Source organism: Macaca mulatta, chromosome 11, assembly GCF_049350105.2.
Source record: "Macaca mulatta isolate MMU2019108-1 chromosome 11, T2T-MMU8v2.0, whole genome shotgun sequence".
NCBI lineage: Eukaryota > Metazoa > Chordata > Mammalia > Primates > Cercopithecidae > Macaca > Macaca mulatta.
The window spans coordinates 91,310,369-91,382,457 of record NC_133416.1 but is presented as its reverse complement, the minus strand read 5'-3'; the positions used below and the strand labels follow the sequence as shown (position 1 = coordinate 91,382,457).

Below are 72,089 nucleotides of genomic sequence, written 5' to 3'. Positions count from 1 at the left end.
GAAGCACTTGATAAGTAGTAAATGTAATATTGGCTAAAGTGGTATACACACACACAAACACAAACACATACACATGTATGTGATTTTACTCAGATTAACGAACCTAATATTTAGCTAGAAAAATATAACTATATTTATGATTTTGAGTTATATTTACTTTAACATAACATTGGATATCTTATACAAATATAGTATGTCTCTTGTGAAAATCTCCAAACCCCTATGACTTTGACTTACATGTTGATAATCCTGACAGTTTCTATATGTGTAAGCAAGAAGGTAAGGAAAGTCTAGGTAAAGAATTTACAAATTTGAAATATTCATTTAACAAATAATTATTTAGACTCACTGCTAGGAATTAAATTTGAAATGAATAGCAAGATAGACATGGTCCTCTCTTCTGGGAGCTTACAATATAAAATAGAAAGCAGGCACTAAAAACATAATACAAAAACAAACAAACAAAAAAAAAAAAACAAAAACCTGATGCCGTGGTAGCAGAAGTAGTAGATACTGTAGGAGCACCTACTTCAGCTAAACAAAATGGGGAACCTGATTAGCAGGCAAAAATTCCTCAAGTGCATGTAAAGAGCATGACTTTTCAGCAGATATCTGAGAAAAAAATTAAGATTTATTCAGAAACACAGAGCAGGAGATTATCAAAGAAGAGGTCATAGTTGGTAAGAAGATTTAAGGATGAGAAAGATGAGAAGAGTCAAGCAACTGGAGAAGAAAATACAAACAATGGAATGATGAACAATGAAGCCAGAAAAGTATGCAAGACCAGGGTTTGAATGGCTGTATGAGCCATTTTAAAGACTGGCTAATTCTGGGAAAGCCAGTTTAACTAGGGTCTTCCATATGGAGATTTTCATTTCATTTTAAACTCTCAGTCAGCTTACATTCAAGTAAATAAATTGCGGGGGGCAGTCCACAGGGGTGGGGGGATGAGGTGTAAAATTTAGGCAAGAGTATAATGAGTACTTTTATTGTAGTTTTAAAAAAAGAAGAAAATAGTTCTAAAGTAGAACAAGCTTAATGGAGATCCTAAAGAGTGAAAGGAAAGTGCTTTTGGCTCCATATGGCAGGATGAATTGTGTCAAGGACCCGAGCAGACATGGAGATGAACTATAATGTGGAAGAGCAGCAGAAACAGAAAAAAATAAATAAATAAGGAATGACAAGTTGTTACTCATTGACAGAGTATGTTGGCCTATTAGCAAAATGCAGGAGGGAAAAAAAAATTAAGAGTTCTTGTATCCTTCAACCTAAAATGACAGACATATTGGCTGTTACCTGTTCCTCTCAACTCATATTTTGTCTTAATGTATATGCACAGCTGTTGTTTCTGACCTGAGAGACGATATGTTCAGCTAATTTGTCTATGGTTTTAAAGATTTTGTTCCCACGGTTGTCATTTGTTAAGCTTTTAAAGTAATAAGTATAGTTAGAAACACATGTTTTAATTCCTTGTAAGATAATTTCTTGGGTAAATTAATATCATATTGCAAAACATTCTAATATCTGTATAAATACAATGTTTGATAATCAAAATCTTTAAACTACTTCAAAATCAATACCATGTATGTCTAAAAAACAATGTATTTTAAATCGTTAATGTTTTGCTTAAAATTTTAAAAATATATAGCAGAGAATAATTTTATTCTAGCAAACTGCTTCAATTGGTGTTAAACTGGCACTTTAACTTATTTTATAAAATTGATTGTTTAGAATAATGGAGTTTTGGTTTAGTAATGAAATATTTCTTATAGCTTTCAAGAAGTATTAGAAAGTCATCATGAGTAGAAGGAGCTTTTTAAAGAAGAGTTTGGGGTCTAGAAAAATATGCTATTTCAAGGAGGCAAACTTTCTTAAAAATAAATGACTGTCATGGTATGCAGCCTTTCTATACTCCTCTCCCCAAACACACTTCCATTACATAAAGATTTCTGGTCATACTCAACATTATTTTAGAGATTTGTGAATGTTAAATAACTCATCATAGTACAAATTTGAGTTTGTATCCAAATCGAATCCAAATTAATTAGCTTTTTGAATTTATAAAGGTTATTTACAATTTTTAAATTTCATCTTACTCAGTTTATAGGAGGGGTTGTTAAAAGCTACTTTAAAGTAAGAAAAATGATTAAAAATGCTAATTTAATGAGTTACAATACATAAAACCTTAGTCCCTGCTTCATACATACATACATAATAAATACATACATACATAATAAACTATCAATAAATTCTAATATTAATTATTTTATTATCACTGTGACTTTTTTCTGCCCATGACTAATGTCAGTTTGAAATACATACTGGAAATCATTAAATTTTTAAAGAGAAAGTGGTCATAATGGTTTATTGAAAAACTGAATCTTTATGGTGTGTATAAGACAGCAAGCAGGTTCATCATTTGAACCTGATATTTGGTTGAGAAACCAATCGTATTGTGATAAAAGCACTTACCCTTTATAGCACAGATATTAAAAGGTAAAGATTGCTTCCAAGCCCCACTAAAAAAATAAAGAAAACAGTGGAAAATATCTGAAAATCTAGCTAAGAAATCTTAATTTTATAAGTATCCAAATAAACTATATATCTATATCTAGATCTGCATCTACAGATATGTCATAGTATGTTCCATAATGTGCCCATTGTTTATTATTAACACCACCCCTACTGCCATCTAAAACTAGGAACAATGCTTCCTAGAGTCCCTTTCCACATTAGGTTATTGGTTAGAGTTTGCAAAGGAGGAGCAAGTCAAGTAAGATTTGAAAGGCAGAAGTGACAAAGAACGTACTCTGCTCAAAAGGTCATAGAAGCCAGATGGAAAAATTTTGCAAAGCCCTCCAGAAGATCCCATGTTGTGACTTTCAAGCTTTGCAGATTCCCCCAAGAACTCTCCTTCTTCATAGTGATGGATAGAGGGAGAAGCAATTCAACCAACTTATTCTATACTCTCTTGGCTTCCATACTCTCATTATACTCTGGCTTCTATACTCTTAGTTCTGAGATTTGGCTGAGGTCTTAGTGATTGAGTACAATCTTTCAGACTTTCACTGACATAAACTTCTCCCACATTCTTGTAAGCTATAATTCCTATATTAAATGCCTTATTTTTTGATGCTAGTAAAGGTTCGATTTTCCTGAGAAAGCAATACAGATGCACTCTCCTGAAACACGATGCATTACCATGTACATATCTCATTGGGATTCTAATGATGACCATGCCTGATACGAATTTTAGGCTGCATACATCATGTTGACAGTTTCTTGTGCCACAGGAACAACAATAACAATCATCCTGAAAAGATTGCATTCAGTCTACTAAAGTATTGTACTAAAATATTTAATTACCTCGTTTAGTCCTCAATTTATTTGAAGAGGTAGAAACTCTGTATACCTTTAATTTACAAATTAGAAAATATTTTTTAAATGTGTTTTGGTAACTTACTCTGACTTGGTCATTACACATTCTATACATGCAGCAAAATATTACAAGTACCTCATAAAATTGTACAAAAATTATGCAACAATAAAAAAATCCTAGCAACTGTAAATGGTTCATTAGAGAGACATTATCTTTTTATGCTGATAGCAGAGTTCAGATGTTAATAAAATAAATAATCTATAACTCAAAACAATTGAATTTTGTCTTTCATTGCAAATCGGTCTTTTCCTTAAAAATAGACAAATCTATGTAAATAAAGCTGTTTTCCTAGTTTGAAATCCTTTCTATAATAAGCCAACTTAAAATAGTTAAGAAGAGCAGTAGTCTGTGGAGATTCAACACCTGTTCCTTCATACTGACTGTGTACTCTTACAACCACACTATCTTCCCCCGCCTTAGTAAAATTTTTGTTTTACTTGGAATGTGTGCTTTATTCCACTGGATCAAAATGTAGATAACTTAATTAAGACAAAACTGTTGGTAGTGGCTGTGTTTCCCATTTCCTTCAATTTCCTTCTAGAAGAGGCTCTCTCTGCCTAAATAATGGAGTGTTGAAATTCCACCTTTGGTGATTCGACAGGATGGATAATTATTTTCATGTGTTTGGTGAATAGCCAGTGTTTCCAAGCAGTTTGGTAACCATAATCTAAGTAACTTTTTAAAAGAGATACAATCCTAATTATTGAGTTCATTGAAACATCAGGTTTCCTTAACATCTTAAATAAATACTTTTTATCTCCTTTTTATTGATTCAAAGTTGTCATAACATCAACTTAAATTTGAAGACTTGTCTAGAAAAGTTGAGTTTACTCACAAAATTGTTGCATTAATGACAGAATCGACTTTTTTATATTTCCTAAATAATGCAAAACCAGTGTGAGAACTTTCTGCCCTGCTTCAGACTCTGGTAGTTTCTTCTCATTAGTATAAAACTAAAATTATTTCAAGTGCAATTCCACATGCAACTAAAGAAAATGTGTTCTGGCCAACTGAGTTTTTGTATTAATAGTATTTTTTTCCTAATTTCCCATAAAAGTCACAATGGCCCTAATTATTTAGCCTAAATTTGAGAAGAACTAACCTTTACAAATTTAAGTTATTTTGGAAAATATAATGGACAAGTTTATGTATTCAGGCTTATGGGAGGACTTTTTCAGTGGCAGCAGGACACTTGGTTTTCATGGGAAATTGTTACAGCTTCCTAAAATAGTGCAATATTTTGGGGTATTTTTTTCCTCAAAATCTTGATAACATATGACCATAGTAGCATATAAGTATTTTTCTAAGCATACAAACACAAATAATGGTTGAGCTTCACATCATTTTATTCTGATACCACAATCTTAAAAGTATATAATCTATAGTGTATAATTTAGAAATGAAGAAAATGACATATAGGTTCTTTGATTATCTAAGTTCTTATGATCAGAAATAGAGTGGACTGGAAAGAAACAAAGGAATAGGCTACAAATATTAGGGAAAGCCAATATTTCAGGATTCTCTTTATACTCCTTTCACAAGCCACCTAAATATGAGCGTTTTCTTCTCTTCTACATTCTTATTCCCATTCTCCCACCCATCCTTATCCTTCATATTCCATCCATTTATTGTCCCTTATCCTCTAGTCAGTTTGCCCTTTATGTATAAACTAAGTTCCAAGAATTTTCATACACATATATCACCTAGGCACCCTTTGCCTATTAAAAAAATAGAAACTAAAATAAATTCTTTGCTTTAATTTTCAGGGTTTGTTTTTTGTTGTTAATTTAGATTTATCTTTGAGAGTCCGTTCTGTTTTCAGAATTATTCATGTATCTTGTATCACCTAAGAAGTAAAATTAGAATGTGCTTATAATCTGTGAAAATAGTTAAACGTAGTAATCAGGGTAGAGATGGCACTTAAAATACAGTATTATCTCATCTTTTATCATTTGTAAGGATTTTTAAGCTTTAAATTACATAGTTTCTGTTCAAATAAAAAAAGCAGAAAGATAATATGAGAAAACATTAAAATATCATAATAGCTCCAGGACTGCATACAGAATGAAAGAATTAAACATTCCCACTAAACTTTTTAGCATGAACAGGTCATAAATGAGCCAGAGCACTGAAAGCAAGATCTTTCCAGCTTCATTGCACTAATTACCGATATTTCATAGAAAAAAGGCTTTCCAATGACCTAAATATGCGAATCTGAAACTTGTCTCATCTGAGTAAAAGTATAGAAGATAAAGTCTTTCTTTAGATATTGCTTTATTAAATTCATATTAAAGTTATGCAATTTAAAAATGACTCAATAGTCTTTATACAAACTTGAGTTTAAATTTTATTTTTATTTTTTTGGGAATCCATTTTCTTTACAAAGTTTTTCGCCGTACACTAACTGAGAAGCCAGTATTTGCTAAGAGTTGATGTTAAGTATTTTTATAACACACACACACACACACACGCCCACACAATTAACTATGTGAGATGATGAATATGTTAACAAACTTGATTATGGTAATCACTTCCCAAAGTGTGTATGTGCATATAATCACTTTAAATATATATAATTTATATTTGTCAATGTAGAAAAAGAAAATGTTATTGACATTGTGAAAAGGTTGGGTTTTTGAGGTATTCACATTTCTGGTCATCTGTTTCTTCTTCACTTTTAATTGACTTTTTTCCCCCCAAAATGGGCAATGTGGAAACGATATCAAGTGTTATGTGGTTGGTGAGAAAGGAGGCTTCATGGCACAGAAAGTCTCAGACCATGGACAATAAAAGAGACCAGAGGGATGGCACATGAGAAGAAACTCTTGTGAAATCAGCATAGAAGCAGAACATGCCACTGCCCCATATTAACATTTTAATTGCTACTGTAACAGATTACCATGAATGTATTATCTTAAATCAGCCCACATTTATTATCTTTCAATTGCATTATTTAAAAGCATGACATTGATCTCACTGAACTAAGACCAAAGTGTTGGAGATATGTCTTCCTGTCATCCACTGTAGGGTATTCTGTGCTGTTTCCTTTTCCAACTACAAGAGATTCTCCTTGTCCCATGAGCCCCTTCCTCCATTTTCACAGCCAGGAACATTGGGCTGAGTCCTTCTCACTCTACCCAATCTCTAGCTTTCTCCTCTGATTGCCTCATCTACTTTTCAAGACCCTTGTGATAATATTCATCGCACTCAGTTAATCCAGGATAATCTCACTATCTGCAGATCAGATGATTCACAATCTTAATACCCCTCTACAAATTTAATCTGCAAACTTAATACCTCTTTGCACTGGAACCTACCATATTCACTGGTTCTGAAGATTAATACATGCCATCTGTAAGGCCATTATTCTATTCATCACAGTTTCCTATTCATGGCCTCCAAGTTAGGTAAACTTTAATACTGGTTTCCGAAAAAGAGATGGAAAAAATAGGATTAAAAAATGGAGTAAAAATGAGGATGCTTATTCACTGATTTGCAAATATTGATTACAGTACTATTTGTGATTCAATGCTTTTCTAGGCAGTAGAGATTAATATAAAATCAAAAGTAGACTCTGTTTTGAATGTTTATGTTTTAATTGAGGAAACAGAAATATGAACAACTAATTACAAGATAATTCATTAATGTACATGTGCATTTTATATTCATTTTATATTAGGTACACTAGAAGAAGTATGATAATAAAGCTGTTGTTGGAAAATGAAAAAGGAATTTTAGTTAAAGATTCTTCTAAAGTTCAATATTTACAGCATCATTTTAAAGTGAACTATATAACCATATTGCTGTGGCAGTTTATCAATTAATGCCGTTTATTAATGAAGTTGGTTTCTTTCCAGATATTTTAAAGCACAGAGGTCCATTTAGTTATAAAAACTGAGATGTAACTGGCAACTTTGACCTGAACACTCTCTTTATGACTGGAATTGAGATAAAGCAAGGAAGAATTATCCACAACAATTTGAGTAAATCTCCTACCTACCCTTTTTATATGAAATAATACTGAACTATCCATATGATTGAAATAAAAGATTTTATCTATTTAGGAGAATGAGGAAGTTAACGATATGGAGTAAACATATCCTCAACCTTTTCTGCCTATACCAGAAGGTGCTTGGCCAGTGGGACACTTACAAGGATGGAGAGAAAAGCTCTCATTAGCAATTGTGATGCTATACTTGGGTAGACTGAAAATTTGAATACTTAAAGTTTCATGTGTTCTTCCAAGTACAAAAATAATGCACATTACATTTTTCTTCACAGACTCGATAGGTTTATATAAAATAAAGAATATGCATAATTCAATGATTATAAGAAAAGAGGAGAAACTCTTGAATGACCTGTGTCTAATTACTGCTTATAGTAGTAAAGATGCCTTCTGATGTAAATGAAAGAAAATGATAATTCTAATGGTTTAAAATATAAAAATGTATTAACATACCCATATAGCTAGAGAGTCTAGAGCTAAAGGGATATCTGCATCACTTGATTCAGCAGTGTTGTGATGTTTTTAATTATCCCCTTTTGTACTGCCTCTCTGCTCAGCTGCCTACAGTGCCAAGGGTAGAGGCTGCATTTTGTTTTTTTCTAGGACCAGCAGAAGGAAAAGTATGCTCAGGTTAGCTCGCATTAGCCTTAACTTATTTAGTGTTTCTAAGGGGAATGCAGAGCATTGATATGTATAAGGACATTCTTGAACTGATTCCTGCGTTAGGGAAACAGGATTATCCAAATTGGCTCAGCTCGCGGAAGGTGCATCCATGGAGCTAGAGGTGGTTTCAGACCCCTTAAGGCATATGAACAATGTAGAGAAATACTGGACAAATAATCAGTGAGCTGTTAAGAAAGGGGAATGGGCTAAAGTTTCTCAAAAGTTAGCTAGCAAATGTTCTCTATGCTTTTCACCCTAAATACATGTTTTAACTGTATCTGGAAAGTAAAAATATATAGTCTATGTCCTAATTTTTAAAATGGTAACTATGAGAAAATTAAACAGGGCTAGAAAATGGGAAATATACTAGAAGATGTTCATAGATAAAATGTATATGTAAAAGCGAATGGCTTCAAGAAATCCAGCTAAAACTATAGAATGAAAACTTTACAGATGTTGAAGTTTTCTGGAGAATTCAACACACACATTAGAAAACATCAATTCTTGTTAACTTTCTGTCTCGTTGATCTGTCTAATGTTGACAGTGGGGTGTTGAAGTCTCCCATTATTATTGTATGGGAGTCTAAGTCTCTATGTAAGTCTCTAAGGACTGGGTGCTCCTGTATTGGGCGCACATATATTTAGGATAGTTAGCCAAATCATGAATGAACTTCCATTCACAATTGCTTCAAAGAGAATAAAATACCTAGGAATCCAACTTACAAGGAATGTAAAGGACCTCTTCAAGGAGAACTACAAACTACTGCTCAGTGAATAAAAGAGGACACAAACAAATGGAAGAACATACCATGCTCATGGATAGGAAGAATCATTATCATGAAAATGGCCATACTGCCCAAGGTAATCTATAGATTCAATGCCATTCTCATTAAGCTACCAATGACTTTCTTCACAGAATTGGAAAAAACTGCTTTAAAGTTCATATGGAACCAAAAAAGAGCCCGCATTGCCAAGACAATCCTAAGTCAAAAGAGCAAAGCTGGAGGCATCACGCTACCTGACTTCAAACTGTACTACAAGGCTACAGTAACCAAAACAGTATGGTACTGGTACCAAAACAGAGATATAGGCCAATGAAACAGAACAGAGCCCTCAGAAATAATACCACACATCTACAGCCATCTGATCTTTGACAAACCTGACAAAAACAAGAAATGGGGAAAGGATTCCCTATTGAATAAATGGTGCTGGGAAATTGGCTAGCCATAATTAGAAAGCTGAAACTGGATCCTTTCCTTACTCCCTATATGAAAATCAATTCAAGATGGATTAGAGATTTAAATGTTAGACCTAAAACCATAAAAACCCTAGAAGAAAACATAGGTAATACCATTCAGGACATAGGCATGGGTAAGGACTTCATGTCTAAAACACCAAAAGCAATGGCAACAAAAGCCATAATTGACAAATGGGATCTAATGAAACTAAAGAGCTTCTGCACAGCAAAAGAAACTACCATCAGAGTGAACAGGCAGCCTACAGAATGGGAGAAAATTTTTGCAATCTACTCATCTGACAAAGGGCTAATATCCAGAACCTACAAAGAACTCAATCAAATTTACGAGAAAAAAACAAACAACCCCATCAAAAAGTGAGCAAAGGATATGAATAGACATTTCTCAAAAGAAGACATGCATACAGCCAACAGACACATGAAAAAATGCTCGTCATCACTGGCCATCAGAGAAATGCAAATCAAAACCACAATGAGATATCATCTCACACCAGTTAGAATGGCAATCATTAAAAACTCAGGAAACACATCCTGCTGGAGAGGATGTGGAGAAATAGGAACACTTTTACACTGTTGGTGGGATTGTAAACTGGCTCAACCATTGTGGAAAACAGTATGATGATTCCTCAAGGATCTAGAACTAGAAATACCATATGACCCAGCCATCCCATTACTGGGTATATACCCAAAGGATTATAAATCATGCTGCAATAAAGACACATGGACACTTATGTTCATTGTGGCACTATTCACAATAGCAAAGACTTGGAATCAACCCAAATGTCCATCAGTGACAGACTGGATTAAGAAAATGTGGCGCATGTACACCATGGAACACTATGCAACCATTAAAAAGGATGAGTTCATGTCCTTTGTAGGGACATGGATGCAGCTGGAAACCATCATTCTCAGCAAACTATTGCAAGAACAGAAAACCAAACACTGCATGTTCTCACTCATAGGTGGGAATTGAACAATGAGATCACTTGGACTCTGGAAGGGGAACATCACACACCGGGGCCTATTATGGGGAGGGGGGAGGGGGGAGGGATGGCCTTGGGAGTTATACTTGATGTAAATGATGAGTTGATGGGTGCTGACGAGTTGATGGGTGCAGCACACCAACATGGCAGAAGTATACATATGTAACAAACCTGCACGTTGTGCATATGTACCCTAGAACTTAAAGTGTAAAAAAAAAAAAAAAAAAAAACAGAAGAATACACTCAAAGGAAAAAAAAAAAGAAAACATCAATCCAAGGCACCTTTGAAAATAGAATGTCAGTGAAGGAGAATAGGTGATATTACCTCTTACACATGTTCAAAACCCAAAGTTATGTAACCTAAGATGAAAACTGAAAGAATTAATGAAGCTTTATTTTGAGAAGAACCCATATGGCTTCACTGCTTAAAACTAAAATTGTTCAAAATAATAAAAGTATACTTATTTTTACTAATAAATACTTTTTAATGAAGGCATGTACATTATATTTTTGACATAATGCTATTACACATTGTAAAGACTACAGTACACTATAAACATAACTTTTGTATACATTGAAAAACAAACTATAAAAAGGTGTGACTTCCTTTATTGTGACATTTGCTTTCCTGCAGTGGTCTGGATACAAACCTGCAATATCTCTGAAGTATGCTGTATAAGAATTGTTTACATAGCATTAATTTATACTTTTAATTTAATACTTTATAGGATATATACATACTTTTAATATACATTTTAAACTGAAATATGTGGACTTGTATTTCTTAAAGAGTATTATTTAAATTACTGAAAATATATTATTTGGACTACAATGGTGTAAACATTAGAAAAGACAATTTATTTAGTTATTCCTAGTAATGTGAATTCAGAGAAGCTGAAGAAAGATATAATTGATTATACAAAGTGACATTGTTTATAGTAGAATATATTCCTAGGGGTTTGGAACTTGGTTCTGATGAAAGAATGGCAAATAGCCTGCCTCATTCAAAATATGAGATGAAAAAGTCATCATTAGATCTAAATCGAGTAACATTTTATAAGTATTCAACACTTTAAAACATTATTTCTGATAAAAGATAAACTGAAAGTATCTTGCCAAAAGTATATTACTGTCCTTCTTGAGGTACTGAAAAATTAAAGTTACAATATATAATATATTTTATATTATTGAAATAGTATAAATAATGGACAAATAATAGAAACAACTCAAATTCTCACCTTCTCTTGGACATTCCTTTGTCAGCCTTTTTTTTTTTTTTCTTACTGATTCATTCTGTAAATACTTAGGAAATACTGACTGTGCTCCAGACGCTATGCAATAGTCTTAAGGTATAATAAAAATGATGATGGACAAGATTCCTGCTGAAAGTCTAGTGGTAAAAACAATTAATCAAGTAATTAAAATTAAATATGATTGTACAAGTCCATAGTGCAATGGAAACACAAAATAGGGGCCCCGACCTAGCCTATAATTTAGAGGGTGTTTTGCATGTAAAATGCAAATTTTAAGAATAATGAAAAGATATTATTTGAGTCAGTAAAGTTAAAGAAAAAAGATAGGTAAGAGTGCTACTTACCTAACTATTCTAGAAACAAAACTCCAGGAACTTCTATATACATGCAAGTTTTGAAGTGAGATTGCAGGGGATATGAATTTTGCACAAGTTGCTTTGTATTTTTATTTTTAGTATGGAGATAAGGATATTACCAATCCGTAGGATTGTTGTTAAGGACCAAACAAGAATGTGTATATAGCAGAAAGTGTGCCTGGCATAAAATGTGCTCAGTAGACTTTAATATTATTATTAATATTATTAATGTATTTAGCTACATATCCCTTTTAAACTAGATGGACTAAGATAGATCTAAGAAAACAGGTGTACATTTCAATGCAAATTTTATGCGAGTGAACAAAGATAGGAAATTCTCACCTTCCATTTGTAGAAATAAATTGTCCAGGGTAGAAGAATTCACAGATAAACAAGTACATTTACAGAGGAAGAAAAGAAATGAATATTTTCCTTATAGAGGTAGGAAAAATAAATTTTTATGCTATGTTTTGATATACATACTTCCATCCAAATCTTTCAGTAGGGATAATTGCCTGAAAACTATTCCCTAAGACTCAGCTTCATTCAGAATCTGGCATGTTAGTGGCAAGTGAACTTGGCTCAAATCCAAACACTATTCAGGAAATCCTTATTACTTTATTCTGCTTTCTCTTCTTTGAACTGATTCTTACCCCCCCCCCCCCCATCAACTAGTGTATTAGTCTGTTCTCATGATGCTAATAAAGACATGCCCAAGACTGGGTAATTTATAAAGGAAAGGAGGTTTAATGGACTTGCAGATCCATGTGGCTGGGGAGGCCTCACAACCATGGTGGAAGGTAAAAAGGAGCAAAGGCACATATTGCATGGCAGCAGGCAAGGAAGTGTGTGCAGTGGAACTATTCTTTATAGAACCATCAGGTCTAGTGAGACTCTCTCACTATTACAAGAACAACAGAATGGGGGTAACCACCCCCATAATTCAATTACCTCCCACTGGGTCCCTCCCATGATATTTGGGGATTATGGGAACTACAATTCAAGATGAGATTTGGATGGGGACACAGCCAAACCGTATCATTCCAACCCTGGTCCTTCCCAAATTTCATGTTCTTACATTTCAAAACACAATCATGCCATTTCACCAGTTCCCCAAAGTCTTAACTCATTCCAGAATTAACTCAAAAGTCCAAGTCTGAAGTCTCATCTGAGACAATGCAAATCCCTTCTGCCTATGAGCCTGTAAAATCAAAACCAAGTTAGTTACTTCCTAGATACAATGGGAGTACAGAAATTGGGCCAACACATCTTTTTCAAATGGAATAAATTGGCCGTAATGAAGGGGCTTACAGGCCTCAGGCAAGTCTGAAATCCGATAGGACAGTCATTAGGCCTTAAAGTTCCAAAATGATCTCCTTTGACTCCACATCTCACATCCAGGTAATGCAGATGCAAGAGGTAGGCTTCCACAGCCTTGGCCAGCTCTGCCCCTGTGGCTTTGCAAGGAACAGCCCCCCTCCTGGCTGCTTTCACAGGCTGACATTGAGTGTCTGAGGCTTTTCCAGGTACAAGGTGCAAGCTGTCAGTGGATCTACCATTCTGGGTTCTGGAGAATGGTGGCCCTCTTTTCACAACTCTGCTAGACAGTGTCCCAGTGTGGATTCCACTTGGGGGCAGAGTCCATGAAGACTCCATCCTTGCAGCACACCTCTGCCTGGACTTCCAGGCATTTCCATATATCCTCTGAAGTCAGGGAAATAACACAAATAATATGTTATAGTCCTGGAAGTTGGAAACGAAAATTTCAGCTTTTGAGTCAAATATTCTACTCATAAGTAGCTGTTTTTACTTTGAAAATAGCTCATCTCCAGACCTAATTCCCTGATTTGCAAAATGAGAATATTTTCATATAAGATCTGCAATTAACTTTCTGGATATAATTGTGTGTGTGTGTGTGTGTGTGTGTGTGTGTGTTCATAATATAGTAATACTGGCTTTAGATAGATATTATTTATAAGCACTCTTGACGAAATAATACTGATTTCCTACTCTTCAAGGTGCTTAGTAACCCAAAGGAAGGTTGCTAGAGTGATGTGAAATTCTACTTATTTATTTATTTGATGTGCCTTTTTTGAGAGTTCAGTAAGCAGTTATTGTTGGACATTTTGGCAAATGAGGTTTCTCATTAGTTTCATATACAGTATGTTTATGGTGATTTTAAATAATAAGAGACAGTTGGTTTACATCTTCCTAGCTATGGAGAAAACATTATAAGTGCTCTGAACTAAGCATTAACAGTTGTCCTTGACTCTAAAACTTGACCTAGTGAAGGGCCTAATTATTTACTGACAAAACACGTTGAAGTGACTTGCCTCTGTTATTTAAGAATATAAAACATTTCCCTTGAATTTTCATTAAAAAACAAAACATTTTTCATGTTTTGGTGAAAATGCACATATAATTGGCTCTTTCACAGGTTTTAAAGTTCAAATTCTTGAAAAATAAACACTTGAGTATACATAATGATTTTGATACGATGCAGCATTTAAAATCCAAGACATCTGGACTCTGGGTGGTTTATTAATCTTTCTCCCCACTGTTATTGCTCCTTTATCCTATAAGTATATATAAGTTCCTTCTTTTGGTAGTATAATTAAATAATTTCTTACACATCCACGTATTAGTATGTAGGTTTCTCACTTGACATCTGCCCTTCCATTGTTATTTCTCCCATTCTTTCTTTTCAACCTGTTTCAGTCAATACATCCCAAGCTGCAGGACCCATCTTAAAGGGTGCATCACTTCACTGCTCTCTTGACAGCACCCCAACCACGTTGCTCCATACTCTTCTTACCACTCTCATTCCACTACCTCTTATCCTTTGATCAGTTCTACAATTGCACACTCTGGTCCAGGAATCTGAGCTACTGAACTTGCTAAGGACAAGAAAAAAGGCATTGGGAATATTTACAAAAGTATAATCTCCAGTCACATTGGGTCTTATTTATTTTACCAATCCATTTACTTGTTCTTAATCAGTACCTAATCATGTAGTCCTTTCCTTTTCTTCTGTTAGCTCTCATGTCCAATGGTCTAGCTCTCCAGCTGTCAATGACACACACACACACACACACACACACACACACACACACACACACGAGTAAAAAGAGAATTTTATCGGCCGGGTGCGGTGGCTCATGCCTATAATCCCAGCACTTTGGGAGTCCGCGGCAGGCGGATCACGAGGTCAGGAGATTGAGAACCTCCTGGCTAACACGGTGAAACGCCGTCTCTACTAAAAATACAAAAAAACTAGCCCGGCGTGGTGGCGGGCGCCTGTAGTCCCCGTTACTCGGGAGGCTGAGGCAGGAGAATGGCGTGAACCCGGGAGGCGGAGCTTGCAGTGAGCCGAGATCACGCCACTGCACTCCAGCCTGGGGGACAGAGCGAGACTCCGTCTCAAAAAAAAAAAAAAAAAAAAAAAAGAAAGAAAGAAAGAAAGAAAATTTTGTCATTGAGTAGGACTGTGTAACACTTGAGTAATCTTCCTACCCTAATTCTGACTGAAAATCAATTTGTTTTTGCTTTAATAGCATAAATGCTTTGATTTCATGGATAGGAGCGTCAGTGTTCTGTAAGTCACAACTTAACTTTTTAGATAATTCTATTTGTTAGAATGTTCCTTCGCCTAAAGAAATGAAATCTAAATTAATATATTTATACTATTGTATTTAAGTAATATGAAGTTGAATATTTTTGCTTTACTTATTTTCAAACTTTTTGAGAATAAACATTACTTTTAATATTTTACTGTGTTCACAAAACTTTTTGATTTTTTTTCTTTCATTATTAGGTGTTTTCAGACAATATTTTTTCCAAAAGTAAAGGGAAGAGATTTCAGAAGACAAAACCAACAAACCAACAAAGACAATCTTTCTTAAATTCAAAATATACTCAAATCTAAGCTTTGTATTAATTCAAAAATAAATGTTAATTCTGTAATTCTTAAGAGTTCAGTTATATTCTGGTTCATTAAAATGGTAGGTTTGTTACTGAGATTTACTAATAAAATCATTCTTCCAATGTAAGTATTCTTTTTACATTAAATGTACACCTACAGAAAAATTGTAAATTGATTTCTCAAAGAACATATAAAAATCTATATTCATTGGCAAGAGAACATACCCTTTTTAAAACTGTATTAGCCCTCTACTTGCTAAGACATTGTTTAAAAAGTAGCCTATTATAAAATCTTTTTCAATTAAAAGCAGTATGTGGCCGGGCTTTGTGGCTCACACCTGTAATCCCAGCACTTTGGGAAGCTGAGGCAGGCGAATTGCCAGAAGTCAGGAGTTCCACACCAGTCTGGCCAACATGGTGAAAACCTGTCTCTACTAAAAATACAAAAGAATTAGCTGAGTGTGGTGTCGGGAGCTTGTAATCCCAGTTACTCGGGAGGCTGAGGCAGGGGAATTGCTTGAACCAGGGAGATGGAGGTTGCAATGAGCTGAGATCGCATCACTGCAGTCTAGCCTGGGAGACAGAGCAAGACTCTGGATGGGGGGGGGGAAGCAGTATGCAATCTGTAACAACCTCCCGAGGTAAGTAGAAGACTTCTCTCAGGTGGTAATGGCAACTACAGAAAGGAGCTTTGTGATATAATTAAAATATATGTTAGTCTTTGTTCAAGGCCAAAATGAATATTTTCACAGAATACATTGCCACGTAAGAGAAAAAGTATATAGCAGTAAGATAAATGAAGACTACAATAATTGGAGAAAAACAATAACTCAAGCTCTTCATCCTGAAAGTCGTGATTGAACATCGACTGATGGAGGAAAAGAAGGAACTGCACACCATGAGAGATGAAATAATATAGGCAAATATATAGATATATAGTATGAGAAACAGCTTTGATGAGTTTCAAGAGCATAGAGAAGACCGTTCCAGTTAAAAGGCTGGTGGTTCTAATTCAGGAATAAGACAATTACAAAATTGTATAATTACCAGCATTTGTGTAATGGTTTTGCTTTCAAAGCAATTTCTATTACATTTATCACAAATGATTTTCAAAATGACCTTGTTCAGTAATCATACTAAGCATTGCTATAATTTCTACAAAAACTATGCAAGAGAAATTATGAGAGTTATCAGCAAATTTGTTGTGCTGTGTTTAAATCATACTTATATAAATTAAATAAATGTGAGGAGTTTGAACTTTTAAAACACTGAATGGTATGAGGAAGACACACATGCTTTTGAACAAAATCACAAAAATTACAATGGAAAGACTGCATTTTTGCAATTTCAAAAGAGTTTGATTTCACCCAAAATTCAACATGCCTGAAATATAACCTTGCTTCTTATAGATATGAAATACAATGTCTTACATTAAAAATGATAGCCCTGAAGGTCTTCTCAAAAACTTTTCTAGATTTAAGTAAGTTATGATAGAATTATTTTCCCTCTATTTTATGTTTTGTCATAGAAGTGAGACTTGTAATTTTAAGTTTTTATTTACTTGTTAAAAGAAGAAGAAATAAGTTAGGTCATAATAATCTATATCTTTTTGAAACAAGTGACCAAATAATTCATATTGTAACAACCTGTATAACAGACACCATAAAGGAATGTTTGGAAGCCCTTCTGGGAGTATCTACAACCTTAATTAGATTTTTAAACAGAATCTGAGCCATCAGTTACTGATGTTATGAATGTATCTCTTATTCTTATATACACACATGCAAAGATATTTGTGCAATGCCTATTTAAAGCTAAATAATTTTGAAAATAATATAAGGAAAATCAGTGCTATAAAATGCATTTCATCTCTCTGAAATTCATATGTTGAAATCTTTCCTTATTCCTGATGTGATAATGGTATTTAGAAATGGGGCATTTAGACTGGGCGTGGTGCCCATATGATATTACATCATTGAGTACATTTATAATAGTTGCTTTAAAACTTTTATTTGATAGTTTAAATATATAGTTTATCTTTATGCAGACTTTGCTTTTTCTTTTTTTCTTGGAAATGCAAACCATTTTCATGATTTTTTGTGTGTCACGTGGTTTTAGATTGTGTTTTGGACATTATGATTATTAAGTTATAACAATTTGGGTTCACAGAAAGGAAGATGGTGGAAAGGGGATGAGGGATGAAAAACTACCTATTGTACACAACATACACTATTTGAGTGATGTGTACACTAAAATCCCAGACTTCATCACTATATAATTCATCCATGTAACCAAAAACTGCTTGTATCCCTAAAGCTATTGAAATAAAAAACAATTAAATTGGCAAAGCCTGACTGACAGCACCTCAGCCAGCTGAGTGATCAAGTTCAACATTACAGTCATAAATAATATTGATAGTATGTGTCATTATTATGAGGTAATAAAAATGGTACTTTACCTCTGTGATCTTCTTCCCTAAAACTCATATCTCTAGTATACTCATGAGAACAAGACAGACAAATTATAATAGATTGACCTCTTATAAATGTCTGACAAGTACTCCTTAAATCTTCCATGTCATCAAATGTATAAAAAGTAAGAAAACTCACAGGTAAGAGGTGCTTAAGGAGAAAGGAAAACTACAAATATTGTTGTATACTGCATGTGGTATCCTGAATGGCAATCTGGAATAGAAAAGAAACATTAGGTAGAAATTAAGAATATCTCAATAAGTTATATTCTTTATTTAAAACAACTGTATCAATATTGGTTCATTAAATGTAGAAATATACTATTTAATATAAGATATTAATAATAGGGAAAGTGATATGGGATATAAGGCAGTTGTCTATACTACCGCTTCACCTTTCCTGTATATATAAGACTGTTCTAAAAAATAAAGTACTTTGAAAATGTATACATACATATATATAAAACATCCAACATGCATATTATATCATAAAGAATGATAACATGTTCCTAAATTTAATTCAAACGGAAAGAAAATGTCATAACTTTATGATTGGAGAATCTATAGGCACACACACAAAAATTTAAATTAATCCAGAAAACTTAAAAATTTTATATTTTCTAATGATTGTTGTTTAGCATAAAGGTTACAAAAATTGTACAGAGTTGCATATATTTTTCAACCAGTTGCTGGTATTTTTGCGTGTGAACAGAAATCACATACACTTCAAAACTGAAATGTGGGTATGTCATTTATAATTAATGAAACCCAGAACATCCTAATAATTCAGTGGATCATTATTTTTAATCAACTAATTAAGGAGTTTATACTTATCAAATTATATTTTCATGTTGGTTTACTTTATTAACATAGGAAAGAATGTTCCTGCGTGTGACTTTTTAGTTACATGACTAAGCAATTCATTTTATCGCTGTAAGACCTAATTTTCTTCCGTTAAATATGGATAATAATAATCTCTTAAATTTGTCTGTGATTCTTATAGACAATAGACAAAGTGAAAGCAATGTGTAATTATAAAAACCTATATAAAGGAAAGGTATTATTGTAATTTCCATGATTATATTGTTATGTGAGAAATTAACAGCTAGGAAAATGGTAAAATGTTAGTGGGTCATATTTGGCTTTTATTACAGGCAAATACAACAAAATATTCATACTCCTAAAATAGTTTTTATCTGGAAACAATACTTATTTTACATTTCTTATCTTAGCCATTGTATTGCCTTAGAATTTCTGAATATGCTTTTTAAGCTATTGTAAATACTTTGCATGGAATAAATACTGAGGCTTGGGGGAAGGTTTGGAAAAGGTGCAATCAAAGTCTGTTACACGAGTCTTGTTATGTATCAGATAGCTTAAAAAGAAAGTCATTAAAGGTGACAGTTTTCATATCAGTCATCCATAGTTTCATAATGCAAAAGAAAATAAGATTTAAAGTCTATTATTTTTTATGAAATCATGTCCTTAAAACTCCTCTGGATGCTGCTAAGAAAATACACATTTTATAAATTTCTAACTCTAAATTTACTTAGACAAGTAATTGCAGCTAACCTCAGAATGATCAGGCTTTGTAGTTTGACAAATTGTCCTAAAGGCAGCCAAATAGGGAGGTAAGATAACCAGTCTCACTTGCCAATGGATTCTGTGCTTAAAAAATATATACAGGGCTTCCAAAAGCTAAATGGAAGAAGTCTATTTATAACAATTATTTTCATATCATCATTTGAGTTTTGATTACTCACAGGTATAAGAATCTTATTTCAGATCTTGGCTTTTTTTATTCTGTGCTTTGAAAAGGAGATGCTCTTCAAAATATCTGAGGTGATGATGCTGAAAACAGTCAAGAAGAAATTTAAGACTCAATGGTAGACCAAGACAAATAAGAAACCCCACAGAGAATTTCAAGCTAATGAGACAAACATATACATTTCAAAAGCATTGCAGTAGCAAAGAATAAGAACCATCATATCTAAAATTATAGCTGGAAAATTGCATATACACCTAGTGGTTTGGAAATTTATTAAATGGAAATGTTATATTTACTTTTCTTAACATGAAAAGTAAATTTTAAAATTAGACCTCTTTTGGAGGTCTAATTTAAAAAACATTTACAAAATAGGATAATGTATGTACAATAATAACATCAAGTAAATTTAGTTATTGTATATTACAAAATGTCAACTGGAAGACATTGTGGAAGTGGTGGGAGGGTAGGCGAAGACCTTTTGAGTTTAACTAACAAGATTCGTATTTATGTCTGAGTTATATATTATCTGTTTTGTTTGTCTTTTGCACAGGAAAATAAAATTAAAATATTTTGGACAACTCTCATAACCATTTCAAAATCTTCTTGGCCCCATCTCACACTCTAGGAATTGTTATAGCAAAGAATTCCTTGCAGAATCTCACTAGCTTCATGCAGGTGTAATTGAATAGTACCTCATCTCACGCTTAGCCACATTCTCCCTGCTTCCTGCCTTGGAGCTTCCCTGAAACTGTATCACAGATAAATTTGAAAATCTGCCCAATGCTCACATGTTTAAATTATGAAGGTGGTACAGTCAGAGCCCATGATGGCACATTTGAACAATGAAGTATGAGAACAGATACATAAATATGGCTTCAATTTGTTGCTTCAGATGGACAGTTCTGGGATGCATTATACAAGTCCTCTTACAAGCTGCTCATGAGCTAAAACACCAGTTTCTTAAAAGCATTGGTCAAATCAATATGCCATTCTTGTGTTTGCTTTTTCACTTTTCCCATTATACTCCCATATTCTGCACTTTAGCTCCCTGAGATAATATATATTTCAAGCTCTTCTTTGAGAAAAATTTAGGCAAAGACAGGTGTACTTTTTTTTTTGAGTGTGTGCCTTGCGGAAATAATTCAGTCTTACAGATCTTGTCATACATATTGAGCAAAAACATTTGATCATATTGTTCTTTAGCAAGCACAAAAGATAATCAAATTCCTAATTAAAACACAATACTTTTATTTCTTTTTAATACAAATATTGTAATACCGTGAAGTGACATCCCTAAATATAATTTTAAAAGTTGTTAATGTACTACATTAATTGCCTCTGTTGAATTCTTAACTTTTTCTGTACGAAGAGATTCACTGTTAAAAATGTGCAACAGTGGCTGGGTGCAGTGGCTCATGCCTGTAATCCCAGCACTTTGAGAGGCCGAGGCAGACGGATCACAAGTCCAGGAGATCGAGACCATTCTGGCTAACAGGGTGAAACCCCGTCTCTACTAAAAATACAAAAAAAAAAAAAAAAAAGAGAGAAAAAAAAATAATAACCGGGCATTGTGGTGGGCGCCTGTAGTCCCAGCTACTCAGGAGGCTGAGGCAGGAGAATGGCGTGAACCCGGGAGGTGGAGCTTGCAGTGAGCCGAGATAGAGATCGCGCCACTGCACTCCAGCCTGGGTGACAGAGCGAGACTCCGTTTCAAAAAAAAAAAAAAGTACAACAGTAGGAATTATTTTCTTTTCAATGAGATTATACCATATCCTCTTTAAGTGAGATTTATATCAGATTATGTTTAAATGGCAATTTCTTAGGGAATTAAACGACTGTTTTCAAAATGTCCTTTTTGACGGATGTTTTCAAAAACACATATATTGTATGAACAATGAATTCCTTTTCTGCCTTATAATTGCATCATTATCCAAAAAAAGGTGCACTCTTTCAAGTGAAGATCTTTCTGTTAGATAGCCATATGCATATTTTGAGATGTCTACATTATTGTAAAGTGTCATGTATTTTCCTTTTATAAAATACATCCACTTCGAGTAAATAATGCAAAAAATATGAAGAAACAAGGTACTGGGAATTTAAATTCTACATCTTCAGGTTATTGTGGAATTATTTCAGGTTTAGGCGTAACTGTTGCAATCAGTCTTCTAGAATTTATGTTACCATGGGGATGTCACTACTGTGTTTTCATTGATTATAAAGGATTCTCAGCTTACCATAACATTATAGGTAGTAAAATTTTCAGTGGAGCAATTATTACTATTTAAGTGCCAGTTCAATATATTCAGTCACAAAATGTGTTGCTTTTTATCTCTCTCTGTTTCTCTCACATACACACACTGCAGCATATGAAAACTGAAGACACTGGAAAACTGTAGTGGAGAAAATGTATTTGCCAATACAGAATTTTCTCGGCATAAAAAAGCTTGGGAGAAAGGGAAATGATATAAACACATGTGCATATTGCTTGGAAAGAAATACACGAAGTAACAGATTCTGTCAAATCAATTTATATTTCAAATCAAAATCATAAGAAAAACCTCACTATGAATCTTAATCAACACACAGAACTATTGCAAAGCATTCAGTATATAGTGGTAGCTATGGACTCAGAGGAAAAGACAAATCATTTTTCCATGTGTTGAGGTTATCTATCAAGGAACTGAAGGAATATTTTTTTTCTCTCAAAAATGCATTGTTGCTAAAAGCTAGACACTAATAAGCAGATGTGCTTTGCAACAGCATGACTACCCTTTTCCTAAAAAATGTCATCTTGAACTCACAAGATGTAGTTTGAATGAGTATTGATCACTAATATTCTATATGCATCTGTAGAATTATTTGTGGTAAAATATATTTTTATGCCTTGGGTTATGCTTTTTCCCACCAATTCATTCATATATTGTGGTTTAATCTTCAATGAAATTCTTTTTTAATTAAAAAAAATTTAATAAAAATTTTGTTTTTTTCCATTTAAACTATTTAAAAGGAAGGAAAAAAAAAGATGGAAAAAGCTTTAAAATCAGACTAAAATACCCAAGTTACTTATATTCCATTATTCATGTGACATTGTCACATGTGTCAAGCAGATCAGAAAGCCAACACAAAAAGAACTAGAAAGGACTCAGTCTTGTCAATTGCATTCATGTTAAGGAAATAATTTATAAACGTACAATAAGAAAGGAGACATGTCAGGAGGAACAAGGGTGAAGATTGATTCAAGCATTTCTGTTTCAGAACATTGAAAAAAATAATTATTTCTATAGGAGCTATTTTTAGCTTGTCCTCTTGAAAATCATTTTACGTAGCTCCTTTATTTTCACAATTTTCAGTAGCCTAGAAATTATAATTACTATATTGTTAATATATTTTTCTCTGATTTTAGTTACATGTATACATATTTTACAATTGTTTTAATGTATTCCCTTTAATAAGCTTATTCTAATTATGTATACATAAACATGGGTATAATAATAAATATAGATTTCTATTTTGTAAAATATGGCAGATTAAACTCTCTGAATAACATTCACACTAAAACAGCTAAAAATTCTACAAAAGACATGAACATTTCATCTTAAATACATTGCTAAAGTACTAATACTATAGGAGAATAACAAAAGCCAAATCTAAAGTTAAAAAGGGGATCATTTGAGGCAAGCAAAGTCAGAAGAGTCCGAAGTTGGCTTTCTGCCTAGAGGGCTTCTGCTGACCTTCATGATTCAAGACTTGGATTTGGGATATGTGTGTCGGGGGAGGGATGGAGGTAAGAGAACAAGACATAATGTGTAGATCTTTCCTAAGTTTGAATACCTAATAGAAGACTCTAACATAAAATATGGATCACAAAAGCCAGGAGATAGTTCCATTACATAGGAGGAGAAATAAATGCATCTTTACAGTCTCAAACAAATCTTGAATTTCTGAAACGGAAAATAAATATATCCTATTGATGGGTAACAATGAGACAGACCTTTTCTCACTATGGTACTCAATTCCACCAAATTTGTGTTGTTCTCCAAAATCTCTAATAGAGAGTTTAAAGTAGACCTAGCTTTGTACTAACCCATATGCCTGTGAGAAGTAAAAACAAATATTCTCTGTATACTCTGAAGGGAAGGTCTCAAAGATTCTCACACTTAGAATATAGCCAAAAAAAAAAAAAAAAAAAAAAAAGAAAAGTAAAAGAAAAAGAAAAAGAAACCGTAAGGCATAAACAGAATAAAGGCACCAAGAGACATCAGATGACAAAAGTAGACTTATTAAGATGTTAGAATTATAAGATGAAGATTATTAAAAGACATATTTACTCTGTTTAAAAACTAAAAGACAGGCTTAAGGAGATAAAACAGATAAGGAGACTTTGAAAATACCCAAGCAGCTATGGAATGAGCCCATACAATCCCTACATATAAAAAGTGTTAGAAGTAAAATATAGAAGAATTTAACATAAAATTAAGTACAGTTTAACAGACAACTAGTGACTGAAAAAATAAATATGAAAATATACTGTAATGGAATAAATAAAAAGAGAGGATTAGAGAAAACATTTAACAAACAATAAATCAAGTTCCATTAGGAGTTAAAAATAATAAGAATCATGAAATATTCATAGATATATAGGTTAGGAGTATAAAGATATAGGAATTAATATAGTGGAGTATTGATCTAGGAATAGATGAATAGACTACACAGTTTAGAAACAGGCTAATGCTTATTTGGAAACATAAAAAATGATGCCTGGCATAAGAGGCCAATGGTGAAAAAGTCTTATCCAATAAATAGTGAACAACACCAAAAACCAAATGTCCATCTACATATATATATATATATATATATATATATATATATGTAGTTTGTTCTCATACTGCCAATAAAAACATACCCAAGACTGGCTAATTTATAAAGGAAAGAGGTTTAATGGACTCACAGTTCCCCATGGCTGGGGAGACTTCACAAACCTGACAGAAGGTGAATGAGAAGAAAGTAAGGTCTTACATGGTGGCAGGCAAAAGAGCATGTGCATGAGAACTGACCTTTATAAAACCATTGAATCTTGTGAGACTTATCCACTATCACAAGAACAGGATTGGGGAAACCATACCCATGATTCAATTATCTCCACCTGGTCCCTCCCACAAAACTTAGGGATTATGGGGACTATAATTCAAGATGAGATTTTGGTGGGGATACAAAGCGTAACCATGTCAATATTATATATATTTATATATATATTTATATATCTATACACACACACACCTATCCCTGATATACAAACCAGTTTATGTCAGTATGATATTGATATAGATATGATGAATATATTAAATTAGAGAAGAACACAAATCAATATAAAATATATTAGTAAATTCTACAATTCTAAAATTTAGAATATTTTCACATTAAGGACATCATAAAGAGAGTTCAAATACAAGCCATAAACTGGAAAAAAAAAACACAGATATTTGCTACACATATTTGACAAAGGATTCGTATCCAAAGATTATATTATTACACACACACACAACATTTATGTGTATATACATTCTTACAGCAATTTAGACAAAGACAAACAATCCAAGAGAAAATAGATAAACTCTTCCAGAGGTACCTGAAGAGAAAGAATAAAAATGTCCAAAAGTATCAGAAATATTGTTTTAGTTAATTTATAATCAGAAGTGAAAATAAAACCACAATGCATTTCCATTGTAAACATAATAGATTAAACACACACACACACGCATGCACAGAAGTCTAAATATTTCAATAGTTGGTAAGCAAGTAGAAGAGGAAAATACTGCTGAAAAATAATTTGACAATATATTATTTCTAGATACATGTTTCTTAGGACACATAACCTAGAAGGGAGGGTGGTCTTAATTTGTAAAACAGAAAGTATGATAACTTTCATGAGAGCTAAACCAGTAGCAACAAAAGTCTGTAAGCCAGAAAAAACATCTACCCAAAGGAAAAGTAAACACATATCTACACACCATACATATTATGTCTATTTTTGAAATAGAATGAAATAGAATAAATTAACTTTAGCTACATTGCCACAAATCTTAAAATATCATTAAGGGAAAAAATCAGAGAAGATAACATAATACTATATAATTCAATCTTTATAATTTAAAAATTATGTAAATCTGTGTAATCTACAGTCTAGCATAACAAGCTCACGTGATAAAATTGGCTTTTCACTCAAAGATGAAGGATTCAAGGAAATAATAACCTCCAGCGAATGAGTGCTTGTAATGAAATGGTTATGTGCTTATGAGTAATGGCTCAATCAAATTTGAATTATTGCTCTACTTTATACCTTCACATATATTAGTAAAATTGTATTGTTTTTTCAATATTTAATGAAAATAAAAATATATATTCTTACGTGAAAATTTTGAGAGCTTCCATATTTAAAGAGGAAAAGCAGGCTGGAAGGGAGAGAAGGAGGGTATGGTCACATTACTGGATCCACATGTTACAATCCACAAGGAACAGATAGAAAGAATAGTCAATTATATATTAGTCTTGCACTTAGTAAATTAGCATTTTACATAAGATAAGGTGAACATAGAGTAGCTCTCTGTAGAGATATTCAAAATTTTATCTGTAGCTGTGGGTTTGGAAACCAAAGGAAAAACAGTTCCTGGCTTGAGTCAACTCTTGGCTTAATATTTTTTTCCTTTTGATATGTGAATTGGAGTCCTGAGATTTTATTTTCCTTTTACAAAGTATTTCATGTTTGGGTTTGTGGTAAAATCAAGTATATTTTTGAACTGACTCAATATATACATCCACATTGATTACATAGAATTAGAACATAGCTTTAATGGAAAATATTAATTTTCAGTAGCAGAATGATATGGTTTGGCTGTGTCCCCACCCAATTCTCATCTTGATTTGTAGTTCCCATAATCCCCATGTGTTGTGGGAGGGACCCAGTGAGAGTTAATTGAATCATGGGGTTGATGCTTTTATAAGGGGCTTTGTTCCCTTTGCTCTGCTCCCATTCTCTTTCTTGCTGCCTTGTAAAGAGGTGTCTTCCATCATGATTGTAAGTTTCCTGAGGCCTGGAGTCAATTAAACCTTTTTCCTTGATGAATTACGCAGTCTTGGGTATTTCTTCATAGCAGTGTGGGAATGGACTAATACACAGACTATGTAATTAAATGAAGATAAAGGAGAGTTAACTAAAATTGCTTGCTGCAGTTTGACTAAGTTGCAATAAATGCTAACATTATAAATCTTTAAATATTCCAAAATGAAATGCAAATTACTGCAGTTTTTTGATGACTATAGAATTGGAACCATATAGGCATTTCACCTATATTCCTAATGCTTGCAGTTCAATTAAACTTAAAATGTATGATGCCAAATATAATGTTTATTAACGTTTAGGCCCATGTGTATTTTATTAGAAAGTTAAATTTATCTACCTTTTAGATTCGTTTAGGGTTAGTTAATTTAGAAGTTGTTTAGCAAAAGTTTTTTGACATCAAGGAGACTTATGGACTTTTTAAAATCGCTATTCATAAATCTTATCTTTCTCCTGTAAACAAACTCAATATGTGTGTATGTGTGCTTCAGTAAAAGTAAAATAAAATTCAACTTGAATGTGAATGTACTTTATGCTGATTATTCAAAATTATATTTTCACTCAGGAATAAGTGCATTTACTCTCCAGTTTTTCCCATAAAATAAAACATTTTGAAATATTTATGATGTGTTTCATTTATAGACATATCATAAAATTCATTTAGACTCTAAGAAAAAATTGAGAAACAAATGCAGACTATATTACACAACATAGAAGCATGTGCAAATAGAACCAGGTGAGCCAAGATCCAAGAAAAAAAAAAATTCTGTATATCATGTAAGGGCAAAAGTGTTTTTTTGTATTACATAGCAGTGAAACTCATTCAATTGACCCTACAATATAAATAAACAAAATTCAAATACATTTCCAGAAAAATATTTTTAATGAAATAATTTATCTTCTTTTTCACAGCCCTTGTCCTTGTGTGTATATTCAGACCACAATTTTACATACTTGCTTAAAAATTAAGTATTCTCTATTAAAAGTATTTTTCTGATATATAGACACTTCCATCTACAGTTTATTAAAATAAAATTTCCTATCTATTAATAATTTTATACAGTACTATTAATTGTTATATATGTAGGGATTAATTGCATAATTCTTAAACTTTGCAGCAAAAGTTTTGTTGGAACAATATCCATAGTTAGAAGACATGAATATAAAAGCACAATTTCTCTTTGTCTCTCTAATTCTTTTTGTCTTTCATAACTTTCATCTCTATATCTGAAACTGCCTTTGCAAAAATTACAACTGAGGAAATTATGGCAGTGAAAGAGATCAGACCTAACCGAGTCCATCTTGCTTCTAACCTTTAAGCTGTCCTTATTTATTCATGGGTGTAGCCCGAATTAACCTTGGGAAGGACTTTAGTTTATGGTTTGACTCTGAAACAAAATTGATACAACCTCTCCCAAAAAGGACTTATTCTTGCATGGGGACAAGCCTGCCTTTGTAGGACTAACAAATTAGCCAGAAGATAAGAAATTATGATTTAGGGGTCATGCAGCCTCTGGCTGCAAGAGTCTGAACCTCTACAAATTGCTCCTGGGAATAACGTCACCACTCTAAAACCTAAGATGAGTGCTGGAGATATTTTGTAAACTCTGCACCCAGTGGATCAGCTAACACCACTCAGACTCGTAATTTGGCTCAACCGGTTCTGTGATTCCACTGAGGAATAGAAAACAGCAAGAAAACCTCACGTCGACTCCTCCTATAATTCCATCTTCAGCTTGACCAATCAGCACCCACTCCCCACTTCCTGAACCCCTACCAGCCAAATTATCTTTAAAAATTCCTAGCCCTAAATGCTTGGAGAGACTTATAGTAGTAATAAAACTCTGGTCTCTCACACAGTTGGCTCTACGTGAATTACTCTTTATCCATTGCAATTCTCCCTTCTTAATAAATAGGCTCTGTCTAAGCAGCAGGCAAGGGGAACCCACTGGGTGATTACAAATTCACACCCAAATGTACACGCACTAGTACACACACTTAAACACACAGAAAATACTCCAGAGGGGTAAAACATATACTTTAGATTGCATATTTGAAGAATAAAGTATACTTTAATTCCACATTCTTTTTAATATTTACAATATGCACGTATGCATTTGTTGCTTGCTTTATTTGTTTATAAGAATCACTTACATCAGGAGTACCCAATTCCCAGACCTCGGACTGGTATCGCTCCACCGCCATTTAGGAACTGGACCCATGCAGGAAGTAACAGGTGAGCCAGCGTTTCTGCCGGAGCTCTGTCTCCTGTCAGATCAGCTGTGACATTAGATTCTCATAAGATAGCGAACCCTATTATGAAGTGTGCATGCAAGGGCTCTAGGCTGTGCACTCCTTATGATAATCTAATGCCTGATTATCTGAGGTGAAAAAGTTTCATACCAAAACCATAGCCCCCAAACCCATTCATGGAAATATTGTCTTCCACGAAATTGGCCTCTGGTATCAAAAAGGTTGGGGACCACTGACTTAGATGGTCATTGGTTAGGGACTGAAAATAATTAATTAAGTAAACTTTTTATTTGTAGGTGGGGTATGCTATGGTATTATCCACCTTAATGACTCCTATGTCCATATTAGGAAACTTACTAATTCTTTCTTTCCCTTACGGGCTAAAACAAAATCTTTACTGCAAAACAAATATTGAAAGGACAGTAATCTAAAATGTAAATTACCCACACTTCCATAACTTAATAAAAGCAACTTAATCATTTTTCCACTGTAGCTTCTAGCTTTTATTCATTTGCATACTTTGTATTATATATTGTAGAAGTGTTACAGAGATAATTTATTTCACATGTCATGTTCAGGAGATTTCTGGTAGTCCTAGTTAACTGGTTTCCCCAAGGGCCACTTCTCCTGTTCAGTCTGATTTGCATCTAAGTTGCCTTAGACACCCTCTGATGCTCAATTTATTCTCCAACACTCACAAGACTGATAGCAGAAGCAAGCCAGTTGATTGGGTCAGATACAATCAAGAGGTCAAAATGACTGCTTGATCTGGAGGGTCTCCATACCAAGGCCATGCTCTGAGTTTGGTGGATTCTATCCCCTTTTTTATGCAGATGTCCCAGGCTTAAGACAATTTGATTTAGGGATTCTGAATTTACAATAGCGCACGAAAGCCATACACATTCAGTAGAAAACATACTTCAAGCACCATACATTCTATTTTTCACATTTCAGTAGAGTATTCAATATATTATATGAGATATTCACACTTTATTATAAAGTAGGCTGTGTGCTAGATGATTTTGCCCAACTGTAGGCTACCGTAAGTGTTCCAAGGAGGTTTAAGACAGGCTAGGCTAAGCTATGATGTTCAGTAGGTTAGGTGTACAAAACGAATTTTCTTCTTATTATATTTTTCAATTTATGGTGGATTTATCAGGACACAACCTCATTTTAATTCAAGGAACATCTGTACTTGTATTCAGTCAGGGTTAGTTACTGGGTCTTCCTTTTATAAAGGGAGTTTAAGTTATTCTTGTAAGGGTAAGCTTTGTTTTAAGGTTTATTTATGTTGCTTCTGTGCTGAGGTGGTCTTGTGTCCTGGAAATCCACAGACCAGGGTTGGAAAACCCTAGGCCATCTTGCACCACACTGATAGCAAACATGTAGTGTTGGGCCTGAAATATGTTTGAGTGAGTGGTATGGCTATGATTAGTCATATAGCCATGATATGTTTCTTATACTATACACTACTACATTTTTATTTAATAATATAAAACAAGGCATTTTCCCATTCATCTATAGTTTTTTCTCTTCATATATCTCCTATTCCTGTTTTATCCAGTATCCTAATTAACGTAACTAAAATGAACATCTTGTTGCCTTCACGCACTAATCTTTTGTAATGTTCTTACCAAAATATATACATACATACATAAAATATTCTTACATAAACACATAGAATTTTTCAAATCTAATTTTATGGAATGGTATACTATTCTGACATTTCTCTGCACCTAAATTTTCATTTATGAATACATCATAAGTATTATACAGTGACACAAATATTTTTAATGGCTCCATAATATTCTATAGTGTGATTATAATAGAGTATATTCATATTTCCTTTCTTGATGAACATTCTAGTTCTTTTCAGAATTTCTATCTTGTCAATTCTGTTGCTCTAATTCATCTTGTTTATTTGTCCTTATATGTAGGTGCATTTTATCTTTGTTAAAGATAGAAAGCCAGAAAGGATATTACTGAACCAGAAGGGCATACGAATATTACAATGTATATGTCCAGAATATTTTAGAGTCACATTATTACAACCGATGTGTGAGAGTACTCTTTATTTCATTGGGGTATCATAATTCTTTCTGATTTATCACAAATACATTTTTTAGAAGGTTCAGATTATTTCTTTGTTCCATATCAGTTTAAGTACTCTGTTACCAATGCCTGTAAGATTTTATGTTTTATTATTTGGATAGCTTAATTAAATCATTGGTCTTTTTTCTATTGAAGTTGTATCCTTTCATTATAAATGGATAGATGAATTTAATAAACTATGTATGTTTCACCTGTTACATATGTTGCTGATATTGTCAGTTTATTGTTTCCCTTTGACTTTATCCAAGATATACAGACTGCCCCAACTCTCCTACTATTTTCTTTCTACATTTTAATGTATTTAGAACTTCTCATTTTGTGTGTTACGTTTTATAATTCTTTTATGATATGGTGAACCAAGTATGGCCACAAGAGGAACCACAGAAGAGGCTCAGGAAAACAAAGTTCTTAACACTCACAGGTCCTAGAGACAACAGGTACAACATGCCAAGCAAGGTCACGTGAGAAAGACACCAGGATAAACAAACGCCTGAAGACAGGAGCCAGGGGAAGGTTTAGACATGTGTTTACTGGAGTTTCCATGGGAAACGCAAAGCAGGGCAGAGTGAGTAGTTAGGATTGGCTAGTTTGAATAATTTTGGTCAGCTTTAGAATATAGGGATGGCTCCTAGTTGCCTGGTACCTAGCACTGGAATAATAAAGGCAGAGAAATATTGTCTCCTGGGATATACAGACCAGATAGAGGACTTATGGTTCTAGAGTGGTTAGTGTGTATATCAAAAACATGCTCAAACTGAGCCCTTTGTTACCTTTAATAACTTGTTAGCCCTGGGAGAGCAGTGTCTCTAAGCACTTCATATGCAGAAAAATTTAAACTATTTGCAGTACAAGTTAATTGTCTAATTGTGTTTATCCAATTTAAACTATTTTGGTATATAATGACTTCTTCATTATATATACTCAATCTTATTCTTCATTTGTTGTCTATATTTTGTAGAAGGTTATAGTAAGTAGTAGTATCATGTAAGGCAAGTTAAATTTTTTTTTTAATAATCCTTCAGTTTTCATATTTATTGGTTCAGCCAAGTCCTGCATTTATCTACATTAAATTAAAATATTATAACATATTACGGAATGACTGCTGCATTTATAACATTGGGAGACTTAGGAACATGCCACAGCTTTGGATTTGTGCAGGCTGATTTGTAACATGCTTTGATAAAATGTAATAAAATTAAATAAATCTTTTATTCTAGATACATAATTTTAGTCTTAAATATTTTACTATTTGTAAAGAGAAAATAAAGAATTAAATACTTGTTTGTTCTAAGTGAAAGAAAATAAGTAAAGAGAAAACATAACAGGCAGTCAAATAGAAAATACACAATGAGATGACAGAAATAGACTCACATTTATAGTAATATCTTTAGTTTATATCACCTGAAAGGACACAAAGACACAGAATTGCGTACCCGCTCCCCCGCTACACCCTATTGCTAAATCCTTTGTTCTGCTCTCTAATCTCTGCACGTACCAGAGATTTCGTAAGTTCTGTAAGTACTTGTTTTCTTTCTGAGGCCGGGTCACAAGACGTGTTTAAGTAAGATACAATCATGCTGCCAGAAACCGGTTGTGCAACCTGACGCAATATAATTAACTGCCTTTGTGTAAAACTGCTCTCCCGCCTCAAGGGTTGAACCGAAATATCAGAAATGGCGGGAACCAATCATAGTTAGCCAAATCGCCTTGTTCAAACACTAGTCAATCATACATCTGTTTCGTATAATAATTCTATACCCACTTTTCTTAGACTATATAACACTGTTCGGAGCGGGGTGGGGGAGCTCGCTCCTGCCCGTCTTGCTTCACGAGCGAGTGAGAGTTCCAGGTTCGAACCTGTAATAAAGATCCTTGCTGCTTAGCTTTGACTCTGGACTCTGGTGGTCTTCTTCGGGGAATAAACGGTCTGGGCATAACACACCATCTTGCTTTTTGTAATTGGTTGTCACATCAGGTTTTTCTTCTTCATTTACCAGGAATTTTTAATAACCTATTTTATTCATCCACTGGGTCTTCAGTTATACTTTTTAATTTAATGGTGAATTAGGAAATCAAATTTACATATTTAACTGACTGCAGTCTATGTAGAAACATTATTTTAGCATTTCACATAAACACAAGACACCTTCAACAACAAAATGTAATTTAAACACATTGCTTGTGCTATTGGGGTTATATATTTTTTACACTATACATGCATTCTTTAACTCACAATACAATATTATAATTTTTGTGTTTAACAATTGTATTTTTAATAAAGTAACAATAAAATGTTGCTAGTTGTATTTATATGTGTGGGGAAAAGAAAGAGAGATCAGACTGTTAATGTGTCTATATAGAAAGAAGTAGATATAATAGACCTTGCTTGGCATGTTGTACCTGTTGTCTCTAGGACCTGTGGGTGTTAAGAACTTTGTTTTCCTGAGCCTTTTCTGTGGTTCCTCTTGTGGTCATACTTGGTTCACCACATCATAAAAGAATTATAAAACGTAACACACAAAATAAGAAGTTCCAAATACATTAAAATGTAAAAAGAAAATAGTAGTTCTGTATCTGAGATGCTGTTAATCTGTGACCCTACCCCCAACCTTGTCCTCGCAAGAGATATGTGCTGTGGTGACTCAATGTTTAACGGATTTTGGGCTGTGCAGGGTGTGCTTTGTTAAACAAGTGCTGAAGGCAGTAAACTTGTGAAAAGTCATCACCATTCTCTTAATCTCAAGTACCCAGGGACACATACACTGCCAAGGGTCGCAGGGACCTCCGCCTAGGAAAGCTAGGTATTGTCCAGGGTTTCTCCCCATGTGATAATCTGAAATATGGCCTCGTGGGAAGGGAAAGACCTGATGGTCCCCCAGCCTGACACCCGTGAGGGGTCTGTGCTGAGGAGGACTAGTATAAGAGGAAAGAAGGCCTCTTGGCAGCTGAGATAGAGAAAAGCATCAGTCTCCTGCCCGTCCCTGGGCAATGGAACATCTTGGTGTAAAACCCGATTGTATGTTCTGTTTCTGAGAAAGGAGAAAACCGCCGTAGGGCGAAAGGTGGGACATGCTAGCGGCAATGCTGCTCTTTATGCACTAAAAAGGTTTATGGAGATGTTTGCATATGCATATCAAGGCACAGCACTTTTCCTTAAACGTATTCATGTCACAAAGATCTTTATTCCTGTGTCTTACTGCTGACCTTCTCCCTACGATGACCCTATTATCCTGCCACTTCCCCTTTTCCAAGATGGTAAAGATAATGATCAATAAATACTGAGGGAACTCAGAGACCGGTGCCGGTGCGGGTCCTCTGTATGCTGAGCACCGGTCCCCTGGGCCCACTTTTTCTTTCTCTATACTTTGTCTCTGTGTCTCATTTCTTTTCTCAAGTCTCTTGTTCCACCTAACGAGAAACGCCCGTAGGTGTGGAGGGGCAGGTTAGTCCTTCAATATGCATCATTAAAATGTCTTTTTTTTTTTTTTTCTGTAGACATGTTTTTATCTGGCATCATTCCTTTTAGCAGTTTAAAAAATTTGAGTACAGTTCTGTACTCAATGAATTCTGTTATATTTAATTAATTTAAAAATGTGTATATTTTATGCTCACTTTGAATATATTTTTGTTGAATATAGAATATTAGGACGATTATTTTTCTTTAGCGTTTTAAAGTTGTCATTCCATTATCTTCTGGCCTCCATTTTTGGGTCACATCTATGTAACTTTATGCACTTATAAGTTATGGTATTTCTCTTGCAGATTTTATGATTTTTTTCTCTTTTTGTGTCTTTGACTTACAACAGTTTAACCACTAGTTTTGCGTTTCTTTGCAGTTTTCCTTCCTATACGGGGTTGTGGATCTTGTTTGATATTTTTACTTATTTGAATAAAATTTTAGTCATTATTTTTTCAAATATATCTTTATATCATAGTCTTTTTCTTCTTTACCTTAGGAATTGATATGACACACATGCGAAAATACTTGATATTTTTTGCCATGTCTGCAAGACTATGCATCTGTTGTTGTTTTTTAGTCATTTTTTTCTCTATTCTTCAAAACGGATAGTTTTGATTTGTTTTTAGTTTTATTGAAATTTTATTTTGTAGTCTCCATCTGCTGTTTTAAACTTTATCCTCTGGTAATATGTTTAAACTTAATAAAAAACAAACAAACAAAACATCTTACCTAGTTTTCACACAAATGGTTTATTAAGAATATTTTGTTTGAGAAACTAGGAATTTTAGGCATTTTTTCCTCCTTCTTTCTATTTAAACAATTGTCTCTCATTCTGTGGCTTTTTCCAGACAATTGTTTTGTTTCTTATATTACTAAGAATAAATGCTTCCAATTTTGCTCTGTCTTCATTGAAATAATTGCCATTAAGTCAGTAAACCAATCAGTTGTTTTATTTCCATATTTATCATGTCCATTCTCTACTATGTTTGGAGACATTTAAGTAACAGAAAAGTTACTTTTAATTACAATGCAAATGATGTTATAAAAGAATATATATTCCTAAAAAAGATAAGTAGTGAATAATAGAAAGAATGTGAGAGTTTTAAATGTATTCTTTAAGAGATAGATAGATTATTTTGGTTCAGCGCAATGAGTTTAAGAAAAACAAGAGTAATCCATCATTGAAAATATATTTTACTCCTCCAGTCATTTCCTTTTCATTCATTATTAAATAATTGAACTTCTTAGAATGTGGGCTTCAAATATGAGAAAATTAAATATTTGATCTCAAAGAGCTTTGAACTAAAATTCATTTGAAATAAAATCTGTTCTCAGAAAACTTAATACTACCAGAACGGAGGAAAGAAGACATATAATTGAAATATACTACTATAGAATAATTTATACAGATGCTCCTTGGTTTACAGTGGGATTACAATCTGATAAATTCATTGGGAATTGAAAATATTGTAAATTGAAAGTGTATTTCCACTGATAATATTTTCAAATTAAAAAGATTTATATGGACATAGCCTCATTACAACCCTGGGAGTGTACTGAATACATATTGCATTTGCACCATCTTTATGTCAAAAAATTACATATCAAACCATTGTAAATTAGAGGAGATCTGCAGTAGAATAGAGGAGGAAGAACCTACTAATGAGAATCAACTGCTGAAGAATGGGTGTATTTTATTCAAAAAAAAATGCCGATGGAAAGGAAAATGAGATGGCATTGACAATATGTACACGTATAGAGAAATGTGGAATACTATGTTATATTCTGAGTACTGACACTAATTCATTATACCTGGCTCATAAATTACATGTGGTATGACATGCCTATACCATATAGATAAGAAGACAAGTCATCAGGAGCTTGATGTATCATGCTAAAGAAGATGAGGAAATGAACGTTTTGCTGAATGCCATGGTGAGAAGTTGGAGATGGGTAAAGGAGTCTCAGTGGTGCATTAAATGAGAGACAGTTATTCTCAAATTGATTCTGTTTTAAAACTGTCATATACATTGTCAAACAGGTATTTAAGCTTTCCTTCATTAAAATATCAAATGACTTTCATGTATTTTGAATATATATTATTTATAGGAAACTAATAAAGTGATTTTATTATTAAGATATCCTAGATATTTAAATTGCTCACATTTCAAATCTCTGTTTAATTTAATTTTGTCTAGTATAGAAGTTCATATACTACAAGCAAGTTTTTAAATTGAATTTTAAATTTATGAAGATTTTCTATTGGGTTTTCTACTAGCTACACATTTTTGAATGTCTATTTAATAAGTATTCTGTTGATTTTTTCAAAAATAAACAAAATGAGACTATAGAGAGAAATATACAGATTTAAAGAATCTTAATGCATTCACAGCAACAAGTGAAGTAGAAATAATTAACATAATTTATAAAATAAGCTAAAATCAAGTATAGTGAGCTAATTATAATTTTTGTGGGTATAGTCAACCTCCTGTAACAAATGCAGTTTAACTTTTAGGTGCATTTACAACTGGAAGTTTTCTATAATGAGATATTAATACATTAATCTTCCTTAATAAAGATTAAAAATGTCAGAATTTCAAGTCAAATTAATAGCCCTTGGAACTATAAAAACCAACTTACCAATATCAATTTTTAAAATCTTTTTCATAAAAGTGTTGTAAATAGAAATAACTCTGTTATGGTAGATACAAAGTAATCACATGTTAATTTTTAATTTTATAGTAATTGGTGTGTAAATAATTACAATTTCTAAATTTTATCTAGATGAATCTAAAGACTAGTTAAATGTTTAATTTTTCAACAACCTGTTCGTCTAACCTCTTATTTGTTTCAAAGTTGCTTGATAAATGACAAACTGAAGGACATATAAATGTTTTATTACACATTATGGAAGAGAGAATTATCTATTTTTACAGAAGAATCTGAGGCTGGCAATGACAAAACTGATTATTCAAAACCATAACTTCAGTTAATCAGTTGAGTGTAGACTCACATGCTGGTCTCTTTTTTCTTTCCTGGTGATAAGAGCAGTAACAATTGATGCAATTCATTTATTACAAACATTGCAATACAAAGGAATCAAAAGGGTAATAGTAGTATTAATATCAGCAGTGCTTTACAGTTATGTTTATATTATTTTCAAATCATTCCTTCCAAAATACATTATCAGTTTGTTTTTGGTTTCAATTTAAACAAATAATGTACAATTTTTAACCCCAATTTAGAAAGTTTACATATTTTTATTTCACATTTTAGACAACACTTTTTTTCTCAAGACATTAGATTTGGTAACTGAGATGAGGACTAATGAACTGATTAAACTCAGACAATTTCTGTTTTAAAGCTCAGATCCCAGATTTAAAAAATAGACCATAAGGTTTCATTCTACTCCTGCACATTTTCCCAAAGTACAGAACAATTTTTACTTAGTTCAGTTTGACAGACTGTCCCTTCGAGGAAGCAGGTGTTTCAGGGTCAGAGCTAAGAATTGTTGGCAGAAATGTGAGGGGAAGTCCACAGGACACCAGCCAATAGGCATTTGGCTTCTATCCCTCAGCTTCACCACCACAAACTTCATTCACTGATAATTTTCTAAAGGTGAACTTATTACTGCCTCTGCAAATCTTTATAAATGATTCAAGTACGTTTATTTCCTCTCCTTTGCTATTTTACACTTTAGCATTGCAAATGGGGATTTCTGCTAAGTGAACAGTCTTTCAAAGCATATCAATCACTGACTGAATTTACCGACATTAAAAAAATTCATTTATGACATATTCTTGGCAGGTTTTCTGGTCTCCAGTTAAAAGTAGTCCTCCTACTTAAAAATGGCTTTCAAATCATACTCTACCAAGAAATGTAACATTGCTTTCATTTTGTAATTTTCTTTGTCATTTTTTAAAATTATATTTTAAGTTCTGGGATACATGTGCAGGTTTGTTACATAGGTATACGCGTGCCTTCGTGGTTTCCCGCACCCATCAACCCTCCATCTACATTAGGAATTTCTCTTAATGCTATCCTTCCCCTAGCCCACCACCCTCCAAAAGGCACCCGTGTGTGGTGTTCCCCTCCCTGTCTCCAGGTGTTCTCATTGTTCAACTCCCACTTATGAGTGAGAACTTGCGGTGATTGGTTTTTTGATCCTGTGTTAATCAGCTGAGAATGATGTTTTCTCAGCTTCATCCATGTCCCTGCAAAGGATATAAACTCATCCTTTTATTTTTCTTTTCTTTTTTCTTTTTTTCATGAAATGGAATCTTGCTCTGTTGCCCAGGCTGGAATGCGGTGGCACCATCTCGGCTCACTGTAACCTCTACCTCCCAGGTTCAAATGATTCTCCTGCCTTGACCTCCTGAGTAGCTGAGACTACAGGCAGGTGCCACCAAGCCTGGCTAGTTTTTGTATTTTTAGTAGAGATGAGGTTTCACCATGTTGGTCAGACTGGTCTCAAACTCCTGACCTTGAGATCTGCCCATCTTGGCATCCCAAAGTGCTAGGATTACAGGTGTGAGCCACGGTGCCTGGCTGAACTCATCCTTTTTTATGACTGCATAGTTTTCCATGGTATATATGTGCCACATTTTCTTTATCCAGTCTATCATTGATGGGCATTTGGCTCGGTTCCAAGTCTTCGCTGTTATGAATAGTGCTGCAGTAAACATACATGTGCATTTGTCTTTATAGTAGAATGATTTATAATCCTTTGGGTATATGCCCAGTAATGAGATCGCTGGGTCAAATGGTATTTCTATTTTTAGTTCTAGATCCTTGAGGAATCGCCACACTGTCTTCCACAATGGTTGAACTAATTTACACTTCCACCAACAGTGTAAAAGCATCCCTATTTCTCCACATCCTCTCTAGCATCTGTTGTTTCCTGACTTTTTAATGATTATCATTCTAACTGGCGTGAGATGGTATCTCTTTGTGGTTTTCATTTCCATTTCTCTAATGAACAGTGAAGATGAGCTTTTTTTCATATATTTGTTGGCTGCATAAATATGCCCTTTGGAGAAGTGTCTGTTCATATCCTTTGCCCACTTTTTGATGTGGTTGATTTTTTCTTGCAAATTTGTTTAAGTTCCTTGTAGATTCTGGATATTAGCCCTTTGTCAGATGGATAGACTGCATTTTTTTTCTCCCATTCTGTAAGTTGCCTGTTCATTCTGATGATAGTTTCTTTTGCTGTGCAGAAGCTCTTTCGTTTAACAGAACCCATTTGTCAATTTTGGCTTTTGTTGCCATTGCTTTTGGTGTTTTAGTCATGAAATCTTTGCACATGCCTATATCCTGAATGGTATTACCTAGATTCTCTTCTAGGGATTTTATGGTTTTAGGTCTTATGTTTAAGTTTTTAATCCATCTTGAGTTAATTTTTGCATAAGGTGTAAGGAGGGGCCCAGTTACAGTTTTCTGTATGTGACTAGCCAGTTTTCTCAACACCGTTTATTAAATAGAGAATCCTTTCCCCATTGCTTGTTTTTGTCAGGGTTGTCAAAAATCAGATGGTAGTTTATATGTGACATTATTTCTGAGGCCTCTGTTCTGCTCCATTGGTCTACATATCTGTTTCAGTACAAATACCATACTGTTTTGGTTACTGTAGCTTTGTAGTATAGTTTGAAGTCAGGTAGGGTGATGCCTTCAGCTTTGTTCTTTTTGCTCAGGACTGTCTTGGCTATACAGGCTCTTTTTTTTTTTTGCTTCCATATGATATTTAAAGTAGTTTTTTCTAATTCTGTGAAGAAAGTCAATGGTAGCTTGATGAGGATAGCATTAAATCTATGAATTACTTTGGGCAGTAGGGACATTTTCACAATATTGATTCTTCCTATCCATGAGCATGGAATGTTTTTCTATTTGTTTGTGTCCTCTCTTATGTCCTTGAGCAGTATTTTGTAGTTCTCCTTGAAGAGGTCCTTCACATCCCTTGTAAGTTGTGTTCCTAGGTATTTTATTCTCTTTGTAGTAATTGTGAATGAGAGTTCACTCATGATTTGGCTCTCTATCTATTATTGATGTATAGGAATGGTTGTAATATTTGCACATGGATTTTGTGTCCTGAGACTTTGCTGATGTCATTTATCAGCTTAAGGAGAATTTAAGCGAAACAATGGGGTTTTCTAGGTATACAAACATTTCATCTGCAAACAGAGACAATTTGACTTCCTCTCTTCCTATTTGAATACACGTTATTTCTTTCTATTACCTGATTGCCCTTGCCAGAACTTCTAATACTATGTGGAATAGGAGTGGTGAGAGACGCTATCCTTATCTTGTGCTGGTTTTCAAAGGGAATGCTTCCAGTTTTTGCCCATTCAGTATGGTATTGGCTGTTGGATTGTCATAAATAGTTCTTATTATTTTGAGACATGTTCCATCGATACCTAGTTTATTGAGAGTTGTTAACATGAAGGAGTTTTAAATTTTATCAAAGGACTTTTCTGCATCTATTGACATAATCATGTGATTTTTATCATTGATTATGTTTATGTGATGGATTACATTTATTGTTTTATGTATATTGAACCAGCCTTGCATCCCAGAGATGAAACTGACTTGATCATGGTGGATAAGCTTTTTGATGTGCTGCTGGATAAGGTTGTCCAGTATTTTATTGAGGATTTTCACATCGATGTTCATCAGGTATATTAGCCTAAAATTTTCATTTTTTTTGTTGTGTCTCTGACAGGCTTTGCCATTAGGATGATGCTGGCCTCATAAAATGAGTTAGGGAGGAGTCCCTCTTTTTGTGTTGTTTGGAATAGTTTGAGAAGGAATGGTACCAGCTCCTCTTTGTACCTCTGGTAGAATTCGGCTGTGAATCCCTCTGATCCTGGTTTTTTTTTGGTTGGCAGGCTATTAATTACTGCCTCAATTTCAGAACTTGTTACTTCTTCCTGGTCTAGTATTCAGAGGGTGTATGTGTTTAGGAATTTATCCATTTGTTCTGGATTTTCTAGTTTATTCGTGTAGGGGTGTTTGTAGTATTCTCTGATGGAAGTATGCATTTCTGTGGGATGAGTGGTGATATCCCATTTATCATTTTTTTATTGTGTCTATTTGATTTTTCTGTGTTTTCTTCTTTGTCTGGCAAGCAGTTTATCTTTTCTGTTAATCTTTTCAAAAATCCAGCTCCTGAAATCATTGATTTTTTTAAGGGTTTTTCGTGTCTCTATCTCCTTCAGTTCTGCTCTGAGCTTAGTTATTTCTTGTCTTCTGCTAGCTTTTGAATTTGTTTGCTCTTGCTTCCCAGGTTCTTTTAATTGTAATGTTAGGGTGCTGATTCTAGATCTTTCCTGCTTTCTCTTGTGGGCATTTAGTGCTATAAATTTCCCTCTAAACACTGCTTTGGCTTTGTCTCAGAGATTCTGCTACGTTGTGTCTTTGTTCTCATTGGTTTCAAATGACTTCTTTATTTCTACCTTAATTTAGTTATTTACCCAGTAGTCATTCAGGAGAAGGTTGTTCAGTTTTCATGTAGTTGTGCAGTTTTGAGTGAGTTTTCATTTATCATTTTTTAAGTGAGCAGCATTTGTTAGAACCAGATCAACCTATTAAAACGTCCAAATAAGGTTCAAGAATGAAAATAGTGACTTGTAATCGTCATGGTCATATCTTCTGTATGTAAGAATTTTAAGAAAAATAATGGGAGATTTGTTCCTTGTTTTTACATATAAGGCACATTTCTGATAAACTTTTTCAGGAAGTTTAATTGAAAGAGTCAATATAGAGGCAAAGGAAAGAGAATATTAGTGTGAAAAGAATTTGTCTGTGATAAATTTGGGTGTAGAGGTGATACAGGCAGACAGGCGAGTCCCCAAATTGAGGAAAAAATGCAAGAGTGGGCCGGTGTTTTTAAACAACAATCTTTTATTGAACTGGAACTGCTCCTTTTGGAGCAGGTATAATTCATAGGCAGTGTGCCCTGTGCTGCAATTCTAGGGCAAAATATTTATATCTACTTAGACCCACTTTCAGTTACATGCAAATAAAGGGGCAGGGTATCCAGAAATTTCTAGGAAAGTTGTGGTAACTTGTGGGTTGTGTCATGGAAGAGGGCAGTAACTTCCTGGTCGTTGCCATGGAATTTGTGAACTGCTATGGCACTAGTGGGAGTGTCTTATGCTAATGAGTAACCAGCGCTGCTTGAGATCACTTTCCTCACTATCTGCTGGTTTTGAGTGGTTTCTTTACCACATTGTGTCTAGATCAGATCCCGTTTTGCTCAAGAGTGTTGTGACCAGAAAACAAGTCCTATCAGTCTCCTATTTCAGATATACTTTTTAATGATTATTAATGATATTATATTATATTATTAATGATATTATGGAAATATGAAAATATGATGTTTTATTGATTGATTGATTGATTGATTTGTTAAAAAATAATTCCAACTTTTCTTTTAGGTCTAGGGAGTATATGTGCAGGTTTGTTATATGTATATATCATGTGATGCTAAGATTTGGAGAATGATTGATCGCATAACCCAAATAGTGAGTATAATACCAAATAGTTAGGTTTTGAAACCTTGCCCCTACCTGTCTTCACCTCTAGGAGTTCCCAGTGTCTACTGTTCCTATCTTTATGTTCATGAGTCCCATTGTTTGCTCCCACTAATAAGTGAGAACATGAAGTATGAGGTTTTTGGTTTCTATGTTAATTTGCTAAGGATAATGGCCTCCAGCTGTATCCATGTTGCTACAAAAGAAATAATTTTTTTTATGGTTGCATAGTATTCTATGGTTTATATATGTACCACATTTTATCTACCCAATCCATTGCTGATGGGCAGCTAGGTTAACTCCATGTCTTTGCTATTCTGAAGAGTGCTATGATGAACATATAAGTGCATGTGTCTTTTTGGTGGAGCAATTTATTTTCTTTTATATGTGTTTTCAGTAATGGAATTGCTGGTCAAATGGTAGTTCTATTTTGAATTCTTTGAGAAATGTACAAACTGCTTTCCACAGTGGCTGAGCTAGTTTACAATTCTACCAATAGTGTATTAGCATTCTCTTTTCTCCACTGCCTTGTAAGCATCTGCTGCTTTTTGACTTTTCATTAATAGTCATTTTGACTGGTGTGATATGTTATCTCATTAGAGTTTTGATTTGCTTTTCTCTGATGATTAGTTATGTGGAACATTTTTTTTCATGTTTGTTGGCCCTTGTATGTCTTCTTTTGAAAAGTGATCTGTCATGTCCTTGGCCCATTTTTTAATGGGATTATTTGTTTTGTACCTGCTGAATTGTTTAATTTCCTTGTAGATTCTGGATATTAGACCTTTGTTGAATGATAGTTTGTAAATATTTTCTTTCATTCCGTAGGTTGTCTGTTTACATTGTTGACAGATTTTTCTTTTCCCGTGCAGAAGCTCTTTAATGAAGTTCCATTTGTGAATTTTTGGTTTTGCTGCAATTGCTTTTGGCATCTTTGTCATTAATCTTTGCCCAGTTCTATGTCCAGAATGTTTTTCCCTAGGTTTTCTTCTAGGGTATTTATAACTTTAAGGTTTATGATTAAGTGTCTAATCTGAGACAGAGGGTGGAACAGGATGGCCAAATACATGGCTCCACTGATTGGTCCCCCTGTAAGGTCGCAAATTTAGCAACTATCTACACGAAAAGACACATTCATTAGAACCAAAAATCAGGTGAGTGCACACAATACCTTGTTTTAAATACATATCACTGAAAGAGGCATTGAGGAAGGTAGGAAAGACAATCTTGAATTGCTGACACCATCTCTCCGCCATCCCCTGGCGGAGAGATTTGACCCAGCAATTCCATTACTGAAAACACATACAAAAGAAAATAAATTGCTATGTGTCACTGGAAGAAAATCTGTGCACTTTGGGTAGAGAGAGTGAAACACCTCTGAGACACTGCATTGAACTCAAGTGTTGTCCTGTCAATAGCAAAAAGCAAAATCGAGCTGAACTGAGCTGATACCCACCCATGTAGGCATCATTTAAACAGGCTCTAGCCAGAGGGGAATCACTCATACCAATGGTCAGAATGTGAATTCTGGTAAGCCTCACCACCCTGGGCTGAAGTACTCTGGGGCTCTACATAAACTTGAAAAGCAGTCTAAGTCTCAAGGACTGAAAATCCTAGGTGAGTCCTAGTGCTGACTATGCTCAGAACCAGTAGCTTTAGGGGGTACTGAAACACCAGCCAGCATGGCTGAGACAGTGCTTGCACCACCCCTTCCCCAAACTCAGGCTTCACAGGTTGTGGCTCCAGAACAAACACCTTCCTTCTGCTTGAGAAGAGACGTAAGACTAAAGAGGACTTTGTCTTTTATTTGGACATCAGCTAAGCCAGAGTAGAAGAGGGCACCATGCAGCGTTGTGAGGCTCCCTTTCCAGTCTCTAACTCCTAGATGACATTTCTAGACATACCCTGGGCCAGAAAGGAACTCATTGTCATGAAGGGTATGAGCCATCACTTGTTGACTAGAGAGCCCTTGATCCCTGGATAATCTGCAGCAATACCAGGTCGTATGCCAAGGACCTTGGGTGAGACACTGAGACTTTTGGGCCTCAAGTGAGACTCAGCATACTCCCAGCTGTGTTGACTATAAGGAGACACTCTTTCTGTTTGAGAAAAGTGGAGGGAAAAGTGAAGGAGACTTTGTCTTGCACCTTAGGTACCATCTCTACCACAGCAGGGTAGAGCACCAAGCAGGTTCTTAGGCTCCCTGACTCTATGCCTTAGCTCTTGGATAGCATTTCTGGACCATCTCTGGGCCAGAGGGGAACCCAATGCCCTGAATGTTGAGTTCCAGGCCAGGCAGTGTCCACCACAAGCCGAATGAGGTTTCCTTGAGCCTGAAGGGAATATTGGCACTAGCCTGGCATTACTTACTATGGGGCTTCACTTCCTGTGGAAAGGAGAGGTAGGAGAGGGAAGGACTGTGTCTTATGGTTTGCGTGCTTGTTCAGTCACTGTACAATAGAACACAAGGTAGTGTTATAAGGTTTTTTATTGCAGTCCCTGGCTCCCAGAATGCACTTCTGGACCTGCTGAGGGCCTGGAGGAACTCAAACTCACTGTAATGAAGTGAAGGATACAAGCCTAGGTGGCTTCACTACCTGTTGATTGTAGGGCCTCCGGGCCTTGAGCACACATAGACAGTAGCCGGGCAGTGATTACAGTGGGCCCTGGTGAGCCCCTGTACTGTGCTGGCTTTAGGTCTGACCCAGCACAGTCCCAGTGGTGGTTGCCACAGGGGTGCTTGTGTTCCTCTACCACCATCTACAGGTGGCTCAGAACAGAGACAGACTCCATTTGTTGGGAAAAAGTAAAGGAATTGAAGAAGAGTTTTTACTGCCTGGTAATACAAAGTATTCTTCCAGATCTTATTCAAGACTATTGAGGTAGTATCTTTAGGAGTCTGCTAAAACCACAGGATTGCTGATTTGGGGGTGCTTCCTCATGCGAATGCAATTTAAACCACAATACCCAAGTCTTTTTGAATTCCTGGAAAGACTTCCCAAGAGGGACAGGTACAAACAAGCCCAGAGAGTGAAGACTACAATAAATACCTAACTGTTCAATGTCCAGACACAGACAAACATCCATAAGCATAAAGACCATCCAGGAAAATGTAACCTCACCAAATGACGTAAATGAGGCACCAGGGATCAATCCTGGAGAAACAGAGATATGTGAACTTTCATAGAGAGAATTCAAAATAGCTGTTTTGAGGAAACTGAAAGGAATTCAGAATTTTACTAGATAAATTTAAAAAAGAGATTGAAATAACTAAAAAATTGAGCAGATATTCTAGAGTTGGAAAATGCAGTTAACATAGTGAAGAAGGCATCAGAGTCTCTTAATAGCACAACTGATGAAGCAGAAGAAAGTATTATTGAGTTTGAAGCAGGCTATTTGAAAACACAGCCAGGCAAAAAAAAAAAAAAAAAAAAAAAAAGAAAAGAAAAAAGAATAAAAACAGTGAAGCATACTTAAAAGATCTAGAAAATAGCCTCAAAAGGGCAAATCTAGCATTATTGGCCTTAAAGGGGAGGGAGAGATACACAGGTAGGAAGCTTATTCAAATGGATAATAACAGAGGATTTCCCAAACATTATTGATAGTGGCCACAATTTGTAAGCAACTCATTCATCAATAGGTGAATGGATAAACAAAATACATATACACAATAGACTACTATTCAGCCATTAAAAAAATTAGACCCTGTTACTTGCAAGAACATGGACGGGACTGGAAGTCACTATGTTAAGTGAAATAAACCAGGCACAGAAAGACAAATTTCTCTTGTTCCCACTTATTTGTGGAAGCTAAAAATCAAAATAACTGAACTCATGGAGATAGTGAGTAGAATGGCTAACAGAGACTGAGGAGGATAGTGAAGGATTGGAAGTGATATGGGGAGGGTTAATGGGTACAAAAACATGGTGGAAAAAATGAATATGACTTAGTATTTCCTAGCACAACAAGGTGACTATATTAAACAGTAATTGTACATGTTAAAATAACTGAGTATAATTGGATTGTTTGTAACACAAAGGATAAATGTTTGAGGCGATGGATGCCCCATTTACTCTGATATGATTATTTTGCATTGCATGCCTGCATTAAAATATCTCATGAATCCCACAAATGTATACATCTACTATGTATTCCCCCAAATAAAAAATAAAATTACAACAAAAAATGTGCTGAATCCACCTTAAGTTGATATTCGTGACAAAAACGGGTCCAGTTTCCAGCTTCTGCATATAGATAGCCAGTTATCTCAGCACCATTTATTGAATAGGGATTTCTTCCCTATTGTTTATTATTGTTAACTTCCTCAAAGATGAGATTATTTTAAGTGTGTGGCTTTATTTCTGGGTTCTCTAAGCTGTTACATTGTTCTATGTGCCTGTTTCTGTACAACTACCATGACGTTTTGGTTACTGTATCCTTGTAGTATAATTTGAAGTGAGGTAATGTGATAACTTCTAGCTTCTTTCTTTTTGCTTCGGATTGCTTTGGTTATCAGGCTTCTTTTCTGTTCCACATGAACTTCAGAATATTTTTTTCTAATTCTGTGAAGAATGATATAGGTATTTTGATAAGGAAGAGCATTGAATCTTGAAATTGCTTTGGGTAGTATGGCAATTTTAGTGATATTGAGTCCTCCTGTCTATGAACATGGAATGTTTTTCCATTTGTTTGTGACATCTCTGATTCCTTTCAGCAGTGCTTTGAAATTCTCATTGTAGAGATCTTTCACTTCCCTGGTTAGCTGTATTCCTACCTATTGTATTCTTTCTGTTGCAATTGTAAATGGGATTGCATTCTTGATTTGGCTGTGGACTTAGACATTATTGGTTTATAGAAATGTTGCTGATGTTTGTACATACTGTATGTACCCTGAAACATTGCTGAAGTTGTTTATCAGTTCTAGGAGCTTCTGAGCAGAGAGTACGGGATTTTCTAGGTATAGAATTTTATCACTTGTGAAGATAGTTTGACTTTCTCTCATCATATTTGGATGGCTTTTATTTCTTTCTCTTGCGTGCTTGCTCTGGCTAAGACTTACAGTACTATTTCCAATAGGAGTGGTGGGAAGGAGCATCTTCATGCTGTGCCAGTTCTCAAGGGGAATGCTTCCAGCTTTTACCTTTTAGTATGATGTTCATGGTGGGGGGCAGGGTTTGTCATAGGTGGCTCTGTTTATTTTGAGGCATGTTTCTTTGATGCCTAGTTTATTGAGGGATTTTAACATGAAGGGATCAAATTTTATTGAATGCCTTTTCTGCTTCTATTGAGATGATCATGTGCTTTTTGTTTTAATTCTATGTAATAAATCACATTTATTGATTTGTGTATGTTGGACTAACCTTGCGTCCTAGGAATAAAGTCTATTTCATTGTGGTGGATTGGCTTTCTAATGTGCTATTGGATTCAGTTTGCTTGTATTTTTTGAGGATTTTTACATGTATGTTCATCAGGGATATTGGCCTGAAGTTTGCTTTTCTCACTGTGTCTGCCAGGTTTTGATATCAGCATGATGCTGGCCTCATATAATAAGTTAGAGAGGAGTTATGTTTCCTCAGTTTTTTGGAATAGTTTCAGTAGAATTGTACCAGCTCTTTTTCATTTGTCTGCTAGAATTTGGCTGTGAATCCATCTGATCCAGGGCCTTTTCTGGTTGGTAAGCTTTTCGTTACTGATTCAATTTTGGAACTTATTATTAGTCTATTCAGGGTTTCAAGTTATTCCTGGTTCAATCTTGGGAGTTATATGTTTGCAGGAATTTATCCATTTCTTCTCTATTTTTAAAATTTGTGTGAATAGATATGTTCATAATATTCTGTTTATATTATATTATATTATATTATATTATATTTTATTTTATTTCCATGGGGAGAGTGTTAACATCCCCTTTGACATTTCTGTTTGTGTTCATTTGGATCTTCTCTCTTTATTATTCTAGATTGCAGTCTATCAATCCTTTTTATACTTTGAAATAACCATTTTTGATTCTGTTGATCTTTCATACGGTTTTTCCTGTCTTATTTATTTATTTATTTTCAGTTTAGCTCTGATGTTGGTGTTTTTTTTCTGCTAGCTTTGAGGTTTCTTTGCTATTGTTTTCTAGTTTTTCTGGGCGTGATGTTAGGTTGTTAGGTTGAGATCTTACTAATTTTTTGAGGTGTATATTTAGTGCTATAAACTTTCCTCTTAAAAGTGCTTTAGTTGTGTCGCAGAGAGTCTGGTATGTTTTATCTTTGCTTTCATTAGTTTCAATGATTTCTTAATTTTTGCCTTAATTTTATTGTTTACACAAAAGCCATTCAGCAAGACTTTTAATTTCAATGTGAATTGTATGGCTTTGAGACATCTTCTTGATACTGATTTCTATTTTCATTGTGTTTTGTTCTGAGAGTGTGGCTGTATTCACTTCTAGTTTCTGAGTTACCTTGTAATTTTTTTCTCTGCACAGTGGGTGACTACAAGTGTTATATTTAATTGGCAACATTTGGGGATTTTCCAGGTACTTGAAAAAATAGATTTCTGATACTGTCCCATTGTGATAACATATGACGTATGATTTAAATAATTTTTAATTTCTTGAGACATGTTTTCTAGTTCATTATATACTCATCTTAATGAGTGTTCCGTGTGTGGTGTGAAAGATTATGTGTTCTGCAGTTGTTGTGAGGGTTAAGCATTACATATGACAATTAGAATTAATGCTTGATAGAAAATACATTCTTATGAAGATTTATCAATTTTGGGGAGAACGGTGCTGAAACTTGTAAAAGGTGCTGTGAATGAAACCTGTGTATGTGTGTATATGCAGTATACACACACACACACACACATATTCACACTTACACTGAGAGAGCTAGAATCAGTGAGGTAATAAAAGATTGAATAAGAATTAACATATGCTAAGAGATATATTTGATTTTTTTGTTTCTGAGTTTATAAAATCTACTGAAAGAAGTTCCATATTATTTATTATTTATTTATTTATTGGATGGGAAAAAACTGTACCTTAATGAAAAATAGTTATCTTTATTACTTTTGATGTTACCCAGTGAATGGGTCTTTTATTTTTTAATTTTTTATTTCTATTGGTTATTGGGGAACAGGTGGTGTTTGGTTATATAAGTAAGTTCTTTAGTGATGATTTGTGAGATTTTTGTGCATCTATCACGTGAGCAGTATATGCTGCATCGTATTTGTACTCTTTTATCCCTCGCCCCCTTCTCACCCTTTCCCCATGAGTCCCTAAATTCCATTGTGTAACTCTTATGCCTTTTCATCCTCATAGCTTAGCTCCCACTTAGGTGTGAGAACATATAATGTTTGATTTTCCATTCCTGAGTTACTTTACTTAGAATAATAGTCTCCAATCTCATTCATAGATAGATAGATAGATAGATCACAGTTTCTTTACCTACTCATTGATTGATGGGCATTTGAGTTGGTTCCACATTTTTGCAATTGCAAATTGTGTTGCTGTTTACATGCATGTGCAAGTATATTTTTTATTATCTCAGACTACGTGTTCTTGAAAATTGTTTTTCATGAGAAACTGAAAATTTTAACATAATATCTCAGCCTGAAACAAAGATTAAATATAATATTTGAAAACTAATAATTTTTTTTAGTGTGTGGTCAATTTGATTTTGATATTACTTTGTTAATTTTCATAAAGTTTAGTTTTTTTATAATTGTAACATTTTAATGTATGTTTACATTAATATTTTATTTTATATTGTAATCAATTATCTTTTTGTATGTGATTTATACCAAATTTGTCATTTTTAATTTGAATACTCTTGTTCTTTTAATTTGTCTTTTATAAAATGCCTATTTCATTTTAGCCAGACTCTAATTTCTAAATTTTATTGAAATTAATGAGAAATGCAAATCAAAACCACAATGAGATAGCATCTCACACCAGTTAGAATGGCAATCATTAAAAAGTCAGGAAACAACAGGTGCTGGAGAGGATGTGGAGAAATAGGAACACTTTTACACTGTTGGTGGGATTGTAAACTAGTTCAACCATTATGGAAAACAGTATGGCAATTCCTCAAGGATCTAGAACTAGAAGTGCCATATGACCCAGCCTTCCCATTACTGGGTATATGCCCAAAGGATTATAAATCATGTTCTATAAAGACACATGCACACGTATGTTTATTGCGGCACTATTCACAATAGCAAAGACTTGGAATCAACCCAAATGTCCATCAGTGACAGACTGGATTAAGAAAATGTGGCACATATACACCATGGAATACTATGCAGCCATAAAAAAGGATGAGTTTGTGTCCTTTGTAGGCACATGAATGCAGCTGGAAACCATCATTCTCAGCAAACTATAGCAAGAACAGAAAACCAAACACTGTATGTTCTCACTCATAGGTGGGAATTGAACAATGAGATCACCTGGACTCGGGAAGGGGAACATCACACACCGGGGCCTATTATGGGGGTCGGGGGGAGGGATGGCCTTGGGAGTTATACCTGATGTAAATGACGAGTTGATGGGTGCTGAAGAGTTGATGGGTGCAGCACACCAACATGGCACAAGTATACATATGTAACAAACCTGCACGTTGTGCACATGTACCCTAGAACTTAAAGTATAATAATAAAGAAAAAAAGATAAAAAAAAAGTGAGTTTCTGTTTGTTTTATTGACCCACTTAAGTTTTATTTTTCTTAACTTTTATTATGAAACTTGTGGTCAGATTGGTTATTCTGTTGGTTTTCTGGTATAATAATATTAAAACAGGGTTGGTCTCATTTTTGCATTCTAAAAATTATTTAGCGAAACACTAAGTCAATGAATAAAGCTACACAATATTTAGAAAGTCATTAATCATAATTCTTACTCAGTAGTAAAAATATGAATACATAAAATTAATGCACTTTTATTGTAGTAATACATACATATCTTATTTGCATATACATGTTTATTTCAACTAACAGATTAGATAGAACATTATAGCCTACGTTAATAGAATATAACTACTAACTTGGCAATGATTCCTGCGTCTTGTGGTTACGGATCTGGTCTCCATCATCGTTATCCTACTGTACTCTCTCTGACAGCCCGTAATACAAGATAGATTTAACAGCCTGCTTTAAACCTATGGAATGTGTTTTTCCAAGCATAAGTACCAGCATCTAAGTCTACCTCCCCAGCAAATTCTGGTCAGTATTTGATTAATAGTTTGGCGCACAGGTTGATTAGTCAGCCTCTGCTACAGGTATGTCTCATATTCTAATGCTATTTTTATGGCATCCTAATGATTAAAATAATTTTCTTTCTTTTATACAACTTACGTTTTATTCATACTGATTGACAAATAATTTACCTCATTTAATTTTGTTTGACATTTTGTCAAGACCTCTCTGTACTTCACAAACCTTCAGCAGTATGAAAAATTTGTATTGTGACACCATGGCTAGTGTAAATAGCTTTTATGTGTACGTTTAAATCAAGTAAATAAGGGGAACCATTATTGCCAAGGAAATTCAGATGGATTCTGAATTGCAATAGAAAAACTATTTCTCTACCTATCAAAAATTAGATTTAGACTTGACTCATGTATATATGTGGTACACATACATATTATATATACTGTATTATATATCATATGCAAATATAAAACATATATACTATATACATACTTCATAAATTAGTTCATTACAAAGAATTTGGAAAATATAAAGAAAATATTAATATTTTAGGTACCTGTATCTAATCCTGGTTTAACTCTTACTAGAAGTGTGGGATTGAGAGAATAATTAATCCCTTATAACATTAAAATGGAAATGATACTAGTACATTGCTCATATAACTACTAAGAGGCAAACATTAATATTTTTATATTTGTACACCCAAATAATAATTATTAAAATTTCCTTTTAAAACAAAATAATAAAGATGATGAGATATATGTAATTATGTTCCTGCGCTAGTCTTTATAATAGCCTATAAAAGGTCATGTCTGATTTATCCAAAAGTATAGCATCTAAACATATCACACTGTAGTGCATGTAGGAGATTCTCAATTTATTGAAAGAGTGAATAAATACAAGTGCTTTTTGACTAAATAAATGTTATTGAAAAATTTTTAGCTTTTGGCCTTTTGAAGAGGCTGTTTTCCTCGCTGCCTTTAAATAATCAAAATAATCAAGCTGCCATGTTGTGAACTTCCCTTTGGAGAGAACCACATGTCAAAAAAACTAAAGGCACCATCTAGCCACAGTCAGCAAGTAACTGGAGTAGGCATGCTGGGATCCTACAATAAACTACAAGTTACCACAAGCCATGCGAGCTTGGGAACAGATCACAAAATGGAAAAAGAGTAGATGAGTCTAAACATGCAGGGCATGCTAAGGTCATGTATTTAAGTTTAACAAGTTTTGAATTTGCCATTTTGTCAATACATAAAAATAGAAGACTCATAGCTGGGAATGTACTTTAGGAATATTACTGATGAAAGATGAAGAATGTTTAAGGACCGTACCAAGTAAGAGGGAAAACTACTGTCTTCTGTAAAAATAACAATGAGATGGTTAAGACTCTGAATCTGGAAACTGAATATGGAGAAAGGAAAATAAAGAATGTTATGAAACTAAATTTGTGCTATTATATGCCAGAATAAACACTCAAAAGCTAATTTCAAGCTGACACCAGAGTAACATCCTGACACAGCTCTTGTCCTGGTGTGCTAGAGTTCTCGATGAATCTACTGGTCTTGATTCACTGGCAAAGACAATCAGCGGCTATGTCAGTACAAGTATCTAAAACATGGCCTAACCTAGATCCCAGAAGGTGTGGGTTGGGAGTTGGTGCCTGCTATGGTGTACTATAAGCCCTTTCTCTGTTCTAGGCCTACTATAATGTTCTGTCTGGGGAAGAAAAATTTCCCAAAGCAGCCTATCATCATGAAAGCCAATGTTTCAGTAGAAGAGCTGAGGAGAAGATTTCTTTATGAGTATGGGGCTTGTCTCAGTTACTTAAAGTCACATGGAGGGAGGTTTATTAAATGTTAACAAATGCTTTTTAAAAATAGCTGATGTAGAAAATTTTATCATTTACATTATCAAAAAATAATGAAGTATCAATCTATTAAAGATGTGTAGATCTTTAAAAGACAGAAATGACAAAACTTTATTAAGAAATGTAAAAGATGATGGAGATAAATGAAAATCTGAAAATCGAATTATGTTTGAGTATAAGAGGCTCAATATCATGAACATTAGAGTTTGTCTAAAATACAATCTACAGAGCCAGTCTAACTCCAAAAATGTTGATATGGTTTTAAAACGAACTTCTCAAGAATAATTAGAATGGGCACCAATACAATTTATTTATTTATTTATTTTTGGAACGGAGTCTCGCTCAGTCACCCTGGCTGGAGGGCAGTGGCGCAATCTCGGCTCACTGCAAGCTCCGCCTCCCAGGCTCATGCCATTCTCTGCCTCAGCCTCCCAGGTAGCTGGGACTACAGGCGCTCGCCACTGCGCCCGGCTAATTTTTTGTATTTTTAGTAGAGACGGGGTTTCACCGTGTTAGCCAGGATGGCCTCGATCTCCTGACCACGTGATCCGCCCGTCTTGGCCTCCCAAAGTGCTGGGATTACAGGCGTGAGCCACCGCGCCCGGCCAACCAATACAATTTTAAACAAGGTGGATGAATAAATTGTGTCAGTACCAGGATATATTATGTAGTTATACTAATTGTAGTAAAGTATATTGTCATTGGAATAGATAAATGGACCAATTGGACATAATAGAGAGCTCAGACACAGATTCACACAATTGTGGAAAGTTTATATGTGACAGAAGATTTAAGAATTCAGCTGGAAAATTATAGACTAAACACAAATGGTGATGAGACAACTAGTCTTCTTGTGAATATAGTAATAAGCAGATCTCAATGTTGCTGAAAGTAAACTCCAGGGGTATTAGATAATTAAATGTGAAAATAAAGATGTTAACTACTTAAAAAGGATATATAGGGAAATATATTAATACCCTGGTAGCAACAAAGAATTCTTAGAGACATTGAAAAAACAAAACAAAACAAAAAAACAAAAACAAAAAAACATAAAACAAATAGGCTAATGAATTTAAATATGCCAAAATGAATATATTCTCTACATTATAAGGCAGCAGTCAAGTAAAATACATTTTATCATATATATCCAAAATAGAATTAGTATCCATGAAATGTGCTAATAAATAGAAAACATTTTTAGGTCTATTAAACTTAGTAGGCACTACATAAATGTTAGTTATAATTATTCTTTTATGAATATATAAAGAGCTTCTTAAAGTCATAATAAAATAATCTAAGAAGCATCAACTTTATATAAAAGTGAGCAAAGAATATGAATAGCAATTTGCAAAAAGAAAAATAAAATGGCCAATAAGTATGTTGTAGTCTCATTAGTAATCAGGGAAATACAAATATCATTTCTATCCAGCGGACTCGGAAAAATAAAAAAAAATCAAAACAAATTTTATTTTATTTTATCGAGACAGGGTCATGTTCTTTCCCCTAGGCTGGAGTTAAGGGGTGTGACCATTGCTCACTCCAGCCTAGAAATCCATGCGATCCTTCTGCCTCAGTCTCCCAAATAGCTGGGACTAAAGGTACATGCCACTGCACCTGGCTTTATTTTTATTTTTATTTTTTTAGAGATGGGGTCTCACTCTGTTGCCCACGCTGGTCTTGAACTCCTGGTCTCAAGCAATTCTTCTGGCTCAGCCTCTCAAAGTGCTAAGATTAAAGGCATAAGGTTGGCAAAACAATTCTTAAGAACAGTTGTTAATAAGATTGAGGGACAATGGAAAGCTCATTAATTATAGGAAATAAAAATGGATTCAACCACTCTCTAAAGCTATTTAACAAAAGCTTAGGAAAACTGAAAACTAACATACTCTATACCCTAGTGATTTAACTACTGGTAAATACTATATATAGTTTTAATACATATGCACAATGTGACATTTATAAGAATATTGCTATGTTTTTCAACATTTAAAAATTAGAATTAATCTAAATATTCTGTAAAATTCAAATGGGCAAATGATGTTCTGTTTATAATATGACATATCACAACCAATACACTAGAGATACAGGTATCAACAGTAACAAATTTCAAAAACATAATATGTGAATAAATCCGGGCAGTATATACAATGTCGTACCTTTTATACAGAATTTTAAAATATATAAGCCAGTGTTATATATTTGTAAATAATGAAAATAAATAATAAATTTAAAGTAATAAACATCAAATTCAGAAAAGCAGGTACTCAAGAGATGAAAGGATGGGCTTGTGGTCAGAACAATAGATATAGAGAGAAGTCTATATATATAAGTAAAGATATATATATAGAAGTCTTCAACTTTTAAAGCTATAATTTATTTAAAATAGAAAAATGAATCTGAGTTAAACACAGCAAGAGATTAAGATCGGACCATCCATACAAAAAGAAATATATATATTTGTTGTGTTTTTCTAATAGTTAATGTATGGTTTTTTTTTGTTTTTTTTTTTGTTTTTTTGTTTTTTTTTTTTAGAGTTATAATGCAATCTTTATTTAAAAATCGAATCTGCCAGTTTAGCGTTTTCCACCAACTCGGGGAGCTGAAACTTTCACAGGCTTCACAATCTTTTGCTTAGGTGCTGCCTTTGTAGGTGCCTTAGCAGCAGCCATTGCAGTCTTTTTAGATGCTTGCTTAGCCTTTTTTGCTTCCTTAGCAGCCCTGATAGCTTGTTCTCGTTGAGCCTTTCTAACTTCAGGTTTCTGATTCCTCTTGGCCATTATATCAGCAAGAGATGCACCAGTAATGGCCCTCTGGAATTTGACTGCTCGGCGGGTTCTTTTCTTTTGAATTTCTTCCGACCCTTTTTGTGCTTCCTTCTGTAGAGGACAGTCCAGTTTATCTGCCGAGGATTCCTCTTGGAAAGGAACGCCGACTCGCATTTTGCATTAAGAAACTGGAAAACCTTCCCGTCGGTCCTGGCGTAGCGCCTCCCGTGTCCGGGGTAGATCTTGTACCCGCTAAAACTGCACAGCTCCACCTTCATGGCGACGGATTCACGGGAAGAGAAGAGCAGTTAATGTATGTTTAAAATATCTTATAATAATTACAGTAGAAAAGAGTTGATAAATGTAGAAAGATAATATAAGCCTAACCTTGACAATTGTTAGATTTGTTGTAAGGGAGAACAGACAAGCAAGGTCAAAGGAGATTGGGAAAATAAGACTATAATTCTGTCATAAACAGGAAAGGGGGATTCAAGAAGAAGAGGTTTTCTGGAGAAATAATACATTCAGTTCGCCAGGAAAAAGTTTCAGGTACATTAAATATCTATAGTTAGTAATACATACCAGGAATTGAATATAGAGACAGATAGGATATAAGATGCAGTTCTGGAGGTTATCAATGTAGAAACTATACAATTAGATGAGGGTAAGGGAGTAATTGAAAAGAAGCAAAACTCCTTTGAAAATTATTATTTGCATATGGCAATCCAAAATTGCCAACAAAATTAGACATAAACACAATAATAAATAAGAAAGGCATTATGAAGATAGAATTTAAAGAATATGCAACAGTGTATGGACTTGTAGGAGTGGGGCAAGCTTGGTTGAGAGAAAATCAAGGGAGAAAGAGGATTCAAGCATAAGTAGAAGATCACATGCCTAAGGATATCACTTTCTCTAGTGATTTTTATTTGTGGGCCTCCCGATTATTCCTTCTTTTATACATTAAGGCAGCAAGGAAAGCTTTGAAATCCAAGTATACAGTGACAGCTTTATAAAATGCAATGTGAAGGAAGGATTACTCTTGACACCTTCATACTTCAAATCAATTTGTTTCTAGTAGAAGTAAAGAATTTTGTTAGCTACATTTGGCTTTATGGAAAAAGTGTTGCAGATATGTAGTAAGCTATTCTGTGGTTTTGGCATCTAATAGCATAGCATTTATTTCTACTCTACCTTCAGTCTTTACTTAAAATATTACATTTTCATTTCTATCTACTCCAGTTAAATTTGTTCTGACATAACTTTCTAACTGAAGGTGGCCACATGAGTTCTTATGGTTAAACAGTAATGTGATAACATTTTTACTCTTAAATGTAATATTTACTAAGATGAATAATCAGTTTTGACAGTAAAATAAATTTGTGTATGAAGAAAATACACAATGCCTAGACATTGTTTATTGAGTAGTTAAAAAGGAAAAGAAATGTAGGAGCTATTCATCTATTTCAAGGTGTAAGACTAAGAAAAGGAAAATACCCTCAAAAAAAAAAATAGAAGAGGGGAAATTATAGAAATAAAAATAATAATAAATGTAGATCAAAGCCAGTGAATAAAACTCATCAAATAAACAATTGTTTTTAAGATGTGTTTACTGTCACAAAAAAATGTAAAATGGGGAACCTAAGTTTAGAAATGTAATTATAGACCAATCACAGTAATGAAAACAGATGCCAAAAAGTAAAAAACAAACAAAAAAAACCCGCTAAATACAATCACAACAAAAACCCTAAATCTAAAAATATAAAATAGAGCAAATTCGGGGGGGGGGGGGGTAGCAAAGCCTGACGTCACCATAGTGGTTTTCTCCAGATGTGATGAGAAAAAAAATGCTTTCACACTAGATGATATTAACTGACCCATTAACAGCAAAAGAAAGAGACCAAGTAGTTATTTCAATATGTTCAGAAAAAAGTAATTAGATAATTTCAAAATGTATTGAAGATAAAAACACTTCACAATCAGCAGGTAAATCAGTTAATTTGCTAAAGTGACTACCATAATCCTATATGTAGAGTTAATAGAGAACAATATGAAACCACTTTTTCCTCCCATCACATCTGGGAAAAATCACGGTCATTGCTTTGTTGTCTTGTAGATTTTTTTTTTCTAAATTTGTTTTGCTTTTTAGATTGAGGGTTTTGTTGTAATTTTATTTAGTATTTTTGTGTCTGTTTTCATTACTGAGATCAGTCTGTAATTACATTTCTAAACTTGGGTTCCACATTTTACATATTCTTGTGTGAGTACACAAATCTCAAAAAAAAAGTTTATTTGTTGAATTTTATTCACTGGCTTTGATCTACATTTATTATTGTATTGCTATAATTACTTCACTTTTTTGGTCTTTTTTTTATTGTTCTTAGTCTTACACCTTGAAATAGATTATTAGTTCCTGTATTTTCTTTCTTTCCTTTTTTAATACTCTATGAGCAATGTCTAAAATATTATATATGAGATAAAATTTAAAAACTTCCCTTTAAAATAAACAACAACAACAACAACAAATCAGAGAGAATGACCATTGCCACTGATTCTGCCTAATGTTCTGCAAGTGTTTGCTAATGAAAAAAAAAAATATATATATATGTAAATAAAGGTTCAGGAAAAAATCACTGTTTACTAAGATATCTCAGTGTGTTCCTCATTGTCTTACACATTTTGTTGCTAATATAAATGATGTCTTTCTAAGTCGTATTTTCTGTTTTATATGGGTGTATAAAAATGCAAGTATTTTCTGAAATTTTATCCCTTTTCATCAATTTTCTATATTTTTCAAGATTTCTCAGTATGCAGTGTTATGTATAGAAAATTTAAGTTCTAAATTCTCCCCAAAATAATCTATTAGGATTTCTCCAGGATTTTAAATAGCTTTTGAGATAATCACTCTAGCGTGTACTTGAATGAATTATACAAGAAGAGACTTCGTTTTCTTGAAGATAATTAAATTGAGAGACTATTCAGAAAATCATGGACCCCCATTATCTATTTTAACATATGTTTTTTTCAATTTAGCAGAAATATCTCTGAATATAAGTGAATATTTCCTGGACTTTCTTATAATTATAGGTGATTAAGTTCTGTTAAGTGGGACTTAACTGTTAATGGAAGTGTTAATGGTATATGTTACCTCTAGTATCCACCCTTAATGGCAGAGACAATGCTTCTTTCCTCCTGGTTTCTCTTCTGAGTCTAGAATTTGAATTCATTACTAGGACCGAAGCATGAAGAAGAAACCAGATATTGACTTTGGTACCAAAACCAGGTAGTAACACCCTAGGTCCTAATGCTTGTGGAGCTAATTTACTAATTCTAGTCTATCCATTACCTATTTATGTGTGAGAAAAATTTGTGTTTAATCCACATAAATTTTGAAATTTTATTTTTCACTTACTCACAACTGAGTTAAATTCTGTATAATACAGGTGTCGTACCTTATAAGAAATGAAGGCCTATTATAAGAGCATCATAATGAAGACAGTGTATTGCTAAATTAGAAATAAGTAAATTTGCTAATGTATTACCTAAATCACATAGATCCTTAAAGTAGACCTACAATAAAAATGAGAAATATGTATATTTTAACAGTCATACTGCATATCAACAGGGAACACAGGTTTAATCAATAAATGTGCTAGGAAAATAGTATTCCCAGTATTACTATATTCTATTTCAAACAATATTAACTATGTTTTGAAGACTGGGCCATATATCAGATGAGGGGAAGGAAATTATTTGTTGAACAACTTGAAGATATGAAGAATACTTGTTTTTTAAATTAGAAGACTGAAAGTTTAAAGGCAGTGCTATTTTACTTCTGTCTCATTGTTCATTGTCCTATATTACAATTATTTAGATAAGTTATTACTTTCATTTGAGTATCATCTCCTAAAGGGTGAATTTGTCTATCTATACCCCAATGGCATGCTGTTTTATGCAAAATATTCATACTCATAAATATTTATAAAGTAGTGTTTTTATGTAATTGCTGCAGAGCAGCAATTATTTTAACCTAATATAGCTTTATATTTTATATATATCAGCCTTCCCTCACTTGACTTGATTACTGAGACTTCTCCTTGAGAGATTGGATGATTTCTTCATTTCTGATTCTGGAAACCTAAGGGCTAGGCTCTGGATTTTAGGGGATACACAAATATGGTTAAAATACCCTACAAAAACCCTTATTTGAGATAGCCCCCACACACTTTTCTGAGGCAGTCATACATTTCCTCTTTTTTTTTTCCATTTTATCACTTGAAAAAAATGTCCTGCATACGTGGAGCAAGTCTTACCTTTCTGGATAAACATTATGGGCTACTAAGAGCCATATTAATCTCAAAATTCAATTTTCTTTTCAATAAATAGTAAGGATAAGATGATGGATTGGCATTGTATTTATCTATAATCATTACAGGAATTTATGGGTAAATAATATAGATCAAGTGCCAAAATTCTCAATGAATACAGGAGGTTTTCTGAGAGGTGTAGTGACATATATATTTAAACACAGGAAATATAATTTATCTATCAGGATGGTGAGTAAATGCAATAAAAATAGACAATGACCACAAACTATTTTCATACATAACCAGAATGTTAATATAACAATGTTACACAATTTTTTTAAACGAAAATACGTGATGGAATATAAAATACTTGGTAAATTCAAAGGTTGAAATTATGGGTAAGCCTATTCCTTAACAGTTTTTAATTATATTTAAGGCATGTGTATTATAAAGTATAAAAGTAAGATATATAAATCTGAGAACCAAATTATTTTTCGGGAAATTTTGGTTAGGACAGAATATCTTATGGCTGACTACTGGGTGTCCCCAGTACACGCTCTCCTTTCTTGCAAACATGTGGGTATTATCTGCTCTTCAAAATATTACATTTTTAGCCTTCTGTAGCTCCACATACCCCTGAGATTAAGTTTTTTTCACTCATATAGTTGTTGAGTTTAAGTGATGATTACCACTTCCAGGACTCAACTTGAAAAAATTTGCCACGCATTCCTGTGGCCCTCTCTCCCTTCCTTCTGTCTGGATGATGGCACAACCTAGATCAACACTTTTTGACTCCAAGTTGAAAGCCAAGTTTTGAAGCCATCAGTACGACCCTATCAAACCTGGATCCTGTCCATTAGGATTAGTGGAAGTAAATGTACACTTTTTATGCACTGATTTAGTGGTCCCTTTCTCTTTTCTGGTTAACAGAAGCTTATCTTATACTCTAGTTAATACATATGTCAAACCCCACTGATGGTGGTGGTGGCCCATCTGCAGCAGCTGCTGCAGGGATGCCAGATGCAGCAGGGGAGGCATGGCTGGGGCTGCACCCTCTATAGACCTGGCAGGGGCCAGGAAGAGGGGGGAGCCCTGCTCTCTACCAAGTTGGTGGGGCTGGAGCCCTACATTCCCAGGCTCAGCTGCAGCCACCCAGCCATGTCTCCAGACCTGGACATCCCTGCACTCTCAGCCGGGCCCAGGAAGCCCCTTTCCCTCACAGGCGTGAAAGTGCTTCTCCTGCTGTCTGGCTTTTCCCCACTCCCTGCATCCAAATGGGGGTGGAACAGAGTGTGGCCAAGTTGGGAAAACTGTTGTGACCCGGCCAGGTGTGTGCTGATCCCGGGCAATGCTGACACACCAGCCCCCTCCTGCCTCTGCCCCCTCCAGACTTTGGGCACTGATGAGCATGGGAGGGAGGTTGAGGGAGCCCTGAGGGCAGCTGGGAGTGGGCCTACAGCTGACCCTCAGCACTAACAACCTGGGCATTGTGGGTGGCATATTGATAGTGGTAGGAGGTAGGCAGGCTCCTAGGTAGAAAGGGGCAGGTCCTGGTGAAACCCCACCTTCAAGCCAGGGATGGCCGGAAGCCTGGGGCCCAGGCTGCCAGTTCTGGGTGGAGTCCACAGCCCAGAGTGAGAAATTATGGTGCTTTTTCTGGGCCCACTCACGGCTATCCATGGACCAAACAGCACATACTTCCTCTCTTCTAAGGCCATAAAAACCCCAGACTCAGCCAGACTCAAACAGATGTTGGGACGACCTGCCTGCAGAAAGGAGCTACCCACTTCAGGTATCCTGAGAGTTTTACTGTCACTCAATGAAGCTCCTCTCCACCTTGCTCACCCTCCAGTTGTCCACATACCTTATTCTTTCTGGACACAGAACAGAAACTTGGGACCTACTGATTGGTGGGATTGGAAGAGTTATAACACAATCAGGGCTGAAACAGCACCCCCCTACCCCTGTCCAGTTGCCACGTTGCAGGCAAGGAGGAGAGACATACTGCAGCCCTTTGAAGAGCCCAGACCTAGGGCTTCCCCGAGCCAGGGCTGTGACACCCTCTTTGAGGCTCTGTGGTTTCTGGCATCTCCAAGTTTCCAGGTGTCACTGTGTTCCCCTCATGCAGATGCAGTGCCTGCAGCATAATCTTTGTGTGGTACATCTGGTCCAGCCACAGCCTTGCATGGAGCTAGCACCTATGCCAGCACCTGGAGCTGCCCGCCCTGCCACCGCAGCTGGTGTGCCCGGGTATGTGCAGTGGCTAGACCCTGCACTCACTTGCTCACACTTGCCTTGCTGCTCTGTGCCTGGCCTGCCCTTGGCAGGTGTGTGATTCAGGCCAGTAGCATGAGCTGAGTGCAGCCTGCCCAGACGAGGGGGCAGAATGAGCCCAGCAGGCACAAGCAATACTCAGGCAAAGGTGCCACTGGCCACAGAGCTATCTGGCTGATGAAGCAACACCCCAAGGATCATGTGACATTATCACTTATTAACTATTTCCTGACAGCTTAAGCTAACATGATAATAGTTTAATCCTTAAATATTATTTGTCTTCAGATTTAGGTTCACCGTTAGATTCAGAATATTCTCCCCAAATATATTGTTTGCTTATTTGAAACTTAAAACTGAAGCATTGCATTATAATATTTCTACCTGAAAATATTCTGTTCGACTAGCTGGAAATGGGCTATAGAATCTCATGAGGATTTCTTTAGGCTGATAATATAAACAAGACAGAAGTTTCTAGTCAGCACAAGAATGAAGTTCTCACTATTAACCGCATTACTATTTGTTTATATTGGATCGCTGCTAAAATAACCTTATTTCTAAAACTATTTTCCATTTCTGTTAGCCATTCCTGTAATTTTCTTGGAAAATGAACAATGTGTTATGTATGGAAAAGCCACTACATGAAGGACAGAAGTAAAGTTTCAGATTCCACAATTATTGTAGATAGAGTTCCAATGACTACACCTAAAATCACTCTTATATTGCAGTGTAATTCAACAACTGAATTGTGGTGGTTCTTGCAAGGAATAAAAATGTCGAATAATATATATTCTCATCTTAAACAATTTCTAATTTCTGAGAAAGGCCAAAGCCCTGTTAAATATTGGTTAATGGTGCATTATACACATGGAAATATATACACACTCCCAGTTTCAAAGAGACACAAATTCTGATATTATCACATGCCAGAGGAATACAAAGCAAGTATAACAGAGGAAACAGTCATGTCCTATATGCTGTGCTTCTCATTTACCCTTCTAAATATCCATCTAATGATCTTTTTTTCACACTAGATTGTGAGTTCCATGAAGGCAAGGAACTTATCTGATCACAAAATTCTCATTGTCTAGTATACAGCAGCTGATTAATAAATATCTGTTCTCTAATGATTTATTCTCCATAGTAACTGGTTTGCTTTTATTTATAATCACTGTAAATGCTGAAATTGAATATATTGATTTTTTTTTTGTATTGGCTACTAGGACACTTGAAATTAGCTATATGAACCACTCTAGCAAAGAATAAAAAATTGTGAGTATTTTGTGGTATACTGTCTCCCTTGTCTCTTAATGTCTTCCCTGTTGCTTTACTTCTTCACCACTCTGCCACTTAAATTTAATTATTTAATACATAGAGTCTCTATACTCTTTTTGGAATGAAGTACAGGTACATATAAAAATTTAAACAAAATAAACACACAAAATCAAACTGGTTTTAGAAATACCTTGACAGAATACAGACAAAAAAACAGTTTTTCTTCAATCACTGGCTTCAACTGAACTACATTCTGTCTCTTAATGAGAACCGTGGAAGACCTCATTGCTCCCCAGTCATAATTATTGTAAAAGTCCAGCATAGCACAATGCAATTTAAGATTTTGATTTTTAATTTAACTTCCACATTCTCCCCTTTTCTATCTTGAATATTGGCCTGGCCTTTGCCTGAGTTTCTTGAAGTCAGGGGTTGTGGGTTGTAGGATTTCTTTTTTTTTCTCCCTTTCCTTGTGACCCATAGGATATTAAGAGTCTTTTCTAGATTTTCCCATGTAGAAAGCTTTGTAAGTTTTGAGTAAAATTTTACCCAAGCACTTTGAACCAATAATATTTAAAAATGACTAAAAAACAGAGTTAGTTCTACTATATTCTACACATGGCGAACATCTTAAAGCAATGTATGAGTGGTAGATTACAAAAAATGGGTCATGATTCTTCTCACCCACCTTATGCAAATCCCTTTCAAATGAAACTCTGCAGTCTTTTCCACTTAAAGGTAAAACCTTTCTCCATACGTTGAATCTGAGAGACATTGAAACTCGCTTATTCCAGTAGGATTTCTCTTGGGAACCTGGTGGAGACAGTATTTGAACAAGGTCAGGCTACCCTGATAGATGATGAGAGACATATGGCTGGTTGCTCTTACTGCTCTAGCTGACACAATGCCAACCATCACATATATAAATAAGGGCATTGTAGGCCCACCTCTCTCAGCCATCCTGCAACTAGCTGGCATCTGACCACAGATGTATTAGAGGATCCAGCCAAGAACAAAAGAAATTATTTGCTGAAGCACAAATTGCCAAGCCACAAAATTGTAAGTTAAATTGATAGTGCTTGTTTTAAGCCACCGTGTTTGAGTTGGTTTGTAAGGCAGCAATAGATAACTGATACACTGTATATAGATTTTCCTTTCCTATCCTTATTAATCTGCCACAAATGTTTGGAGCAAGTTTCCCAGGTCAAAGCTATTTCTTTTTTTAATCTGGTCTAAATAAATGTACCATGTGATTCTTGACTGGATCCTGGTTTGAAATAATCAGCTGCAAATGACATTATTGAACTTCCCCCAAAAATGTGATTTTGAGAAGTATTTATAATAGTCTAAACATTTAGTTAAGTTTCTGAGAGATGCATACTGAGCCATTAAGATATTTATATTTACTTACATTCAAATAATTCTTTAAAACTTTAGATAAAGCAAATAAAACACATTTATACTTCTTAAATCTAGATGTTGTATAGCATTATACCATTTTATATAATTTATATGTGTTTGAATTTTGTCTTAATAAAAGACTTAAAGAGGTTGTCCTTACTTTCTGGTGAATGACATTTACTGATAATAAATTCTGAGCTATATCCTAGCTTCTGAATTTCCAAGGTGGAACATTCTCACAAATCTGCTCCATCTCACTCATGTCCAAATGACTTAACATGAAATGCCAAGACCTGCAGATTGAATAAAATGACATATTCAACCATTTGTGGTCTCGGCTAGTAAAATCTTTCTATATTATATAGTATATCAATTTCTTATATTCAAATGGCAGATAGATGTATATTAAATATACCATATTCTTTGTTTCTGTAGGTCTAATTTATCACATGACTCCCTTCTCGAATTCCAAATAAATTACCTTTATAGTATTAGCTAATACCAGAAAGAATCTAATTGGTATTATATAATACCCATTGCAGCAATAATCCTTAGTCTCAATACTATCAAATCATCAAGTAACTGCAAAAATCTTAGTATGCATTGAATTTGGATTAGGGAATGTTATATGATGGGGATAATATTTGCATCATGTACTTATTTTAAACAAGAAATGTGATATGTGTTCAATGTTTAGCCCAGTGATGGAAATATAAACACTAAACAATATAATTATTATTATGTTTATGCCTAATTCAACACCATGTGATTCCTCAATTCATTGAAACAAATATTAATTACTTGCTACTATGTACAGGTACTACCTAAGATTTTGTTGGAAAAAACTGGAGTGATAGAATCCTCCTGTTCTCAAGAAGGTTTTCATAAAAACTTACACACCAAACAGGGTACATTAAATTTAGAGTAATGTGCTAGTACAATGCTATGAGGTTACATTTGAGAATATACATCTCAAACCCTGGAAAATAAACTGATTTTCTTCCTTACCCACCTTATCCACCTCTTTGCTGAAGTGCCTCTGTTAGGCATAGGATTTGTTGGACCATTATTAAGCTGACAGCAATAATCTTAGTAAAGTTGTTTGGAAAAGGTAAAACAGAACTGAATGTAACTGTGTAGATGAATTCCTCATCCTAGACTGGGAATTATAGGCAAGAAAGTTACAGATTTAACTACAACATTTAAATCTAGATATGACTAAAATTACTTGTACAATGTAATAATGAAAACATCTTGTCCATCTTAGAATCTGATAGTAGAGTAAATCCAAGAATTTCCCAAAAGTTATGAATTAGCACCACAATTATTGAGCCCAAATGAACATATTGTTAATTTTGTATGAATTCACAGAAAGATATAATCTAAGTTCATAAGTTAATTAAAAAATGCCTGTTAAGTTGTGTTTACTTATGCAATAAATATGGTAATCCTATATAATCAAATTATAATACAGATAACACATAACAAAATAACTTTAAATTATATAAAATATTTATTGGCCCTATGAATTGCCTTTATTTTGATATTCATTAATATGTGGATAACTTCCTGTTGCTGAAAGACAAGGGAAAATATTCAATGAGAATTAGAAGCTTTAAAGGGATTGAGAGACAGGAAGAGAGACTGTACTTAATAAAGTCAGGTGATAGAGAATAAATAATTGAAAATCACTGTGATTGATGAATAGTAAAGATGTTGCTTGAACACTAATTCATGGCTAGAAAATCATTTGCTTTGTTGATACACATGAAGCTTGAAAGTGAAATAAAACTGTGTAGCACCACATTTATAGTAACTACTTCATGACTTTATGGTTTTAGAAAACAGCAGCATGCACAATATCTGTTAGTATTTCACATCAAATATTAACTGTCATAATACTTCCTAAAAAAACTGTTATCACTTGTCTACATAAAAATCAACTTTATATTCATTCAGTTTTTCCTCTGTGACAAAAGAAAATTTAAGAAGAAAGCTTTTTGAACAACATGTTATAAAAAGTTTCCATATATTTAAAAAAGTCTTATCTTGCAATGATTTTAAAACTTGGGGGTAAATTGAGGTAGATAAAAGAAGAGAGATATTTGATTTTACACATTCAAGGATACCAGATGTCTATTTTGATGAAAATTTGTCCAAATCAAATCTTCTACTCACTGTGGCACAAAAAAAAAAAATGTGAATAGGCAATTAAACACCATTCATCATTTTCCCCACAAGTGGAAAATATTTCCATACTCAGGATATAGTACCATTTCATGAGTCTGAATACAAGGGAATATTTTGTCTAATAATGACCAGATTTGTCATCAAATACACTCTTCTGACTGCACCACTTAGATTGCTATTCATGTTGAGGTAATGATAAAGTAAAACTTTCTAGCATGCTCTTTTTTTTTTTTTCTCCATCCAACTTTTTACCCCTCACTATGTGTTCTGAATTCTAAAGACAGAGAAAACATTATGATTTTCCAAAATAACAGAGAAATAATTTACAACTTTTTTTCTAAGTTAAAAATGGTTGCCCCATTCTCTAAATAGATTTTATTTAAAAGAAAAATATCCCTTCACAACCCATGGAATTGGGTAACATTAAAACTGGTTTTGGATAGTAGTATCTATCCATATGTTACCAAGCAAGGCACTTCTGCACAGTGAATAGATTTTGATATGAACAACAACAACAACAAAGAAAGAATGACTTTTGTTTCCAGGATGGCAATTCATCAGCTGAATGACTGTGAGCGTGTTGTTTAACTTTTCTAATCTTCAATTTCTTTTGTTTAGAAAATTGTTATAATAAGGGTTGTCATACAACAATGTTATCATTGTATTTAATTATCTGTACTAGTTATCATGATCGAACACAGTAAATGCTCAACTACAATTTGATATATTTTTAAATACTGAAATGGTCTTTGTCCCATACAATATAAAACAAAAGCATTTCCATGTGTCTAGTATTCAATTACATTTGATGTCTAGCATTTGTAATTTATTTATTTACATATTTTTCCCAATTTGATCTGAAATATCTTCACTTTTTTGGAACCCTCTTTTTCATAGATTATGAATCACCTAAGTTGCTCAATCTATAAAATAAAAAATGCACCCTTTGCAACTCAAATTTCCCTTTATATTATAGTTTAATTGATGAATCGTAAAATTAGTATAGTATTAGAAGGGCCAAATATAACTGTTTCCCTCAGGCCATGAGAGCCTAGAATAACCATTAAACACAATCATGTGTGTGTGTGTGTGTGTGTGTGTGTGTGTGTATATTTTTTTCTTATCAGTCTTCCTTGTTGACTTTTGATTTCATCCATCACTATCAATATTTCTTTTACAAACTTACCTAAAAGGATGTATCAAGAAATAGGTAACCCCACTTGTCTCTTCCATTCCGGGTTGATGAGGGTGAAACCATCTTTGTCTAATGTATATAAGTGCAAAATAGCTTGACCGACCCAGAGAATTCTTCTGCTATGTTTCTGCCAGCTCCATTCATCAAAATGTTTCCATTTGACACTTTCACCTGCTGAGATTGATTGCTCTATTCCCACTGCTGTTTCGAAAAGAAGTCCTGCATCAAAGCGAAAACTGGAAAGTCTGCCTGACAATCTAATTTCTTTCTTCCTTTTCTTTTCTTTCTCTCTCTCTCTCTCTTTGTGACCCTTATGTCCTACTTTGTTTCACTGCCACAGACACTATGTGCAGTAATCTTTTTCTTAATTCTCACAGATTTTCATTATCCTAATGTTTACCAGGAACAAGAGAGAAAACAGCCTTTCCAGGGGAAGGGCATCTCAAACTTTTTGGAGTAGATTGTATTTCTCACCTATTTGTCAATCTACCATCCATCCATCCACTCATCCGTTTATCCATGTATCAGTCCATCCTGATAATCTTAGTCCATCAACAAATTCAACCTAAATAACTTTGCAATTTTTTTAACTCTCTAAGGGCACAAGAGATTGTTTTAATTTCTGGAGGAAAAAAGACAAGAGAGAAATTACTAATCAACTACCACCACAAACTACTAACTGCATCAATCATCCATATACAAAAATACTGCTGCTACCCAATGTAAATTCCTTATTATTCCATTATAAAAATGGATTAGCCCTGCCTCCTCATTATCAAATAAAACCCATTATATAATGTGACTCAGAACAGTGTGCAAGAAAAAGTAAATTTTACATGAGATTAACAAATAGATATTATTTTATTAGTACCATTCTACAAAAAGCTAGAAAAATGATTAGTATTCTAAATGAGTATTCCAATTTTCAAGTCACACTGACAAGTGCAAATGCTACTTGTTTGTTTCTGAAAAACTATTTACTTATCTGTTATTCTTCTATTTATGTAGTGAGGAATTAAGCATCCCCTGGCATAGATTAAAATTCTGCTCTCTGAAATATTTAAAGCAGTGTGTACAGGGAAATTTATGGCACTAAATGCCCACAAGAGAAAGCAAGAAAGATCTAAAATTGACACCCTAACATCACAATGAAAAGAACTAGAGAAGCAAGAGCAAACACATTCAAAAGCTAGCAGAAGGCAAGAAATAACTAAGATCAGAGCAGAACTGAAGGAGATGGAGACAAAAAAAAAAAAAAAAAAAAAAAAAAAAAACCTTCAAAAAATCGATGAATCCAGGAGCCGGTTTTTTGAAAAGATCAACAAAATTGATAGACCACTAGCAAGACTAATAAAGAAGAAAAGAGAGAAGAATCCAATAGAGGCAATAAAAAATAGTAAAGGGGATATCACCACCGACCCCACAGAAATACAAACTACCATCAGATAATACTATAAACACCTCTACACAAATAAACTAGAAAACCTAGAAGAAATGAATAAATTCCTAGACACAAACACTCTCCCAAGACTAAACCAGGAAGAAGTTGAATCCCTGAATAGACCAATAACAGGCTCTGAAATTGAGGCAATAATTAATAGCCTACCAACCAAAAAAAGTCAAGGACCAGACAGATTCACAGCCGAATTCTACCAGAGGTACAAGGAGGAGCTGGTACCATTCCCTCTGAAACTATTCCAATCAACAGAAAAAGAGGGAATCCTCCCTAACTCATTTTATGAGGGAGACATCATTCTGATACCAAAACCTGGCAGAGACACACAGAAAAAAGAGAATTTTAGACCAATATCCCTGATGAACATCCATGCAAAAATCCTCAATAAAATACTGGCAAACCAAATCCAGCAGCACATCAAAATGCTTATCCACCATGATCAAGTGGTCATCCCTGGGATGCAAGACTGGTTCAACATATGCGAATCAATAAACGTAATCCAGCATACAAACAGAAACAAAGATAAAAACTACATGATTATCTCAATAGATGCAGAAAAGGCCTTTGACAAAATTCAACAGCACTTCATAATAAAA

The 72,089-nt window shown here is 34.3% G+C and overlaps 1 non-coding gene and 1 pseudogene across 1 annotated transcript; one reads left to right on the top strand and one right to left on the bottom strand.

The window, feature by feature from the left end:
* The first annotated feature begins 54,259 nt into the window (after positions 1-54,259).
* Positions 54,260-54,388, top strand: LOC114671191 (small nucleolar RNA SNORA3/SNORA45 family). The gene has a single exon (XR_003721078.1). It is a non-coding gene; the product is annotated as a small nucleolar RNA SNORA3/SNORA45 family (small nucleolar RNA).
* Positions 54,389-57,170: 2,782 nt separating this feature from the next.
* LOC698942 (large ribosomal subunit protein eL24 pseudogene) lies at positions 57,171-57,696 on the bottom strand (annotated as a pseudogene).
* Positions 57,697-72,089: the final 14,393 nt, after the last annotated feature.